This window comes from Pelobates fuscus, chromosome 2, assembly GCF_036172605.1.
Source record: "Pelobates fuscus isolate aPelFus1 chromosome 2, aPelFus1.pri, whole genome shotgun sequence".
In the NCBI taxonomy this organism is placed as follows: domain Eukaryota; kingdom Metazoa; phylum Chordata; class Amphibia; order Anura; family Pelobatidae; genus Pelobates; species Pelobates fuscus.
Window position 1 is genome coordinate 345331637 of NC_086318.1, and position 72089 is coordinate 345403725.

The window sequence follows — 72089 nt, forward strand, 5'->3', positions numbered from 1 at the left end:
TATTTCCGTCATGTGTTCTTAAACACACAGACGCACACTCAATGACAGACTCACAATCTCACTGATTTGAAACACACTCACTAACAGACACACACTTTCAATGACAGACACATAATCTCCCTGATTTGAAACACTTACTGACAGACACACTCACTGACAGAGAGACACACACACATTTATACATTCTTGCACACACACACAAATTTTTATTTTTTAAGCTCATGCAGCCTCCCTTCCTTTACAAGAGCTATTTAGGATCCTCTCCCTGGGGTCCAGTGAGGATCTTCTCCCTGGGGTCCAGTGGGGATTGGCTCCCTGGGGTTAGTTGAGAATGGATCTTCCATTTCTTCACTGCTCACTGGTGCATCCTCTATAGTGATGCCGAGGCCAGAGTGTCCTCATATACCGGCTCCTGGCATCACGACAGAGGGCGCCCGAAAAAGCAGAGAGAAAATGAAAACACGTTGCCGCCCCTGTCGGATACCTCCTCTCTGCCTCTGGCTTGGGGGTGCCCTAATTTGGCCTCCTGGGCACTGCCTGAGTGCCCTATGACAGCTATTAACCGCTCTTTGCAGCGCAGCCCACCACCACGAAGAGCGGTGCACAGGTTTAAAACCTCTACTTATAAGATTTTGAAACAAAACCCTACCCCTGAGTTTTTACAAGAATTTAGAGAACTGCTGCAGACAGGTTTGGACTGTGGAATAATAAATAAAGATGTGTTTTTGTTTGTTTTCAATAATTTCTGCAAAGTTGCATTATTTTTTTTTTGCCGAAGATTCACAAGAATCTAAAAAAAACAAAAAAAACAGGCCGCCCAGTTAACATTGGCATCAACTGATTAACTTGCAATCTTTCTTTTTACAGCCATATGTTCCCTGAAGTGAATCTTATTTTAAAAACACAAAACATATTTTACAGGATCTTTAAAGTATTAGTGTTTAATTTTTGTATAACATCAATTACATAAATATCCGTCTTACTGCCAGTTTGCCAAGGACATTCCATTCTCACGGCCAATTTTTTTTAATTAATACATTATACAGATGATGTATATAAAAAGCAACTACATAATACTGACTGCCCCATTTTTGTCAGCTTTCTATTGTTCTTATTTACACTTGAATAATGAATTGGCCGAGGTCTCTGAGAACTGGTGAGAACATAGCAACAAACATGACCTCACAAATTACATGACATGACACATACGCATGCAGGCTGATTTAATTCATTTCTATGAAGACCTGTAGAGTAATGGTATCTGAGAAAGGGACAGTTGTACAGGTTTCTGATGACAGTTTTTCACTTTATGTTCGACATGAGAATCCATGTTGGTATCATGTGTTACGGAGGTTGAATGCTGAGTATTGTCTTTTGAAAGCATGGGGATTTGTAATACATACACAATGGAACCGTGGAACAGTGAAAGCAATAATTAAACTCATAATAAATAATCCTGTCCAGTACCTTAACAACTTTCTATTGAGGAGAATACATTGCAGTAGAAGAGCTTCTGAAAGATGTCCAAGGCCAATATTTTCCCTGTACAACTCATACGTATAATTGGGATAACTCTATGGGAATAATTGAAATATAAACTTAGGAAACTATATATTGACTGATCTCCACAGACATTATCCCATTCCCACTCTCACTGCTCCTTACTTATGGCATAGTGTTTACCCACAGTACTTCACTTCATAAACAAAGACAGACAGGGAGCACTCAAGTGCCAGTGGGACTTGAAATTTCCATTTTGCTGTTGTTCATCATTCGTAACGCTAAATGTAAGCAAGAGCATATTTTAAAATTGCAAAGGAATTGTGCATTGTTTGGAGTCAATTCAGTTTAGCTAAGCTAATGACGAGGAGGAAATAGTTCCAAGTCTCAGGAACTGTATGTTGGCCTCAGATAAGAAGCTACTTGTTAACTCTGAGTATAAAAGCAGGAAGTGTGCGACTCACATTTCCTTTGACATAAACAAAGCTCATTAGACATGTAGAGAATTTTCTCTTATTTTATGCTGTGACCCACACAGATCCAGACCTATTGCATGACTAAGCTGGACATCTTTAAATTAGACCTTTATCTTGGATCATATGGCTAATTACACATACCATAATGGCACATGCTTTTCACAACCATTGCCTGAAAATTTCTGGGGTAAGCGTGTCATTTTATTTCTTGGATATTGATTCTTTTAATGCCGAATAATGTTTATAAAAAGTCTGTAGGGGTATAAACGGGGTGTAATTCTAAAAATAACCAGCAACATTATACTGATTGTTTCATTTTAAGATCTTTCTTTTATAATATGGTCATAATATAATACAAATACGCAATAATTGTTTGTGCTATATGTAAATATTTTAGCTTGGATTGCACAGAGAAATGTTTTTATATCTGTATTTTTAGCTAAAGCAGATACATCTTCTGGTATTGATTTAATATGTTAAAAATAATTCTTATATATAACTAAACAATATATAATGTTTTACTGATTTAGCAGGAACTACAGATGATGTGTCAGTCTCTTAGTTCATAGTTTCCATTATTGTATTTAATTTGTTAAATTAATATTTTCATCTGTTTTGTTTATCATATATACACATGACAAATTGCTTTGGGTTGCACCATCAAACTTATGTTTGTACGTAATTCGTTCAGATATTAATGTAGTTTATAAATATATGTTTATGTTCAGTTCCAAAACATGTCCGAATAAAGCAAATTATTGTTTGGTGGGTCCTTGCTAAATAATATTCTGACTTGTTGAAAGCCACGTAAGTTTATCTCTGATTCAAAAGGGCTCATAAGTTTGCTTCTGAAGTTTTCCCAACGTGACATTATATCCCAAATTAATTGATTATAATTTTATTGATTATAAATGTTTAGGTGTTCTAGTGCCTAAAAAGAGTAATGCTACAGTCATCAATACTAGCCTTTTTTATGTCAAAATGTTCTTCCCGAGGCCTCACATGACCCCACCAACAAAGATGTCCAACTCAAGAAGAATAATTGTTTAGGCTGAGAAACAAAGGTTATCTTCATTGTTGACAATGTGTTGAGAATACAAGGAACACATTAATTAATTTTTCTTTTGTGTAAGAAGATCAGTATCAAGTCATCAACCTCAAGTTCAAATATTCTTCCTCCTTGGTTATTGCTAAAACTCCCTTTAAGTGCTCTGATTTCAAGGTCATGGAGTGACTCATCCTCAGGCTTAGATGTGATGACCAACTGGAGTATTGTAATTACTATCTGTACGATGGTGTGTCTGTGCATATTCATAGTGGTTTGAAAGCTCAGACTTGTTAAAGCCACTTAGAATTGTTGGTCACACTTGAGCTGCTGTTTAATATATACCAAATATTTCCATTTGAAACAGAATTAAACCTATAGTGTAAAATATTTTTTTTTCGTTTGTGTGTGTGTCTCTGAGAGGAATATTTTTATTAAAAGTGGATGTTTAAATATTAATAAATGCTGTCAGTTAGAACACTGAAAAAATATTCATCTGTGATAAATCAACTAAATAAATTGTGCACATACTGTTATTTATGTAACAAACAAATGAAATGATTTCCCACATTTTACTAGTAGCATATTTGAACTGATTAGGCAGAAACTGATTTCATATAACAACTTCATTCTAATGGGAGCAATGAAAACTTAATAAATAAAAATAATAATTGCGTGATATGAGACAGCATATCAGCAGGATAGCTATCTATGTACCAGAAAGCAAACAAACAAAAAACAAAACACATATAAAATATACATTGTAATGTCTGGTCAGCTTGTCCAACTCACTAATCAGGCATTGTATTAATTCTCTTTATAATTACAAAAATGTCACCTATAATAGACAATAGATGCTTTTTTGTATGATTAATATGATTTTAACAATGCAATTATTATTATTTTATTATTCTTTCACTGTGTTATATGATTTATTATTATTAAAAACAGTAACAATAATTGACAGGTATGACATAAGAAGTGCTTCCTCTGGTTCAAAGAGCCAATACCAGCATGGTAGCCTTTGTTCTGAAAGGGTTAAACCACAGTAACTCTCTAGAGCAGACTTTGGGAAAGAAAATGTTCCATTGTGGATTTAAGTAGTAACCTTGAGAACAGTAGAACTTCCGTTATAATATGCTTTACAGAGAACGATTTAACCCCTTCATGACAGGTGAGACAGACATAACTAGCTTAACCATTGTCAAGAAAGGGCAGAGAGATAGAGACCATCATTAAAACACAGACCCCCCACAAACTGTTCCCCCTACACACTCTGTCGCCCTCCCACACACCGCCACTTGCCCATGCACTGTCACCAACCTCCCACACAAACTGTCACCCTCCCACACACTGTCATCCACCAACACATAGTAACCCCACTTCATGCTTCCACACTCACATTAACCCCTCCTAATCCAATCACACTCACCCCCACCAACCATGTCACACTCACATTCCGCCAAACTCATCCTCAAACACTCGGTCAAACTTACCCTAGTCATCATGCCCCACTCAGCCTACCACATTAACCACTCCAATCATGTCACCCTCATTCCCTCCAACCATACCACACCCACCCTGTCACATTAAATCCCCCTGTTATTCTCACCTCTCCTCGTCCTGTAACAGGAGGCAACCATGCCACTTTCCCCTGATCACATTAATGCATCTAATCCTGTCATACTCATCCCACAAACCTGCCACACTCACCCTGTCACATTAAACCCCCTTATCCTGTCACACTTACCACCCCTCACCCTGTCATACTCCCTCCTCCTTATACACTTACCCTCCCTCACTCTGTAATACTCACCCCAACCCTCTCCCATTTACCCCATGACCCTGTCATACTCATCTTGCCACAGTTACACCTTTATTCACCCTGTCACAGTCACCCCATGAAGACAGTCATTACATACACACATACCCCTGTATTCACCCTGTCACAGTCACCCCATGAAGACAGTCATTATATACACACATACCCCTTTATTCACCCTGTCACAGTCACCCCATGAAGACAGTCATTATATACACACAGTTATAAAACATAGCTTCGCCTTCGCCATACACACAATGCTCAAAGGCCACAAACAGCCCCACCACACACACACAACACACTGCAAGCAGCAAACACACACATACTGTCCCAGACACAAACATACATATGCTCACAGAGACATACATTCAAACACAAGGATACTCACTGCCAGACACACACTCTGCTACTAAATTTCTATAATTGTCAATGTGTGTTGTTGTTGCAAACACACATTGCTACCAAATTTCTATATTTGTCAATGTGTTTGTCTCTGTGCACCAGTATGTTTGTATCAAAAGTGTGTATATGTGTTTGAGTATTAGTATGTTTATTTGTGCATGCAACATTATTTACATGTGTGCATGTATTAGTGTGTGTGTCTATGGCTGCAATGTGACAGCGGTATGGCATGGGCAATGCAAACGCAAAGTGGCAACATATATAATATATATATATATATATATATATATATATATATATATATAATGTACATACATATACAATACATGGAGCAACACATATAAAGATATGTATATGGTGCAAAACAGTTGGCTGACGTATTTATGGATAGCTTACATTTTTCCTTATCTCAAGCCATTATCCCATCTCACTTTAAAACATCTAATATTTTACCAGTGCCAAAACATTCTGCCACTAAGGACCTTAATTCTTAGGTATGCGCATAGCACAGGACACCATTGCCCACGCTACCCCCAAATAAATCCCTTTCTGCACTTACATGGTTATCATTTATATTTGTAAATGATACTTACTACTAGATTGAACATGTTATTGTTTTATTTCGTTTCTTTTATAAGTGTTCATTTGACAATATATGCAATTAGTTTAGCTAGGTTTTAGCTTTCTTGGTGAGCAAAAATGAGAGCCCTCATAATGGCTGCATTTTTAGTTAGAATCATTTTATTAAAAAAGTCACACCATTTTAAAGTATGCTACACGCACATATGACAAAATTTGTACTTGCATTTGAACAACTGAATTACATAAAGATATTTGTTTGATAATTACAGCTAACCTGAAATACAGGCTGCCATAGTTTTATTAATTATTTTCTTTTAAACATAGACATGTATTGTACTTTGCTGTTGGCTGTAGAATTATTTTGGTTGATGTTGAGTTTTGTAACTTAAAAACGTCTGGACTGGCTATGTTAAAAAGTAATGTGCAAACATAATTCCTTAATGTACTGCATATTGAGGTTACCAGAACTTGTACAGTAGGCACAATAGATTCAATATTTTAGATCAGATTGGAAAATTGTTGACCAGATTCACTACATAGTGTATTATTTTTTTCTTTTTTTTTTTTTATTGGACTATAGTTGATGTTTTTTTTTTAATGTTCCTTTAAATAATATATTATATGACTATCAGCCCGCATTTATCAATAGAAAAAAAAGGGGGGTAAGGTTAGCGCTAATAATATATTGAACAGGCAGCGACCTTTAGAGGGTAACCCTCTAACCCTCTATATAAGAGAGATACAGTAAAGAAAAAAAGGTTGCGCCACGGATAAAAAATAAAAAAAATAAAAGTAAGAACAACAATACAAATATAAAAATGAATAAAAATACAAATAGGTATAGTCCAGAATGGTTGGTCAGTTCCAATAGGTGTCTTGAGGTAAAGTAGGTATAGTCACTAATTCCGCTGTGGGGGTAGGTTCTCTTGTTGTAGTAGTTTCTACCGTCTCGTAGTATGGAAGACACAAGGTGAAAGGACTAATCGTGCGGAGTGTATACACTTAATGTGATAGTATAAAAAATATATATGTTGCACTCACATTTAGTTGAGCTATAGCCAGCTCAGGGTTTGTAGGCATACAGCGGTATAATCCCCGCTTATGGGATATATTGTTGCTTGTCCTCCAAGGGGTACGTCCAACTCTCAGGAGAAGAGGGAAATAAAAACAGCAGATAGTGCTCTCCGATTAAATTAAAAGGTGGTGAATAAAATAAGATAAAATATACTCACAGGTAAAGTGCAGATCACACTGCACTTTAGAAATAGCGTTAGTGGTATAATCCCCACTTCAGGATATGTAGAATAAAAAATGACAGGAAAAAATAAAATAATAATGATAATTGTGTATATAAAATGATAGTGGTACAATAGTCTGACCAAAAAATCATTTATTATAAAATAACACAATATAAATAACCATTTAACGCGTTTCACCGCTGGGGCTTTATCAAAAATGGAATAACATATTACCTGGCACATAAAGAATTTATATAGGTACTGGTACTTTAAAAAAATGGCGCCAAGATGACATCATTGTTCGGCAGCCAGTTAAAATCATACAATTTGCATTTCACGTAAAATAAATAAAAGCTTTAAATGAGAATATGCATCTTATTCCTTAGTATACCCTATCCTTGTGAGTTAAATTCTGTTCAAAAACGAGGTCTTAAAACATAGATTTAAGTAACATTAAAAATTGTGCGTCACGTGACTCGCACAGCATCTTGGGAAATGTAGTGTGCGAGTCACGTGATCGGCGTGAGGTAGCTGTTGAGATAGTGCAGCCAATCAATAGAAGTTTGCCTGGTAATCATGGAGTTATAGTTACAGAAAAACAATAGCTTTACGATTAAATAATAAATGTTAGCTTACGACTAACATTGTTCTAATGCATCACTTGGTTGATTCCACAAGATTTGTATTAAGAAAAAATCACCTTTTATTTAATATCAAATAATAAAATCTCCCACATACGTGAATTAGAAAATGATGACACTGTCTGTCATGGAATGATACTAAAGAATACTTGAAATCACATTGTGGAATTCACCACGCTCTATTTCCTTGTGCATGAAGAGATAAAAACAAGATTTTTTTTTTTTAATGGTAATACATAAATAATAATTTACTTACATATTTCAGAGCAGTATTTTTTTTCTATCTTGTGGGTCAAATTGAAGGGAGAAGGCTCAATATCATCCCATCTTCCAGGAAACGAGGAGGTCACATTTTCCAGTAGCTCCAGAAGATCCAAAAATAGAAAGGATGTTATTAGAAGTGTTATGCCCCTACCTTCTATGGGGCGTAGAGCTTCAGATATAGGGAGAGAATACTAATCATGCAATTGTTGTAGGAAAATATGGACATGTGCATAGCAACAAAAGCAGCAATGACTTAAATATGCCAAAATCCCATAAAGCAAGAAATTACCCCCCTTAATTTTAGGATTCTGAAGCTGCCATTGCCTAAAGTGATCATTTCAAGCTGATGTCCCACACTATGTTTCATAGTCTTACATGCTTCCTCTGCGGAGACACCTGCTAAATACTGATGTGGTTGGCTACCAATATAAGCAAACATGGAATTAGTTCTCTTTAATCCCTTTACTAGTATGTGATTTACAAAAAAAAAATAATAATTTAAATAACAAGCATCTTCTCAATTTCTTCTGAAAAATTTGGCATATGACTACCCTTTTCCTTGACCTCAATAACCTATTATTCATCTAAAAGAAACAAGTGTTCTGACGTTTCTAACCTAGGTTCTCAAAGCATATTTGCTGGACCACTAAGTAGGAATGTGGAATATAAATTTTTATTTTTTTTTGCTTTTGGATGGGTGGGAAGTTTATTGTTGGTTCAGTATCATCCAGAATTAATTAACACAAAGACTAATTTTCCTTGATCCCACAGAGAGTTTCACAACATAATAAATGATGGACCCATATATAGTACATATTCTTCATATGCTTTGAATCTGTTAGTGATACCAGCAATGGATGTTAAAAAGGGCGCCGATGAAGCATCAAAATGTGTCCAGTTTTATTTAGATTGTATTATTCCACCTTTATGCCAGTTATGTTATTTTTGTAAGGTGATTTATTTTTCATATAGCATCACCACGTTTGATATTGGATACTGGCTCTGTTATCGACTAGTTATTTTATTGCAAGTAGCATTCAAGGAAATTCAACACATTGCACCATGGGGTATATGTACAAAATATTGCTCAAGGTAATTTTTAACATTTCTTCATTCATTTAAGATTGCAATTATTACCCGAGTTTTAATAATTATTGCATCTAAAGTAGGGTAGCTAATAAAACATTTTCAAATCCTAATTATTTTACATTTTCAATATTTCAAAAAGCTGAGATACAGAAAAGTAAAGGAGTGGTAAATAGTCAACATCCAGCATATTATAGTTCACAATGGGTGTATATTACAGAATGACATGAACAGAAACAGTGTTAACGGTGGTGTGCATCTGTTCTTGTTATCTCAATTTGTTATGTGTTAAATCTAGACAAGAAGGACTCCTACAGAGAGCCTTAGAGTGGTTTCCCCCACTACCCCTGAACAATCAAATAGAATCAATCATATCCGTGTTCACAAGCCTGAGCTGCATCCTGAACATTATTAAGAATGGTGTGCAGACGTTAGAATACGTATAATCAGGGACATAAGGTACCAAGGAACTTTTGGAGTATATTTTTATAAGAACATCCTAGTGTCTTGGGGTAGCTCCAATCCCGTGCATGAGAAGATCCTTCCTGAAAAGATATCCAAAACTGCTCCAGGACCAGGCACCACTAAAATATATGAAGACGAATGATGGTAGCCAACTTAAAGCGCCAGCACAATGGCGATGCGCCCGGAAAGTCATGAGCTAGTCTACTAGAAGTTAGATACCATCTCACTATTAAATTGCAGTAGGATTTCCAGTTTTGTACAGAGTGGCATGCGTCCATCACCCGTTCATATTCTTTAGACTACTATTGCATAGTGTAAGTGGTGCCCAGTTCCTTCTTCCACACAAGATTATTTTTTAAAGTCTGTCAGAATTTTAGACAAAGTTGTTGCAGGCGATACTTTACTTCATTCCAACTCAAAATTCATACATGTCTGCACCCATTGCATTGCTGTAGTTATGGTAGCAGATCATAGAATTTGCATGTATTCAGATATTTTATCTTATCTCAATTAATAACTTATTTATTCCACTATAACCGTAAATCTCCACTACTGCTATTATTTTATTTTGTAAACAAAATGCTTGTAAAGGAATTTTAATGAGGATGGAAATTATTTGGCAATGCACAGCATGCATTGTGATGTGTATTTAGATGGAAAGACTAACAGAACAATGCTGTTTTGATCATCTATTTTTAGGGGGAGTCCAAAGTGGATTTTCTAAAGTTGCATTGTTATATGAAGCTTGGAAACATAAATTGGCTTTTATAGAACCTACTGCAACCAAGCCCTAACAAAAGGCTTCTAATGTAACAAATCACAGAACCTCAGTGCATCTCCATCCCAAATCAGAATGAATTATTTTATAATGGCTTGTACAAAAAAACCTGGTGAGTTCTAAAAGATAACACACTGACTGTCAGTGTAAACTACTAGTTTTGTGCTCAGTAGAAAATTTCGGGTGAGTCAATTCAGCCAAAACAATAATTAGGTTGACATAATTTTGTTGAGGTGGGGGTTCGGCCTTGCAGAACAGCATCCATGCAAACGATTTGGGGAAACCTATTTGGAGGAACCAAAAGAGTGACACAAATTATAATTTTCCTTTTTGTGAAGTTAATTCCAGCTGGAATCCGGTCAACACCAAGCTTCGCCTGAGATCCAACTGAATAGAATTGTATTTTGCCATTTAGATTAAGTCCATTTTGAGCATTTGGTTACGTATGAGCATTCCGTTGCGTTATGTAAATGCTTATACTGGCTGATGTCTGTTTTTTTTTATTTCTGAATTATTTATTTGTTTTCTTTCTTTCCTTCCTTCTTTCTTTCTTTCTTTCTTTTTTTCATTCTTTCTTTGTTTCCCCGTAACCATCAATCATATCTTTGTTTTGGTGTCATGGACAGTACACTGAATCACAAAGCAAACAAGCCTATTTGGCCATTGTCCATGCAGTTTTTTACGTGATACATCCATATGAAGCTTCAGAGTTATGGAATTGAGACGAATTGCCGATCTACCAAAATTTGGACGACTTGCAATTTGTTTAAACCTGAATACACAAGTTTATAAACTACTAACATGTTCAAATAAATTCTGCAACACAGCATATACTTGAACTGGACTGCCCAGTGCCTTAGACAGCTTATTGTGTTTGTTCTGGTAAATATAATCATTCCCTTCCGGTGTTTTTCAGTGTTTTCAGAGAACATGCAGTGTTTACAATACAGCCTAGGGATACCTCCACGGGTCACTCTTAAAATGACTTCTAGAGGTTCTTCCTGGATGGAGACACTGAACTTTCCTCATAGAGCCAGGGCTGTGATTGGCTTGTGCTGGCTTTGCCCCTGACCTGCCCGATTGACAAGCTCAGCCAATCCATTGCTTTTATATGTGAACGCATTGTGATTGGCTCAGAACACCACTTCTGATGATGTCAGGCTAGTGGGCAGATCAGGGGCAGAGCCAGCAGCAGCAAAATTAAATAAAGGTGGTGATATTTTGCTTTGGTTTCAACACTAAAGGGTCAGGAATACATGTTTGTTTTTCTAACCCTATAATGTTCCTTTGATGAATAAACCCAACATGTAAATTCGTAGACTAAACCCATTGTATCTGTTCTGGAGGATATGCAGTCTTGCATTGCAAACCTGTCAACTATTTCCTAAGTTTTATTTTCCTGTCACAGTATCCTGTTTTGCTTGGTTTTAAACATGTGTTTGTATTCTGTGCAGGTGTTCTTCTATGAACTTATGATTATATAGCATGACTGTCCTTTATAATTTGTGTCTGTTCAGCATTCTACACAATAACTGAAAAAGTGATTTATTGTGATTTGATTTCAAAAGAATCCTACATAATATGAAATATGTTCTTTATAATACATTTATGTTATCATGTAAGGATTTATTTGTATTATCTAATCAAAATTTCCGTGATATAATTTTATAAAATTAATTTAAGACGATTACTTCCAAGTTTGAGGGAATTTACTTTTTACTAGAAAATGAAATTCAAAATAAAAATTATTTATCCTGATTTTTAAATAGAAACATCCAAAATAAAAATATCCAAAATAACAACTATATAGATTAACATTAACTAAATAGCTATTAATAATAATATTAATAAATGAATGAACAAGACAGGGCATAACTTGTAAGGAAGGTGTTACAAAGACAATGCAAATCTTGCTTAATTTGAGGTTCTAAAGTCTCCCACTCATTTGTTTTCATTCCCTTAGCCCAGCATATGGTTGCTTGGTTCCTGGGGACTTATGTGTTTTTATACTGTGTATTGTACATGTCGCACTAAAACCTTGCAATGTATGTTTTTAAGAGCATAACTTCAATTTCAAACAGATGTATACTAAAAAAGTTATGAAGAGAATGAAAAACATTATTATGGTCAACATGACACCAGAATAACTATTGGATAAAACAAAACAGTGAAGTGAGATATATATATATATATATATATATATATATATATATATATATATATATATATATATGGGATTCTATAGTGTTAGGAATACTAAACTGTATTCCTAACACTACAGAGCCCTCTGGTGCCCAACTCCCTTGCACCCCCTCCCCCAGCAGCTAAAGGGTAAAAAAAAACCTTTAGTTACTTACCCGATTCCAGCGCCGATGTCCCTCAGTGTTGGGTTGGCATTCCTCCTCCTCTGACATCATCTGATCGGGGTGGTAGGGCGCATGTGCATCGAGCACCGCAAACGCATTAGCCCTCTCCATAGGAAAGCATTGCTGCAGTGCTTTCCTAGGGGGATTTAACTGATGCTGGATGTCCAGGGTTTGGTAAGTGACCAAAGTCGGCTAGCAAGCAGAAAGTGCCTCTAATGGCTGTTTGATTGACAGTCACTAGAGGCAGTCTTGGTCCTGCTATGTACTTATTGCAGTTTCACTAAAGCTGTAATGCTTTACATTGCAAGACTAAGTGGAACTGGGACTCTGTACCCAGATCACATCAATGAGATGAAGTGGTCTAGGTGCCTTTGGTGTCCCTTGAATATAATGTCTGTAGTCCCCCAATAACTCCCACATTCCAGCAAGCACGTACCATGTTATGTTATTTTCCAAAGTTATTCTAGTGTTGACTAATCCCAAGCATGTAGTTGTGAGTTTGAGGAAACATGGACCCCAGGTAAAAATTTAAAAATGAAACACTTGCTAGTAGCTATGGTAATGCTATACCTAAAATTTAGAAGTTTTCTAATTCTTCAGTTTTAAATATATACCCGAAGTACCAGCCTCCAAAAAGATCATTCTGACCTACTGTGTGGTGTCATTGAGTTCATGTGTTCAGGATTTCCATGTATTCAGAATAAACCACAATTGTCTTAATCTCAGTAAAACACTTTCTCAATAGGTGCATACATTTCTGCACATGTTATGAGCTCACATGCCTAATTATCTTCAGGCTTTCTCTGTACCTACTAACGCAGTTTGTAATGAGGTTATATATCTCATTAGGATGAAATTCCATCTGCATGTGAAGTGTGTTTGACTCAAGGTTAGGAAACAATGGTGTAATCCATAAATAAACCTGCCAGGACCTGGAATATGGGCAATACGATTACATCGTCTCTAGTCCTCAGTCCTAATTATAGTTCTTTGACGTCATCCCAGTGATATATAATCTCTAAAACAATGCAAAGGAAAGTGTTGTACTTTTTGATTTTCACACACAAGTAAAACCACTACTTGCCTGGTTTGTATTTCATTTGATGTTTTGTTTTTTCCTTAGGGCTATCCCCTATCCCACGCTGGGATAGGGGGAAGTAAAATGTGGGAAAACACATGCTTTAAGATATTTTTCTGTCGTCTGTTAGCATAAGTCAAGGATGACTTATTGTTCAACTGCATGGGAAAAATGCATGGGTGTTTGTTTATGACAGACACCTATTTTTAAACGTTTCATTGTATTTAAAAAGTATATGAGTGGGGGAGGGGACGGGCGGTCATGCCGACAGGCTGCAAATCACTTGGGCTCCCGGGGAAAAATCAAAGATTAGGGTATTTACCCACCCTACCCGAAGTGTACCAACCCGGGGGTCCATGGCACGAAGCTCTGGAGTGTCCCGGTGCAGCCGGAGCGCTCGAAGATGGCTGGCTCTGGGTCCTGGTATGAGACTCTGGAGCTCGGGGATGGAGGCCTACCCGGGTGGGGAGTGGGGCGGACGGCCGCTGCCTCGCTCTCCATCCCGACCATAGCGATACCCGACAGGCGCTTTCCTGGTCCCGTTCCCCCCCCCCCCCCCTGTGGGCCGGGGGGGTCATCCCGGTCCCCATCAGGCGGGCTACTACCTTGCTCGACTTAACTGGGCGGCCCAAAGAGAAAAGGCTCCCACGCGGTCTCAACAAAATGGCCGGCGCCCGCGCTGCAACACCGCCAGCAGAGACAGCAATCCCTCTGAGACAGGCACATATGGCAATACGGCACTACACAGTCCGAACTACCACCACAGGAAGTCCGCGGGGAACATACCCGATGACAGGAGGAAACCACTACAGCCTACATCTAATTCACCTGCCCATGTCAAAGCGGTAACCTCCGACAAGGCACGCTGGGATACCCCCGACCGCGCACGCCTCACCACTGAACAACATCCTCACCCACCGACCACACAGGGCTACAACCCACGTCTGAAAACCGAGGTCTGTGAAGAAAAGCATCCAGACTCCCACAGTAACCGCAAAGCTATGACAGGAGCCCAGGTAACCTGCATGGACTCTCCCCACGCCTAGGCACAGACTGCATTCCCATAGCCTTGTATGTTGAGCACGGTTGGAGCTGGTGGTGACCCCAGCCGTTCACACTACGGAGCACCCCATACAGCATACCATGTATAGCCACACCAGATACCATTGTAACTACAATCTTTGTTTATTATGCACACAGTCTGTTTAGCATCTTATAGACAGTCAATTTGTGTATAAGCTTTATACCTGGTAAGGGAGATAGTGGAATATGTGGTGCTCAGCCTGGTGGCACATTACTTTAAGGGTTTTAATAGATATGTATTGAACTTAGCCATTACTGCATGCAAGTTTTAGTGCAGCTAAATCTTAGAAAATGTGTAGTTTATACTTATGCAACACTATGCCTGATATACCTGTGTGTCAGTCAGGGCTCGAGTCCTGCAGGAACGCATGGGAACAGCGTTCCTGCACTTTTTCCAAAGCAGGAACGCTGTTCCCAGTCCTGCAGGACCTGCCCTGCTAACTGCACACAGGGGCCATCACACGCGGCGTTCTTCTCCAGCTCTCTCAGCTTCAACTCTTGCGAGACCCGCAGCTGTAAGAGCGTTGCCACGGGTTACCATGGCAACGCTCCGCACAGGCGAGTCTCGCGAGAGTTGAAGCTGAGAGAGCTGGAGAAGAACGCCGCGTGTGATGGCCCCTGTGTGCAGCGGCTGCTACCCTCCACCGGACCACCAGGCGATCTCCCCCCTCCCTGACAAGGTAAGAAGCAGGGAGGGGGGAGTAAAGTAAAAAAAAACATAAACACATAAAAGTTAAAATGCAAATGCATCCCCCCTATCATCCAGCACACACACACATAATCCAGCACACACACACACACATAATCCAGCACACACACACACATAATCCAGCACACACACACACATAATCCAGCACACACACACACACATAATCCAGCACACACACACACACACACACAATCCAGCACACACACACACATAATCCAGCACACACACACACACATAATCCAGCACACACACACATAATCCAGCACACACACACACATCATCCAGCACACACACACACACACACATCATCCAGCACACACACACATAATCCAGCACACACACACATCATCCAGCACACACACACACAATCATCCAGCACCCACACACACACACACACACATAATCCAGCACACACACACTGCATTCATTATACACAATCTGCACTTACTACAAACACACTACATTCATTATACACACTCTGCACTCATTACAAACACACTAAATTCACTGTACACACTGCACTCACTACACACACTACATTCACTATACACACTCTGCATTCATTATACACACTCTGCATTCACTACACACACACTACATACACTGCATTCATTATACACACTGCATTCATTATACACACTGCATTCATTATACACACTCTGCACTCACTACAAACACACTACATTCACTATACACACTCTGCATTCATTATATAGACTCTGCATTCATTATACACACTCTGCACTCACTACACACTACATTCACTATACACACTCTGCATTCACTACAAACACACTACATACACTGCATTCATTATACACACTCTGCACTCACTACAAACACTACATTCATTATACACACTCTGCACTCACTACAAACACACTACATTCATTATACACACTCTGCACTCACTACAAACACACTACATTCACTATACACACTTTGCACTCACTACACACTATATTCATTATACACACTGCACTCACTACACACACACTACATTCATTATACACATTCTGCACTCACTACAAACACACGGCATTTATTATACACACTGCACTCACTACAAACACTTCATTATACACACTCTGCTCTCACCACAAACACACTACATTTATTATACACAATCCGCACTCACTACAAACACACTGCATTCATTATACACACTCTACACTTACTACAAACACACTGCATTCATTATACACACTCTACACTTACTACAAACACACTGCATTCATTATACACACTCTACACTTACTACAAACACACTACATTCATTATACACACACTGCACTCACAGCAAACACACTACATTCATTATACACACTCTGCACTCACTACAAACACACTAAATTTATTATATACACTGCACTCACTACAAACACACTACATTCATTATACACACTGCACTCACTACAAACACACTACATTCATTATCCATACTCTGCATTCACTACAAACACACTACATTCATTATACACACCCTGCACTGCACTATATGCATAGGAGTGTAATTTTTTTTAAGGGGGGGGGGGGGAGGCAGAATCTTGGGTGAGTTCCCACACTTTTTTCCCCAGGACTTGACCCCTGGTGTCAGTTATTCATAAGCGGTTCATACCTACTTAATTAAACATGCACTGCTCAGCTACATAGTCTTACCAACATGCACCAAACCTGTTATGCTTCAAATTTAAATGTACTGACTATTCTGCCATGTCTTAATATAAAGCTACTGTTCAACCTCTTTTCACATAAAAATGTATGCATGCCCAACTTGCCACAATACTGTTATCGTATGAGAATTGAGCCTGTCAACGCTGTTGTGGCGAAACAGGCACTGTTGTAATTACCTGCATACCAAAAATAAAGAATTAAAAAAAAAAAAGTATATGAGTGATGTAGTAAATAATTTTAGACAATCAGATTATTGTTAGCAGCACAATATCACTTTTTAATTTCAAATATCAATATATTAATCATTGTAACTAAAATAGTCTTTGTTAAAGTCATACAGAATGCAACAACATCTAAATGTACGTATATCACAACATCTAGGCGTTTTCTTCGATGTAAGACAGGCCTTTAAATTAACATATTTAACTCCAGGGAGCATTCTTGCTCCCACAGGCTCTCAGAGTTTGTGCATGTGTGTTTGTATCTACGGATGAGGGTGTGGGTGCCTCTGGGAGTATATATGCATTTGTGTTTGGGAGTGTGCTTCTGAGAATTTGTCTGGGAGTATGTATGCATTTGTGTTTAGGAGTGTGTGCATTGAAATTTGTCTAAGAGTTGGAGTGTGGAAATTTGTTTGTGTTTATGGCAGTGTGTACCTGCATGTGTATATGGCAGTAAGTTTCTGTGTGTCTCTATGGCAGTGCCAATGTGTGTGTGAGTCTTGCAGTCCGTATCTATGTGCGTGGCTAGCAGTGCATATGGATGTATGCCTAATTTACATATTTATGTATATTTGTCTCTGAATGTGCATTTGGGTATTCACTTGTTCATGTGTGGGAATGTGTGTGTGTCTGTGAATATGTTTCTGTGGTTGTGCTTGTGTATGCGTTTCTGGGAGATAATTACTTGATGGGACCCAGCCACCCTGCATGTTACTGTGTTATCTAGAAATAATTCCTTCATCGTGACTATTACTACGTGAATATCAGAAATTTAATCTGCTATTTTTTCTCCCATTTTAAACTCTGTGTCCAAATATGCATATAAATTTTGCTAATGCATATAAATTAGTTGCTATAAAAATTATTAATTTACTAACATTTGTGCAAATATTTCCAAGCTCCTATTTACCTTTTGTTAGCTGCAGTACTGGCCTCTGCAATTAAGGAAGCCCCACCCATTTTTTGTCCAGCACGTACTTCCTTGTTCTCAGAAAACTCAGTACAGAACTCAGTACAGTTCTCCAGTCCACAGCTTCACTTAGATATTGGTTGTTTTATTGAAATGTAGGGATCCTTAAAATATAAATAAAAATATATCTAAAAAAATATAACTTTCCATACACAATATAACATTATTATTTAAATTATTATTAATTTATTATTGTAGCAATAGTAAAAATAAGAACCCAAAAGTGACTCTCGATGTACATTGCATTTAATTAAGACAGGAGGCTGACGCTGATGCTCTCAGCAACTCTCTATTCATAAAACTGGCTTGAAAAAGTTTGTTTTCAAGTCACTTTTATGAATGGGGAGTAAGTGATTGGCTGAGAAAATTAGCCTATCACCGGCGCTGCTTCCAGATTCTGCAAGAGCCGACCGCTTTTAAAATATTAAGACAACTGGTGGACATAGAGATTCAGCACTGAAACACAGACTTTGGAGTTAAACAGTTTGAGAGTGGTTTAACCCCTAAAGATGAGCCAGCGTGAGGGACCTCCTGTGAACATAACAACTTAATTTTGATGAAGTTGTTATTATGCCCAAATTTGTTCTTTAAATGTGTTGGGTGTTTTAAAAACTGTCACAGGCCAAATTGTTATTCTCTAAGGTCTAATCTTACCTTAACTTGTTGCTCATTTAATTTATGTGTACCTGTCTCCTTACGTGTGTATGACTCAGTAGGTGCCAACAAATAGACATGTGCATATACATAGAAACATAGAATGTGGCGGCAGATAAGAACTGTTTGGCCCATCTAGTCTGCCCAATTTTCTAAATACTTTCATTAGTCCCTGGCCTTATCTTATAGTTAGGATAGCCTTATGCCTATCCCACGCATGCTTAACCCCTTAAGGACACATGACGTGTGTGACACGTCATGATTCCCTTTTATTCCAGAAGTTTGGTCCTTAAGGGGTTAAACTCCTTTACTGTGTTAACCTCTACCACTTCAGCTGGAAGGCTATTCCATGCATCCACTACCCTCTCAGTAAAGTAATACGTCCTGATATTATTTTTAAACCTTTGTCCCTCTAATTTAAGACTATGTCCTCTTGTTGTGGTAGTTTTTCTTCTTTTAAATATAGTCTCCTCCTTTACTGTGTTGATTCCCTTTATGTATTTAAATGTTCCTATCATATCCCCCTGTCTCGTCTTTCCTCCAAGCTATACATGTTATGATAATTTCATCTTTCCTGGTAAGTTTTAACTTGCAATCCATGAACCAGTCTAAATATATATCGTATTTATATAGTAATGCTAGCATACACACAATTTGAAGAATGTCGGAGGTTTAGCATGCTCTCTTTAACTAAAAAGGCAATGAAACAATTAGATCACCTGCTTCCTAAATATGTGGCATCCCCTATGATATTCAAATCAATCAATAGACTTGTCTGATTTAACACATTTAAATCGTACAATAACAAAATAATTTGTACTTGCACAATTAATTCACTAAATTGTATCAATTGCGTAGGAACTGATCCTCTTGCATTATATACCTACTTGGACTCTCTGCAATTCTATGACCTCACAGGATCCTGTAATGAAGCAAGAAGAGTTGGAATGTTTTCTAAACAAAAACATAAAATTTGAATTAATTTAAAGGAACACTCCATTAGAAATAAGTACATTATGTCCTAAAATAAAAAAAAGTTCCTTACCTCTAATCCAGCACTCCACGCATATATATCATCACTAGTGTATTTAAGAAAGACAATATTCTAGGCTGGCTGCTTAGCAGACACGAGGGCTTTCTAAAAGGGCTTATAAAAGTACCTATTTCTCATGAAATTTTTCATTTTTGTAGAATAAGACCGAGATGAGATGGTAAAGTGGAGTTTTGGAGTGTTATTTTGAAATAGTTCCTTTGTTAAGGTCTTCATTAAAAATCATGTCTGATAGTGAAGTTTGTCCAAAGCTTAATGTTTAATTAATAGAGAATGATATGGCAGCCACTTATGTACAGAAACTAATTCTTTTTTATTACTTTTACACTAGTTTAGGTGTTCTTAGATGTAAGCTGGTAGATGTAAGCTGGTATGTAGCTGGTATACTGAGGAATCATTTTGTCAAGTATATTAAACAGTCTAGACTGCACTGACTTTCTTGCTATTATGTTTAACAGTTTACATGGATAGTGATGTCCCGAACGGTTCGCTGGCGAATAGTTCCCGGCGAACATAGCGCGTTCGCGTTCGCCACGGACGGCACACATATGAAATGTTCGGTCCGCCCCCTATTTTTTTTTTGTGGTCTTTCAGCCAAATTTACTAATACTAAGTAAAAATTACTTAGTATTAGTAAATTGTGCCCCTATTTGCAATACCGCGAGTAGGGGCATGTCTATTAAAAAGTGAGCAGCCAATAGGGTCCCCCCTCCCTGAGCGGGTGGAGGCCCTAAAGTAAAAAAAGGGGAAAGGACCTATTGTCCTCCCCCTGGCCCCCACCCCTGAGCAGTGGGTGGGGGTCCTAAATACCAATAGGGGGGGACCTATTGTCCTCCCCCCCCGGCCCCCACCCCTGAGCGGCGGGTGGGAGCCCTAAAAACCAATAGGGGGGACACCTATTGTCCTCCCCCGGCCCCCACCCCTGAGCGGCGGGTGGGGGCCCTAAAAATAACAATAAGGGGGGGACCTACTGGCCCCCACCCCTGAGCGGCTTGAAATCCATCCAATCACAGTGCTCTGTGTCATTTTACACAGCGTGGGAAAGTTCCTTGGAATTTTCCCACGCTGTGTAAAATGACAAAGAGCACACTGATTGGCTTAAACCAGCCAACCAGAGTGTTCTTAGCCTAATTGCAGAGCGTGGCAAGGCTTTATAAGCCTTCCCCCACCCTGCATGGAGCCCTCCATGGATGAAGATGGATTCTTTTTTTTTGCGCCCATTTTTTTTTTTTTTAAATTGCGTTGGTTATTATGTTTTTTTATTTGGCCTTTTTGGGGCTGAAAATTTTAGAAGATTTTAGAAGAAAGAAAACATTGAATGGTAAGTTGTTTTTATCTAAATTCTTTTTACAGGTTTTTAGTTAAAGGTCCCCCCCCTCATTATTTTTAGGGTGAGGGGAGTAGGTAGGGGGATAATTTTTTTTTGGGGGGGGTGACTAGGGTCCCCCCTATTTGTATTTAGGCCCCCCCCCTATTTGTATTTAGGGCCCACACCCACCGCTCAGGGGTGGGGGCCGGGGGGGACAGTAGGTCCCCCCTTATGGTTTTTTTTTAGGGCCCTTACCCACCGCTCAGGGGTGGGGGCCAGGGGGGGGACAGTAGGTCCCCCCCTTATTGTTTTTTTAGGGCCCAAACCCACCGCTCAGGGGAAGGGGCCGGGGGGGACAGTAGGTTCCCCTTTATTGTTTTTTTAGGGCCTCCACCCATTGCTCAGGGGTGTGGGCCAGGGGGGGGGGTGGACAGTAGGTTCCCCCTTATTGTTATTTTTAGGGTGAGGGGAGTAGGTAGGGGGATAATTTTTTTTGGGGGGAGGGGGTGACTATGGTCCCCTCTATTTGTATTTAGGGCCCCCACCCGCCGACAGTAGGTCCCCCCCTTATTGTTTTTTTTAGGGCCCCCACCCACTGCTCAGGGGTGGGGGCCGGGGGGACAGTAGGTCCCCCCTTATTTTTTTTTTAGGGCCCCCACCCACCGCTCAGGGGAAGGGGCCGGGGGGGACAGTAGGTTCCCCTTATTGTTTTTTTAGGGCCCCCACCCACTGCTCAGGGGTGGGGGCCGGGGGAGGGACAAAAGGCCCCCCTTGTTGTTATTTTTAGGACCCCCACCCACCGCTCAGGGGTGGGGGCCGGGGGGGACAGTAGGTCCCCCCCTTATTGTTATTTTTAGGGCACCCACCCACCGCTCAGTGGTGGGGGCGGGGGGGGGACAGTAGGTCCCCCCCTAATTGTTTTTTTTTTAGGGCCCCCACCCACCGCTCAGGGGTGGGGGCCAGGGGGGGGCCAGTAGGTCCCCCCTTATTGTTTTTTTAGGGCCCCCACCCACCGCTCAGGGGAAGGGGCTGGGGAGGACAGTAGGTTCCCCCTTATTGTTTTTTTAGGGCCCCCACCCACTGCTCAGGGGTGGGGGCCGGGGGGAGGGACAAAAGGTCCCCCCTTATTGTTATTTTTAGGACCCCTACCCACCGCTCAGGGGTGGGGGCCGGGGGGGACAGTAGGTCCCCCTTATTGTTATTTTAGGGCCCCCACCCACCGCTCAGGGGTGGGGGCCAGGGGGGGACAGTAGGTCCCCCTTATTGTTATTTTTAGGACCCCCACCCACCGCTCAGGGGTGGGGGCCGGGGGGAGGGACAAAAGGTCCCCCCTTATTGTTATTTTTAGGACCCCTACCCACCGCTCAGGGGTGGGGGCCGGGGGGGACAGTAGGTCCCCCCTTATTGTTATTTTAGGGCCCCCACCCACCGCTCAGGGGTGGGGGCCAGGGGGGGACAGTAGGTCCCCCCTTATTTTTGTTTTTATGGCCCCCACCCACCACTCAGGGGTGGGGGCCGGGGGGGACAGTAGGTCCCCCCTTATTGTTTTTTTTTTAGGGCCCCCACCCACCGCTCAGGGGAAGGGGCTGGGGGGGACAGTAGGTTCCCCCTTATTGTTTTTTTAGGGCACCCACCAACCGCTCAGTGGTGGGGGCGGGGGGACAGTAGGTCCCCCCTTATTGTTATTTTAGGGCCCCCACCCACCGCTCAGGGGTGGGGGCCGGGGGGGACAGTAGGTCCCCCTTATTGTTTTTTTAGGGCCCCCATCCACAGCACAGAGATGCCGTGGGGGGGAGGACAGTAGGTCCCCCCCCCTCATTATCATTATGGCCCCCACCTGCCGCCCAGGGGTGGGGGCCGGAGAGGGGGAGGACAGTAGGTCCCCCCCTCATTATCTTTGTGGCCCCCACCCACTGCCCAGGGTTTTGGGTTTTAAAATTCGCCTGCCTATTGAAGTCTATGGCGGTTCGCCCGGTTCGCGAACATTTGCGGAAGAACCGAAAATGTTATGCTCGCGACATCACTATACATGGATTCACAGGGGTAATTTACAAACTTCCCTTTGTAATTTCTAATTTGGATCACTAACAATCTCTGTATATTTATGATGAGACTAAAATTGATAGATTTAATCTATATTTATTTTATTTGAAATTAAAAATGTATTTATCATTTTATTTCGTAATGATCTCACAACAATAATTAAAATTGCAACAATATATGAAACTAGAAAGCTACAATTTCTGGGGAAATTGTGTGAAGTGTTCTTGCCTCCACCAGTAGTCTACAACTGGAGTGGGCGGAGTAACTGTTATCATTTATATAGCACATTTAATTGCAACGTTGTTGCACACTTACATTAAAACATACATTTATAAAAATATTAGCAGGTGTACAAAAGGCTCTGTCTATGACATCACTTGCTGCTGCAGCCTGGCACAGGTCAGAGTATTTTGGCGGTAGCCATCTTCAAACGATCGTATTTTAAAAACTATAAATCCTACAGTGAAGAGCTTTATATTGTGAGAATCACAAGACCCAGACCTACATTTTGATGCACAGTATGTCCCAGCAATATTAACAATGAAGGCACAGTCGCAGTTTAGAAATTGCACTTCAAATGTTAGCTTTGCAGAGTGGAGTTTCAATGAATGTCAATGGACGGCGTGAGTTGCAAACAAATGGTCATATTGTGAAAACTATAAGGACTATGGCTTAGGCTTTTAGTGGCAGCAGGGATAGCTGAACGTTTTGATATAAGATTTGTGTAGGTGGCCTAAAAATGAGGGAGTGGTGGCAGTTTAGAAATCATGTCCTGATTTTTCAGCTTTTGCCAGCTCCAACTCTAGCTTTGCCATTCATTCCTATGGGACAAATTTCGCCACAAGAACGACGATATTCCGTGAACCATTCGGGCGAAACGTTCCACAAAGTAATAGCAATCCGATCGGGAACAATCCGCACGTTTTGGTATATTTTTGTCTATGTAGTGTAAAAACTGTGGGAGGAGTTAGGGTGGTAAATTTGGCTATAATAAGAATAATAATATATATGTGAGATAACATTAAGTGGTCTTGCTATGCAAGAACACTTAATGACAGCATATGTTACAGCATTAAACTGCCATGAGTTTCCGGCATGAGAACAGACATATTCTAAAGTGAAAAAAGCAAGGTAAAATTTGGAGTAAGATGCTGATTGTTAATTGGGAATACAGATTATAGCACACTTCAAAAAATATCTATAGTGTTTTATTATTATATTGAGGAAACTCATTTGTTCCAGACATAGGAACCAGTGCTTCCTATTCATTTAAAACATTTTAGTGTCTCCCTTCCCATTAAAATTTTCTCATCGGACATTTTCCTGTTTCCTTTAACTCTCTAAAGCTTCAGTTAATCATGCAAATATCTTGCCAATGAGTTACAGTAAATTTCCTTATGGCCCCACAGGATAGGGATTTTTTAATAACCAAAGTTCTAAGAGATTAGTCATGTTGTTTCACTCCATATATTTACTCATATCAGTCACGTAGGGCTTTCCCTTCTAAGTTTTTGTAAGAAGTGTGTTTCAGCGTTTAAAAATATTAGTATAGATGGAATAAAGTGACACTTTACTGCCCAAATAAAATTAATACATTTATAAAAAAAAAACACTGTCCAGTAGATATAACCCTAATAAAAACATGCATGCATTTAATTATGCAAATCTTCATATCTAAAACCAGTTTGCATCAGATCTTTTGTCTGCAGCCCCTCCCCTTCTAACCCGCTCAGGCTTTCTGTGGCTGTCCAATCACAGGCTTCACAATGCAGCTCAATGAGAAGTATTTGCAAGGCAGGTGTTCTGAGCAATTGCTGCCTCTGCAGTTTAGCTCCACTGAGCTAAACAAACCAGGAAGTAACAGGGCTAGTTGTTTGATTGACTGCAGGAGGTATAACAAGGTTAGTTTATAAAAGTGTCAATTTACATTGAAATATGTACTTTCTTGTAAATACTTGTAAATTGACAGAAGATAGAGAAGGAATGTAGAGAACCTACATAGTACTCAATGTAAACACATCAGGTAATTCAATCAATAAATATCTACACATATCTAAGATATAAAATAAAGGGTGTTAGTCATATATTTCACAATACAATGCATAATCTCACTTATTGCTTGTATGAGATTAACTTCCTAAATTGTACTTAAATAGTAGTAATGCCCTCAGTTGTTCCTACATCATTCAGTTAAGGTGTAAGCAGAAAGTATTAATAAGAATGTTGTTGTGGCAGTGATAAAGCTCTAAAAGCTTAGACCACGTTGAATATATTGTTTTATTTGTTACATGACTATTAATTTCTTAATTGCAGTAATATTAAAGTGCCCGTTAGACCTGGAGATTTATTTTGTTCTGAACTGCAATGCATCCACATTTCAATATTCAAACTCCCACATGCTATAAACACAGAGGAAAATAAAAGGCTTGCACAGAGCATGAACATGTTTATTTTAATTCATATTTCAGAGTGCAGCTCCTGGCACCAGAAAACAAGGTGGTGGAATGGATACGCAGCTGTTTTGTTTTTTTGTGGGTGGGAGGTGGGGTTTGGAAGACACACCAGCTTTACCCTTGCTCTGCCTGAGTGGGAATAGGAGATCTAGTGTGTCTATTATTGATTTTAGTATGAGACTAGCTTTAGTTACTGATGTATCTACCCAGCTAGTTATTGTTATTGGCACTTTAAACACCTTGGAGTGGCAGATAGGAGATTGCTATTGTGCCATCACTGATCCTAGTTTGAGACTAGGTTTACAGTACTGCTGTATCTATTTTATCTAGCTAGCTAGCAGGTAGATAGAGCTCATTCTGCCACAGCTAGTTCAAGCATTATACCTTCTTGGAGCCCCTCCTCAATAGGTTAGTAAGGAGAACATAGCAGAGTCTATTTTGAAGAGATCTTTAGAGACACTCTTTATTAACCCCTTAAGGACACATGACATGTGTGACATGTCATGATTCCCTTTTATTCCAGAAGTTTGGTCCTTAAGGGGTTAAAGACTAAGAGGAGAGTACCAAAGTATTGTCCCCAATGCCCTGGTTTGTGTGGTGGAAGCAGAGATGATTCTGTTTGTGTGGTGGAAGCAGAGATTATTCTGTTGTGTGGTGGAAGCAGAGATGATTCTGTTTGTGTGGTGGAAGCAGAGATGATTCTGTTTGTGTGGTGGAAGCAGAGATGATTCTGTTTGTGTGGTGGAAGCAGAAATGATTCTGTTTGTGTGGTGGAAGCAGAGATGATTCTGTTTGTGTGGTGGAAGCAGAGATGATTCTGTTTGTGTGGTGGAAGCAGAGATGATTCTGTTTGTGTGGTGGAAGCAGAGATGATTCTGTTTGTGTGGTGGAAGCAGAGATGATTCTGTTTGTGTGGTGGAAGCAGAGATGATTCTGTTTGTGTGGTGGAAGCAGAGATGATTCTGTTTGTGTGGTGGAAGCAGAGATGATTCTGTTGTGTGGTGGAAGCAGAGATGATTCTGTTGTGTGGTGGAAGCAGAGATATTCTGTTGTGTGGTGGAAGCAGAGATGATTCCGTTTGCGTGGTGGAAGCAGAGATGATTCTGTTTGTGTGGTGGAAGCAGACATAACACTTTTACCTCTGGTCGTACTTGAATATGAGTATGATGAACCAAAGGAAGAATTTGGAGAGGACAGACAGCAGCAAAGTATATTTTCCAGCAGCTAGTGTGCACTTGCTTCCTGCATCTTCTTCACTATCTCCAAGTTCATCTGTATATGCTTTGGTATCACCTTATTCAACAGAGACAGCTGCAGATAAGTGGTTAGACATAGCTTACCCACTGTCATTGTTGCCATCACCACCATTACTATCACCAATACCACAATCTTCAATATTTGTATATGTGCTAGTGTACAGACTAGTGCCACTGCCACTGGCAAAATTCAACTTGCATCTTCAGAAGAGGCAAGGCAAAAGGTTGAGGGTACTGTATTGTGCAAACGTTAGGATCACTTTGAGTGCCAGTAGTCAACAGAGGTAGGTTACCTAGGAACAATTGCACACCTTTTTCATCCAGTGAATCCTCTTACATAGATGCTACTGAAAACTTTGATTTAGTGATTTAGAAATGTATTACTGATTTAAGTATTAGATTTTATATTTGTTTCTAGAAAGAGACAGATTATTTCATTGGTAATGTTCTTATTTGCCACTGCTTGTGCCTTGTTAAATACAAGCTTCTTACCTCAGTAGCACAAACGGTATGTAGCAGTTTAGTGCATAAGTGAACCATGCCTAAACTAATTTTTAACTTTTTAACTTTTTGTAGAAAAAAAAAGTATTCTAAAATGTGGTGGCAGTGCTGGGGGTGTTTGTAATATATTCAAATGCCTTTCATTGTAGTGGTTAGACCCTGCGTGTCTGAGTCATGCGATGTGGCTATGCCTTCTACTTGAATGGACACCTTTTTTCCAATTTTCCTTTTTTCCAATTTCTTGTCAGAGACATATTATTTTTTTTTAGCAGTGTGTTTCAGTGCCACTATGTGTGATTTGCGATACAGTGTGTGACTGCAGTATTCTGATCAAGTGAACCCTAGTGTTGCAGGAAGAGTAAAGCATCATTGTAGATGAGAATTCATTTTACAATGCATTTTTTTGTGCTGTGTAAGAGTTGAAGTACTGTGCACTACAGTGCGCTGTGTGCAATGTAGTCAAACACAATAATGTTACTGTAATAGTAAATCCACTATGCAGTAACCCATTTTTAAACACAAACATAAGGCAGGGTGAACGGCAAAACCACGACAATGACAGACATTTTAAAAAGGTGGTGCAACAGCAACAGTAGCAGCACCTCGTTCACTACTACTACCCATGGCTGAGCAGAGGGGATGTTGAGGATAGTGCTAGTAATTGACAGAGGCAGGTTAGACAGGGACAGTTGGACTTCTCAGTATCCTAGGTAAGTGTCCACCAACGCACTCTAGTACATTATGTTGGCTTTCTATTGTAATGTCAAGACAGCATACTAACAAAATCATGAGCATGATTTCCCAGATGGTTATGAAATGCTCCTACTGGCCAGCATACCTTTCTTTCCTTGACAGCACACTGGTAACAGCCCATAGTGCCTGGCTATGGTGGTGTTAGTGGAGGAGGAACAACCTTATTGTAAAAAATAACAAAGAACACGAGAACTCTAAAAACAGACAAAAGCTTATTCACAGCTGCAGCTGTGAACCACTAGAGAAACCAACATACTCGTTGCCATAACAGGTCTCAAATTAATAGATGGTCCCCTATTTAGTCAGTTCAATTAGCAGGGGGAGCTGACAGTATCAGTGAGCATAAATCTCAGTATCTTAAAAGAACACTATCATGCTAGGAATACAAACATGTATTCCTAATATTATAGTGCTCAAATAGCTATTTAGGCTCCCAGACCCCTTTCTGTGGAGTAAAAATGCTTTAAACTTAAATTTTCTCTAACACTGTGCCATCTCGCTGTGAATGGGTCCATCTCCATGGCTGAGTATATCAGTTTTGATGATCTCAGCCAATCAATGCCCATAGGAAAGCTTTGGGAAGCTATTGCGCATGTCCTGCAAAGTGCAGTGCTGTGCCACTCAGCAACTCCTCATAGAGATGCATTGAATTGATGCATGTCTATTAGGAGCATTCAGCGTCCTTATAGGTGCTGCACAGAGCAGCACTGAGATAATAAGCTAATGAGATAATAAGATAATAAGCAACTATATTGGTTGTCTGAGTGACTGCCACTAGAGGAGAGGTTACTAGGCAGCAATGTAATCATTGTCTTTTCTACAAAAAGGCAGTGTTTATGATGCTAAGCATGCAGGGACAGGCTGTAGACAACAGGAAAAACTACACTAAGCTGTAGTGGTTCTGGTGACTATAGTGTCCATCAAATGTGTCCCATTTTATTCTATGCACTGTAACAGGAATACCCAACCCAGCTAAGACACCAGAGCTGTGGAGCAACCTGCCTAAAACACATCCAATCTGCAGATAAAATGCTGGAACAGGGAGACTATCTGCCTGCAATCATCTACATTAGGATTTAGTCAAGGCCACTAGCTTAGCTCAACAAACACAAGGCTCTCCTATACTGCCACAGGAGTGGTACCTATCATTCTCATAAAATATATTAAAGTGCGTGTTGTGAGACAAATAAACCACCCCCCCTAATTTGCCCAATTTCATACCTAATAATGTGGGAGATGCAGAATTCATAATTGCCGGTTCTAATGCCAGCAGTTTAAACTCAGATTTCCGATGATGATAAATTTCAGCAATGACATATACAGAATACATTATTGTATCTCAGTAAAACATAATAATTATTATTACTGGCCTGATTTCAACTAGCAGTAACATCACAATTATAACACACATACAATGCAAACTTCTCTACTTCTAATTCTTTCATTGTTTTACCTAACTCTTTGGAGCAGATTTAAACATTTACAATCTGAAAGACTAGCTGAAGTCTCTTTGAATTTGTGCCATGATAATAGCTTTTTTCTTGTTTTGTTTAACGTGCAGTTTAATAACTAGAAAGTGTGATTTAATTTTACCACCAGTTTTAGTGAAGGTGTAATATTGAATCTAGACCACTAGAGTGCACCCATGCATCATTGTGTGGTTTCAATAAGTGACTGCCCAGCACCTACTCTTGTAAAGTATTAAGACCTTACCTAGGGGTTTTTTATGGCTCGACTGTAATATCAATGATTATTATTTCAAATCTAATCTATCTTACTTTGTAATGTATTTTCAACTTTAAAACGTTATTTATATAACAGCGCTCAAAGTTTGTTTTGTGGGCTACCACCTAAAACAATATTCAGTTTGTATAGTCAACATTTCAAAGTGTATTATTTGGAGTTTCCTGGCTGAGTCTTTGATACATTTTCGGTTACCCTTATTTAAATATTGAAATCTCATCTGCTTTATGCCACTCATCTGTTGTCATTACAAAATGAATAATTCCTTAATGAACAAAATATGTACATGTCACATTATAATTTGTAAAATACTACACTAAATAAATAATGTATTAATAATAATAAGAATAAGGTATGCCATGTCTGTTACTGGACAATGCGAACTAGGTGGGGATATGATAGAAACATTCAAATACATAAAGGGAATCAACACAGTAAAGGAGGAGACTATATTTAAAAGAAGAAAAACTACCACAACAAGAGGGCATAGTCTTAAATTAGAGGGACAAAGGTTTAAAAATAATATCAGGAAGTATTACTTTACTGAGAGGGTAGTGGATGCATGGAATAGCCTTCCAGCTGAAGTGGTAGAGGTTAACACAGTAAAGGAGTTTAAGCATGCGTGGGATAGGCATAAGGCTATCCTAACTATAAGATAAGGCCAGGGACTAATGAAAGGTATCTGCAAGTGTATTGGACACTGGTTGTAATCAGGTTATCTTATTGTTTTTTTTTTTTTGTACTATATTGTAAGCCTTAATTAAATAATTTTAACAATACAGAGTGTGCTGTGCCTTTAAAACCAACAATTTGCATATATGTGAAATTTGTGTAAATTAGAAAATCAAGCAACAGGCAAATGAGGAACAATCAAAACAACAAATGCAGGTATTTTCTAATTTTATTAAAATCCCTCAGTCAGTACCAGGCACTTAATAATGAACATAAAGAGCTACAATTTTACTAGATTCTAGATCATTCAAAGAATGAAATACACTAAAAGGGCTATTTACTATGTAAGAATTCAAAGTGAATTTCAAATTTAATGTGGTGTTACTTAGCCCTTTAGGTGTGGGAAAAAAAAGCCTCTCCATGTAAATGCATAACTCTCCATTGAAATGCATAGAAACCTAGTGACCTGTCCATGTATGGTGTAAATATATATATTCCAATTGTAGGGTCTCCTTACAGCAGACCTAGGAGTATGAGTTGCGGGAGACAAAAATGAAAAGAGTGTTTTTGATGAGTTAAAAATGCTAATATAATTTGAACATCTCAAAGCATGATAACCCTATCAACACCAATACAATGAAAACTGTTTCAGTAAGTAATCTCTTCACACTTACATTACCAATTGTTACACATTACAACAATCCCTATTTATTCCTACATACATTAAAAAGGGTAGACCTCTAGCTGATGCAGAGCAACAACTTCTAGAAGTTATTGGGAGGTGAAGCATCATGGGAGTTGTATTTCTAAAACCTAATAACAACAGCAAAAGGTTTTATACTAGAGTTCATTTGTAGGGTGAAAAATGGTGCGTGCATTGAAGAGGCTTTAGTTCTCACTGATGAGAATAGCAGATCTCACATTGATCTCTCCAGCAAAAACGAATGCTTCCACTGTACACTCTCATTTCTTCACCCTATGGTGAACCCTCGTGGTTCTCTCACGAGTGAAAGTATTTTCACTACTGCGATTAGTGCAGTAATTCTATTTCCTGCCAATCCCTGTTGGGTTCAAAGGAACATGGAGTTGGAAAAAAAATAGAACGAGAGAGATGCAGCTGGAAGAGAGAGAGGTATGTGGATAAGAGGGAGTAAGAGATGTGTTGCTGGGAGAGATAGATATGATGCTAGCAGAGATTTTTTTTTTAGCTGAGAGAGACTTAGGACTGGGAGAGAAAAACAAAGTAAAAAAAATACAGCTTACACTTTAGTGATCATTGCACTAGTACCAAAACTCTCTGTTATTTGTTCATACAGATTTTGGATAATGTGTAAATAACCTTTTTTGGTTTTGTATTGTTTATATATTTGTGCTGACATATGCTTTAGTTAGAGGTACCCCCAAGAGTAGTTTGAATTCAGGGTTAATTTCCTGTGTTCGAGTGCTTCTGCCCACGCCATGTATGTTTTGTTAAGGGTTCATTAATTTGTAGGATTAGTAAGACTGTAACTTTTTTGTTGTGTATTTGGGCTGATGTATGCTTTAGTTAGAGCCATCTCCAAGAGTAGTTTGAATACTGCTGCCCAACCCAGTGGCGCAACTGCCGCCGGTGCAGCCAGTGTAACTGCAACGGGGCCCAGAGCACTAGGCGGGGCCCAGGACAGGGCGGAATTCCACCACTGACCTATAGTGCCCTTGCCTGCTGGGCCCTTTGGATGGAGCTACGGCATGCACAGAGGTGGGTGGTCGCTCGGCAATCCTTTCACCTTCTTTCTGCCATCAAGTAAATCCTTGATGTCTGTTCACATGTGGCCACAGGGGGCACTGTGCTGGGAGGAAGTGATTACATTTCACTTCCTCTTAGGTACTGAGAGCAGTGTGGGTGAGAGACAGAGAGGAGAGGAAGCCGAACACTGTACAGAGCGTGGGACGAATGAGAAATCTAGGCAGCCGTGGTAAGTGTTCACTCAGTCTGTGTTCAGTATGTGTTTGTATGGTTCAGTGTGTGTGTGTGTGTGTTTGTGTGTATGTGTATGAGTCAGTCTGTGTGTGTGTGTGGGAGGGAGTGTCAGTGTGTGTGTGTGTAAGGATCAGTCTATGTGTGTTCATATGAGTCAGTCTGTGGAGGGAGGTCAGGGTGTGTATGGGTCAGTCAGTATGTTTATGAGTCAGCCTGTGTGTGTGTGTGGGAGGGGGATCAGTGTGTGTGTGTGTGTGTTGGTCACTATGTGTGTGTGGGGGGGTCAGTCTGTGTGGGGGGGGGGGGGTCAGTGTGTGTATGGGTCAGTCTGTGTGTGGGGGGTCAGTCTGTGTATGGGTCAGTCTCTGTGTGTGGGGGTCAGTCTGTGTGTGTGGATCAGTCTCTGTGTGTGTGTGGTGGGATCAGCCTGTGTGTGTACAAGTTAGTCTGTATGTGTGTCGGGGGGAGAGGTGGTCAGTCTGTGTAAGTGCTGGAGCTCCGAGAGCGATATCTCTTATTTCGTGACCTCTGCTGCTCCCAATGGATAGGCAGCCTTCTGAACCACCATGGATCTGATTGTGCCACTCCCCTCCCTGCAAGGTAAGAACAGGGAGAAGGGAATATTGTTTTTGGAACCAATTATTAAAGTAAAAAATTGTAAAGCCCCTCCCTATCCCACTCTCTACACCCCCCTATATGCACAGTAGACCCTCACAGACAGTGAACCCCCACATACAGCACACCCACACAGAGTACACCTTTGCATACACACACAGTGCACCCCACACACTTCATCACACACAAACTCTTTACCCACATGCACACTTCATCCCCACATACATTCACCCACACACACTTACATGCTTCAGCCCATTACCACATACTTCACACACATACACACTGACACCCCACACAGAATCATATATATATATATATATATATATATATATATATATATATATATATATTTAGCAACAAACATTAGCTGCACTCACGGTCTGTGATCAAATCTTCAATTCTTTATTGGATTCTTATTAAAATTGGATCAACGTTTCAGTCCTCCTGATGGACATTCCTCAGGATCAAACAGGATGTGGAACACTCCATTCAAGTGCTCTCTCTGGATAGCTGCCATTCGTATAACCAGACACACATGCTACAGTGAATGGTGGCCATTTTGTCTCCCAAATGCAGGCAGCAGTACTTGGTCGTCAAGTACGTGGAACTGTACGACGGATACCTGAACTCGTGAACCCCGGGAACATTGCACTGTCGCCTGCTTCCCTCACAGACAAGCCAGGAGAGCACTGTTTAAAGAAAAGATGCTCCCAAACAAGAGGGACATTCGCTCCCTATGAGCCAGGGGGACCCTTCATTTGAATGCATTTAGGAACTCCCGAAGATTAAGCGGCCACTACCTCTTCTCTTATGGGACTGTTTTGGGCAGTAGCCACATGTGCGGTCTGTCAAAACTTTACCCGTTGGCGATTCGGCTATACTACAGGGATCTGAGTGCTATTTGGACAACTTAGGGGTGCTCAAATCCTGGCTATCTGGGGATATAACACTTGTGGGGGTTCCTATTAACCTTATATGTGTTTTGGGGTGTTGTTTTTATGCACTGTACCTCTAATGCCTGGCAGATAGTTAGCTAAGCAAAACAAATTCACTTATCTCCCAGACACAGAGATGCCTCGGCGGGCGTACCTATGCTTTTGCTGGAGACCCCATGCCGGGGTCTGTGTATATAAACAGGCAACTTGGCCATAATAAACCATTTACTTTTGTACCACTCATCTAGTCTCGACTGATGTTTGGGTATGCGATAGAAAGAGCGCTTTTAATCACACAAACCTTGCGGTTATTTGGGAGAGTTCAGGCGAGCGTACCACTCTGTGTACAGGCGGTTCATTACAATTACATTTACTCTTGCAGATTTAGTAAATTTCTGACTAAAATGCCAAGTCTGACTCAAGGTTTTATCTGTACAACAATTTGAGTCATTTCTTTTTTTTGGTTGTTGTTGCTTAGTTTATGATGCTATTTAATTTGATTGACCTATTTATCAGGCTATTTTTTTTCAAACAGAACTTTAAAATTTAAGCCAGCAATTTAATAAAGACTTTGAAATGTAAGCTAAAATAATAGATTTGGAAAAGTTTACCAACTAGCTGTGCAGCCTGATTTAGAACAAATTTTAATTTTAATTTTAATTTTTTTTTTTTTTTTTTTTAGAATTCTCCAGCTTGGATATTTTAGCATGAATTTTGCTATTTATTTTATAATTCATCATGACTGACTGTGACTAACTTCTGATATGAACAATTTTAACAGGGTTATTTACTAAAGCGAGAATTGATGGGAATCCAACAATAAAAGTAAAGGATTGTTCTAGTTTTGGCTTTAAATTTGAAATTCACTTAAAATTCACTTGAATGCCCAACAATTGATACTTTAGTAAATTAGCTTGTCAGAATACATTCCAGTCTTGTTTCCACATCTTTTTATTTTTTCATAGTTGGTATAAAGGATTGCAAGCTATTTCTGTACAAACAAAGATCTGATTCTAGTCTTGAACACGAATAATGAATGATGTAAAATGGTCTGTACTGCAGATCACCCCAAATTATGATATTTGCCACGTTCTACTTGCATAGCTGGGAGGAAGCCCTGAACCAGGGCATGTTGGAAGGAGTACAGATAATGTCTTACTGTTGCATGATACGATGGACATTTCTGGTTTGTCCTCTAAAATAGAGTGTTACACAAGGACACATATTGACTGTATAGACTTTAAAAAATGTTATTCTTTCAATATTGATTGTGAAGAAAACAAAACTATGCAGGCTTCCTGGATGGAGAGTGGAAGCCTGCATAGTAGATACCTATGGGCTGATCCACCATTGTTCACCTAGATCCGGAAAACACCAGAACCTGTCACGACAAGTAACCCCAACACACAGAATATAACCCTTATTAAAAAACATTTTAAAGGACCTTAGAATGGCCAGGTTTAACGTAAATAGAATAGTTGATGTATAGCTTCAGTTAAAGAAAACTAGAGATCAAGATAATGATAAGGAGTTAGGAAACCAGAAAACGGGTAGTCAATATAACACAAGCCAAGTCAAATACCAAAACACACAGACAGAAATCAGTATAGCACTAGAGGGAACAACCAGTGAACCACAACAGGGCATTGAACAAAAGCAAAAGGCGCTCTTTTATAGTGGAGCGCCTTTTGCTTTAAATCCATGCCCCCAAAATGTCAGGGAGCGTGGAATATTTAGATTTTTTGCAGCATATCCGCTATGATGTCGGCATGCATGTGTCACATCACATAAGGGGGTGTGCGTGGAGTGGCCGGCGTCTGACATGTCGTCGACGGGAGGAGTCAGCACCTGGAGAATCTCATTGTGGGTCCGCAGGATTAAGGCTAAGTATCGTGACAAAAAAAACCCAATATTGCTAAACATAACACCATAATCCATAATTGATATTACACATTTTGTATTTTAAATAGGGTAATAAAGAATGGAGCAGTAAAGTTTATAAATGAGTATAAGGAAAACTCAAATAAAATAAATAAATAAACAAATATATATATCTACTGGACTCCTATTTGGACACTGAAAGGGTTAACAAAATTAAATTCCCCTTTATTCAAGCTTTGGCACAATCTTCTCACTGTTCCAATATCCTCCCCATTTTAAGTCACCATTACTGATGATTTATCAGATTTTTCTCATAGAGAAGCATGGGGATACACTAGTAATGCTTCTCATAGACAAGCTTTGAAAGTATATGCATTGAAGTATATGCGGTACAATTTGGAGATGCAACTAAGGGGATTTTTTTTTTTTAAACTGCCACTTTGATAAAATATGACAGCTGGGAAATGAAGTTAAGACATGAAGCATTTCATCAAACTTAAGTGCTTTTGGAAACTTGAAAGTCCCCTTAAAAACTATGAATGGGTGATATTGATAATTAATATTATATTAGATTCTCAGGATGCAGGAGGATAAGGAGTTATTAACAAGTAACAAGTAATTCTCCACCCCAAGGATAGAGGGACAAAGAGTCGATTTAATGGGAACCAATAGGCCCAAAAATATAGTTATTTCAGGAATATAGGTTCCCTTATAGCGAAGTGGTCACTGGATAAGTACTCCTTTGCTAAGTAAAATTAAGTAAAATGAAGATTACTTACCTCGTTTTCAGCACCGGGACTTCTCTGCTGCAGCCTCCAGCTCTGCTTCCGCTGATGTCAGATCAGGACATCAGTCCACTGCTGATCTCCCCCAATGGGTTGAAACCAGGCCTGCTTGGCCAAATGCTACACTCCTTAAAAAATACGGTTCTGGAGGAGGAAGCATCTCGAATGGTTCTCAGGAAGACAGCCACTGGACATGTATTTAACCTTGCAACGTTTTACATTCCAGGGTTAAAATGACATGACCACTGTTCCCAGACCATTTCATTTAGATTAAGTTACTAAGTGACTTCAATGGTCCTTTAATGGTCCTTTAATGGTATTACTCCATAAATACAATGACTTTCAACTCTAATACAGTAAATATTCTTTTGTATAAACTTTTCCCACTTTTTATTTTCAATGTTTGTGTTTATTGAATTTTCTGAAAAAAGTAGTAACATGGGATACAGAAAGGAAAATGGGGAGGGTATAAGGTACATTGCATTGTAATAGCATTACATGTACAGACATAGCAATGGATTTATACAATCATAATAAACAAGTAAACACTTAATTTATGCAATTTTTAGAACTAATATTTGTGTACTATGATATGATGAGCATCTGAAATGCTAACAGTGGTGTAGCTGGTATTGACTATGGTATTGGCATCTTCCCTAGTCATTGTTCGTGCTTATTGCATTATTTCAAATGGAAAACAAATGTACCTCTATGACAGGGAAGGGGGTGACATAGGGGGTAGGAGTGAGGAATACGAGAGGGAGGGGGAAAGGTATACTTAGGCTTCGTCCCTGAGTGCTAATATCTCAGTTATGTCCAGGCATAAATGGCGGTGTTACTCGAGAGTGGTTATCGAGGTTAATGTATCATCTAGTAAATTGGTGTGTCGTAGTTATCCTATAGTCGTGTGGACGGGGCTATTGTAACGTTGTGCATTTGAGCTTTTTCACTTGTGTTCGGTGCACCAGCCAGTTAGCCCACCTTTTAGTATATAACTCTGTTTGGCCTTTCAACCTGTATGCCATGCCTTCATAGTCGGCAACAGCGTCTATTCTGTTCCATATTTCTAGGAGGGAAGGAACCTGTGTACTTTTCCAGTGACTGGCTATGCTGGTCTTAGTTGCTGTCAGTAGGTGTATAATCACCCATCTATTGTTATCTACAAGTAATTCAGGAGAAAGGTGGAGCAGATAACATTCTGGTGTAAACGGTATTTTACGTGATGTTAACATTTCAACAGCTTGGGCTATTGCTAGCCATATTCCCTTTAACAAGGGGCAGTCCCAGAATATGTGTCTCATGTTTCCCTTATGGAGATGACACCTCCAACACATGTCAGGTACAGAAGGGTAAATGTTTGCTAACTTGGTAGGCAAGAAGTACCACCTCATCAATATCTTGTAGTATGCTTCCCAAAGAGTCAGACTATGAGACACCTTTCTTGTAGTTTGAATCGCCTGTAAACATAGTGGGGTAGGTGTAATGATATTAAGTTCTGATTCCCATTGTTCCATGTATTTGTGTTTATGGAAAGGGTCTGCATCGTTTAATGCTGAGTAGCATAGGGATAGTGGTTTTAGGTGTGTTTTTTTTTCCCTATGCAATATAACCCAAAAGTCGTTAGTTGTGACTCGTCGCAATGGTGCGTGTGAAGGGATTGGAGAAGATGTTTGGTCCTGAGGTATGTGAAAATGTCCCTATGGGGGAGTTTGAATTCTTTCTGAAGGACTGGAAATGGCTTGATACCTTCTTTCGAAAATAGTTGCGATATCGAATTAATTCCCTTTTGCTTCCAAGGATCTACATTGATATCTTCTGTCAGTTCTGAGATTGTGTGGATTGGGGCAAAGTGCAGAATGTTGTCCACACCTGTGAGCGTGTGAGCCCATTTCCTCCAACTGTCTATTAGGAACTTCGTACTGGCCATGGGCTTACGTTCGTGTGGATCCCATGCATGAAACGATCTTAACATGGAATGTACCATGTATGGCCTTATGCATGCATTTTCTAGGGGGGACCAGATATGGGGGGTGGTGTGTGACAACGCGTCTAACCCTTGGGCTAGAGCTGCCGCCCTGTAATAGGCTTTCACGTTTGGAGTCCCTAGACCTCCCTTGTTCGGAGATAACCACGTGAGTCGCCTGGCTGTTCTCGGGGGTTTCTTTTTCCAAATGTATGCGTTAAACATGTTCTGGAATCTTTGGATTATTTTGTCGCTTAGTGGTATAGGTATGGTGCGAAATAGGTAAAGGACATGTGGCAGTGCCATCATTTTAACTGTGTTAACTCTCCCTAGCCATGATATTTCGAGGTTTTGCCATGCGTCTAATTGTGCTTGGAGTTTGTAGGTTAAGGGAATATGGTTTTCTTGGGGCAGCTGATTGTGTGATTTGGTGAGATTGATTCCCAGGTACTTTAAGGAGGTTTTCCTCCAATCAAAGGGGTGGTGCATCTTGAGTGACTGTAACTCTGTTGAGGTAATATTTATGGGAAGTGCTTGAGTTTTTTTTAGATTATTTTTATAATATGATGCTTGCCCGTATTGTAGAAGTGCCATCAGGTGCGGGATTGAGGAGGTAGGTTTAGTGAGGTAGAGGAGGATGTCGTCCGCGAACAGAACTATTTTGTGGATGCCTGCAGGAGTGGATAAGCCAGCTATGCCCTGATGTTTTTTGATGTGCAATATAAGTGGTTCCAGACAAAGTATAAACAGGAGCGGGGAAAGCGGGCAGCCTTGGCGTGTGCCATTGCTTATGTGGAATTTGTTTGACATGAAACCGGAGTTAAAGATTCTTGCTGATGGGGATTGATACAAGGCCATAATGCCCCGCAGGGTTTGTGTTGAGAGACCCATTTTGGTCAGTGTAGCCTCCATGTATGTCCAATTCAGGCGGTCGAAAGCCTTCTCGGCATCGAGCGCCAGAACAATCCCTGCTTGTTGGCTTGTTTTCGCCCAGTTTATTAAGTTTATAAAGTGTCTGGTGTTGTCACCTGCCTGCCTCCCGGGGACGAATCCCGCTTGTTCTATCGATACTAAGTCTATGAGATGGGTTTTTAGTCTCATCGCCCAGAGTTTTGCGTATAGCTTGATGTCTGCATTTAGTAACGATATAGGGGGTAAGTTTTCGCTGTATGTGGGTGGTTTGCCCGGTTTGGGAAGGGTGACAACGTTTGCTTCCAGCATTTCCATAGGGAGGGTGCCTGGCATTTTGATGGCGTTGAATAGGTTGATGAGGTGTGGTGTGAGAGTCGGTTCCAGTTTGTGGTAGTAGTAGTTGGATAGTCCGTCTGGGCCTGGGGCTTTATGTTTGGGCAGGGAGAGGATGGCCCTACGAATTTCATCATTTGTGAATGGGGCGTCTAGTGATGCTCTGGCTTGAGGTGACAGTTGTGGTAGTGATATATCGTCCAAAAAGTCAGCTACATTTGTAGACGGTCATAGTATTCCGCTAGCTCATTGACTATGTCTAGTGGATTGTATATCTTTCCTTTTGTGGGAGATACAATGTAGGGAATTTTGGATTGTATTTGTTTTGTTTTTAGTTTGTTGGCTAGCAGTTTACCCGCTTTGTTTCCCTGCGTGTAGTATTTGAGTTTGAGTGATCTCATCCACCTTTCGGCGGTGAGAAGTTCGAGTGCATTTAGTTCCCTCTGTATTTCGGTGATGCGTGCAGCTAAGGATTTGCGAGGCTTGGATTTGTTTTGTGCTTCCAAGTTTGTCAGTTCTTGGTGTAGGGCTTTATGGGTATCATTAGTGTTTTTTTTGCGTTTTGAGCCTTCCCTAATAAATATGCCTCTCATGACTGCCTTGTGCGCGACCCATACTGTTTGAATCGGGATGGAGTCAGTCGCGTTATGTGTGTAGTAGTCGGATGCCTCTTTAGTTACGTTAATGAGCACTTGTGGGTCGTCTAGGAGGCTCTCATTTAGTCTCCATGTCCCTCTGCCTCTGGCTTGGTGTAGGGAGCGGAATGTGATTGTCAATGGGGCGTGATCTGACCAGGTCCTCTGGCCTATTCGCACCTCCTCGATGTTCATCAGTGTGGCCTTATCTACCAGACATAGGTCAATTCTAGAGTACGTTCCATGCACCTGCGAGAAATAAGTATAGTCTCTCTCTCGCGGGTATGTAGATCTCCAAGCATCATAAAGGTTATTATTGAGGATTGTTTTACTTAATTCGCTGCAGGTGGAGACTGCGTGTGAGGTTGGGGATTTGTCATGTTCCCTTTGTATGTCCAAGGTCGGGTCTAAGGTGCTATTGAAGTCACCGCAAATAATCATGTGGCCTGTCCGGATTTTGTCTATTAATCTCAAGGATTTGCGAATGAACGCGATCTGGGCCTCGTTCGGGGCGTAGAGCGATGCTATCGTGACTAGCATGCCGTTAAGGTTACCTGTGAGAATTAGCAGTCTACCATTTGTGTCCGTATGTCTTTTTGTTTCCTGAAACACCCAGTCCTTGTGGAACAGGATGGCTACTCCCTTAGATTTGTGGGGTGAGTATTCATGGAAAACCTGGGGGTAATGATTGGAACGTATTTGTGGTGGATTACGGCTGCATAAGTGTGTTTCCTGGAGACAAATGATAGCGGCTTTGGATTTGTGCATAGCTTGGACAACCAGGCGTCTTTTGTGCGGGCTGTTGAGGCCTTTTACGTTGAGGGAATATATTTTGAATGTGGCTACCGCCATGTTGTTAAATGTGAGGGTTGTTGCTCACGTAGTTTGTATTCTATGGACACGCATGGCAAGATAGGGGTGTTGTAGCCTGGTCTTGCATTAGGAATGTGTGTAGGTGTGTATTTAACTGTGTTTGGCACACAGTGCCGTCTCGGCAATCGGTGTGCTGGTTGGCGCTGTACAAGTTTTCTCGAGTGCCGGACAGGCGATAGGCCAGGAGGACCTCGGGACAAGTGAGCCTCATGTGATTGCAGACTGAGGACGTGTATACCTTCAAATAACAGCATATAACATATAAAACATATAAAACATAACAGTGCAAACTGCAAAATTAGGATTGATCTTGGGGGTAAGGGGGTAAAATCATCCTGCCTGATGCGCAGGGACAGAATCTGCCACATGTAGGAGACTGTCATCTCTCTGGATTGGGCAGTGGGGGGTGGGAGTCCCCGCCGATATTTAGCCTCTAATGGCAGAGTAGCCTATCGAGCTTTCAAGTGGACGGAGCGCTAGTGCGCTGTACGTGGTGACCAAGAAGGGTTTTCCAGTACCAGTGGGATCGTCAGGGCACTTGGGCGCCCACTAGCAGTGGCAGATAATCAGCTGTTGTAAGGCCGTTAACATTTGACATTGCTAGCTGCAAGTGAGAGAGGATATATCGCTGCATAGAGTGAGATTGCAACTATATTGGTTGCTCTCATATAATATCACAGTGTGTACCTATGAACATTTAGCGAATAACAGTTTACCATGTAAGGCCAAGTTTAAAATTGATAGGTGTAGCTAGTGTCAAAACAAGTAAGGCCACGTAAACTCAATAATTAAATGGGTGTCAAGTTATCATCGTGGTTGCCCAGATTAGGCTTAGCAGCCAATCCTGCTCTATTATTAGAGCGTGTCACAACCTGTACATTAAGTCAAGTGTTCAGTTGGTAACTAAGTCAGGGAATTAAGCTGCGGTTTTACCTCGCCTCAATATTACCCGGTTGGCAAGCAGAATACATTACACAATACATTCACAGCCCTATTAATACTTAAGTGCTTGGAGCCACTCTGGTACTGCAAAATAGTGTCCGATTATCAGTTCTGATGTTGCGCCGTCGGTCTGGAAGGCGATCCCGCCATAGTCCAGTCTGCTCTCATTTTCTTAGGGTGCGTTTTCTGCGGGGAGTTGTGTCCCATGTTGTGGTGCAGGCCCCATTCCTTGAGTTTCGCCATTCCCACTTCTGGTTCTAGGATTGCTACTGATTTTCCTTTGTGCCAGACCAAAAGTTTAGTCGGGTAACCCCATCTGTAAGAGATTTGGTTGTTGAGCAGGGTCTTGGTCACGTTGATAAACTCCCTCCTTCTCGCCATGGTCGCTGCAGACAAGTCAGCAAATACGCTGATATTTTGGTATGGGTCAGGCAGTTGATCCATTTTTCTTGTCGCGGTTAATAATGCTTCCTTAGCCTTGTAGTAGTGGAAGCGCACAATCACATCGCGTGGCGTGTCGGCGGAGAGTAGGCGGAGAGCTGGTCTAGGCAGCCTGTGTACTCTATCCATCGTCCAAGAAGCAGCCTCGAGGTGTGGTACTAAAATGGCGCAGACGGCCTGCAGGTACTGGGGGAGGGCCTCCGCGGATACTGAGTCCAGGATACCTCGAAAGCGCAGATTGTTCCTGCGAGACCTATCTTCCATATCCGCCATTTTTAGTTTTAGGGCGGTCTGTTCCTCTTCTAATTTCTGCAATTGGTCTACCATATCGTTGTGGGCCAAGCAGATGTTGTCTGTTTTGGATTCCAGTCGATTGGTGCGCTCACCCAGATCTTGTATGTCCTTTCGGAGTTCTTTAGTGATTTGCTTGAAATCCAATCTTAGGGATTCCTTTAGGACTTGCAGCATGGTATGCAGGCTTTGGTTAGTAACCAAAGCATCTCCTTGTGGTATTTGCGAGTTCTCCTCGTCTGTGAGGCTGCTCGGGTCTGGGGATTGCGCGGCTGTATCGTCGCCATCTTGTTTTTGCCGCGGGCGGTCTTTTTTGCCGGAGCGGATCGAATCCGTCAATTTAAGCTGTTTGGAGGGTGCCATGAGGGTGAAGGCAATGGTTGCCCCTGTTGGGGGTAGGTTTTGTGCTCGTTAGGCTCTTTAATTGTCGCTGTAGGCTCGGCGGTACACGGAGCTCGCACGGCTTGCGACTACTCCATGCGGTCGTTGGCCACGCCCCCCAACTTTTCCCACTTTTAATATGTTTTCATCTGTCAGATGGATTTTTTTTTTTCCTAGGGCTAAAAAATTCTTTGCAAAATATTCTAATTATTTATTTATATTACCCATGCTAAAGTTAAACATTTTCTTAACTGAATGATAGGTCAAAACAATAAGAAAGTATTTTTTTATTAAAACATAATACATATTCTGATTTGCAGAGATATCTAAAAGCAAACCAAAAAAATGAGTAAAAAAACGACCACATACGATCGTTCAAACGCGACAGCATGACACATTCTCATTTGCCGCTAATACAATGTGTTTTACACACGGTGCTTTGACTTGGACGCTGTCCATGGACTACTAAATGTGGTATTCTCTCTGAAAATCTCAGCTTGATGTCTAACATGTAAGCAGCAGGCAAGTTATGAAATATTCAGATTGTGATGCAGCGGTGCTTACGATGACAGAGTAAATATTCCACGATACAAACAGAACCATCTCTCTGATGTACATGCTTTATTATCTTATACTCTTCTACTGATATGTCAGCATCATTAGCAATAATTTGATTTTGTAAAGTTTTGATATTTTATGCAAGCAATAGAATTGAGGAAATATAATTAAATGGAAAAAAAAATCAGATGCGAATATTTCCATTTTTCAGCTTTTTTTATAAAACAATTACATTTAAGGAGTTTTGTTAATTAAACAAGGGCAATTTAAAAAATAAGTTCTTGATGAAGAAAACTAATGATAACTGAAAAAGGATGGTAACATTTTAGTTTATATATAAGTGGTGAAGTCTTGTAATATAAAGTGATACCTGTTTGTGTTACGATATGATATGATATGATGCATAATAAGCTTCTTATTGCCCAAGGATACAGCGTTCAGACAAACAATAGTTGCAAAATAGAGAATCCTTGATTTGGTGATTCCTTTTTATTAAAATTCTTTATTTTTGCTCTGATGGACAAGCAATGATACGATAATACAGTCTTATGCAAGGCTGTGACAGTATAATGTCGGTTTATGGGTTACAGAAAGCAAATTTGGGTATTTAGTACAGTCATTCATACATTGTGCGACTTTCTTTTATGTTTTCAAGCAGGTGCAACTATATACAATGGCAGTATTTTTGAGGAGTAGGTTTTGTAGGCTGATTGCTGCAATGAGATTCTTATTTAGCGACAGTAGTTTCAAGATCGTTAAAGACAGTTGTGATATATTTACTGTACACATTAATGTCATCAATCTTTCAATAGGTTTGTGCCAATTTACACCAGTCCCCTTGAGCGGTTTGCTAATCTTAGCTGTACTATAGCCTTTCTCTCCTCCTGCCAGGTTGCAAGTCTAGTGTGCTTGCAAAATAGATAGAGTGGATAGGAAAGTAAAGAAGAAGAATATAGTGTGAAGAAGAAAAAGAGATCAGAAAGCAGTGTAAATGAGTGATCTCTTGGTGGCCAAGAACAGGTATTTGTCAGTCGTATTAGTCTACGCCCTGTGTCTTGACGTTAGCCAGGTACCCTTTCGGTATGGTGCTTCCTTTTTTATGATGTGATTAATAAAGGTAACATATTGTAGCTGCAATATTCTTGATCAATTACTTAAAAAAATTATAATGTTACATTTGGAAGTTATGAATGTCTTTTAAAAAAAGAATCTGATCATTTGCTTTCCATTTTAGTTTGTATGATGGTGTGATTAACAGGCAGCATATTTTGAATTCTCTCTTGTGAATATTGGTATATTTTATTTCCATTTAGCTTGCCATTTAAACTAAAACCCATAAGGATCTTTGCCAGTTCTTTCCTAAATCAAAATTGTCTAGACATGGCCTGTGTGACCTATAGGTCTAATAGCCTTTTAACCAAGTTTGCATGACTAAGAAAAGCCTGGCCATCCTTATTGACAGTGCAGGAATTTCCACCCCAAGCTACCCTTGTTAAACAAACTTATTGGGAGGCAAATGCCAATCCTAGCTGATTGGGACATTGAAGTGGGATTGGGACACTACAACATTTCTATAAAAAGGCTTAAGTTAAAAAGTTTAATTACGTTTTAATAACTGGTCATCTATTCATCTAATTTATTATTTTACATAGCAGACTTTCTATATTTCATAATGCATTTGTGTTTGTTCATGTTTTTAAGAAAGACCATTTTAATGGGTTACTTCTGCTCATCTCTACCTTTGGCCTGATCATAACTGAATCTACTCCAGCTCACATTCATGGTGGCACCCTTGACCTCATTTTTACTTTCTGGTTCTCAGGTTCCCATGCCCCCCCCCCCCCCCAACATTCACACCCCACTTTCTGACCACTACTTACAATCCTCTCATCTTTCTATGTCAATCCCTTCTACCAACTCAAGCTACTCAATCCACATCCACAGAAACCTCAGTTCTGTTCTCAGTTCTCCACTTCTCCACTTCTCTCTGTATACCACCTCCATATCTCATGGCTGCAATGCCCATTTCTTCACAGATAACATCCAGATCTTCTTCTCTTTCTCTTCTTTTCTTCTTTCACACCTGATCTCTCCTTTGGCATTTCTTCCTGCTTTTCTAATATTGACACATGGATGTCCTCACACGTTCTGCAAATGAAATAATTTAAAACATATGTACTGTTCTCTCCACTTCTATCTCACCCACCGCTTTACAACCGACTGCCCTCATTATCCCTCTCTACTACATTCCTTAAACCACTCCCATATTTATGTGCTTCTTCTCGATTCCACTTATTCTCACTCAGCAACCTCTCACTCATTCTTTCACACATTTCTGAAGACAGGCCTCTTTACCAAGACAGATACTCAACAACTCATTCACCGCAATTCAACTGATCTGAATCACCAGGTCCGATTCCTTTCAAATATCTCTCTCTCCCAACATGTGCATCTTTCATCCTGATCCTTGGAACTTTTATCTACAATTATTCTATGTAACCTTGCTTTATTATACCCAACTAAATTGCAACATCAATGACTGTATCAAAGTGTTTTATTTCATTTCTTGTATAATTTATGAAAAATGCTCTAGATAAGGGCTAGAAATGCTCTAGAAAAGGGCAATATGAATTGTTAAATTAATGATATAATTTAGATGCACAATAATATCTTGCGATGACATGTGTGGGAAATACATTATTTTGAACTAATTGATTTTCAGAACTTAAGAACCAGAGAAGCCAAATAACCCAAAGAACCCCAAATAAATTCATGATACAAGTTAAATAAAATACAATTAAATAACGAACATTTTCTACCAGTATTGATGCATTTGCTCCATAATGTATGATACTTGTTTCTTTCTGCTTAATCTATTTCTTTACCAAGTTATTTTGGATTGAATAAATATAGCATAATGCTTAATTAAAACATACTACAGATAGCTAGCACATATCAACATATCAAAATAATGTAAATGTACACAATTTAATGTTTTGTTTATTAATTCATTCTTTATAGATATATTGGGGGAAATAAAAAGCGTTCCTTGTCTTGTAATATTTCACACAGGGTCTGGAATATTCGTATAAAAGCAAAAATCCTTTTTTTCCACATACACTAGATGTGACATACACTAGATGTGTAAAATATTTCACATGCACATATTTGTAAGGACCCTTGGCATTTCTAGCAATCAGCCGATGTGGCTGCATCAGGGCACGCACATTGACGGGTCCTTCGGGTAGCTTTATACTTAGGGCCACCCAGTTGATTTTTATGAACCTGGGAGTGCCTGTCACTTCCTCCCATAGTCAGAGGGAGCCATGCAGGACGGAGAGAGCAGGCACAGGAGTGATGAGGAGCACAGACCCACACTCCTATCAGACTCAGTCAGCAGAAGGACTCCAGCAGGAATCCACCCTTCTGCACATAAAAAGTTAACAGGAGGGTAGCTAAAAACATAAACATTATCATATGCACATGTCTATATGTGTGTTTATCTGAGTGTATATTTGTCAGTGTGTATATCTTTGTGGGTATGTGTCTGTGTGAGTGAGTGTGTGTGTATGCATCGATGTGCGTATCTATGTGTGTGTGTCTGTGTGTGAGTGCGTATGTGTCAGTGTGTTTACATGTGCGTATCTGTGTTTATGTATGTCAGTGTGTGTGTATGTATCAGTGTATGTGTGTCAATGTGTATGTATCAATGTGCATGTGTATCTCTGTGAGTATGTATGTATGTATGTGACAGTGTTTGTGTTTATTTGCATACATCCCAGCAGTTAAATGCCCACACTACATGCAAATACACCCTTGTGTTAAATTCCAAAATAATATACAAAAATCCTTTCACTCAAATGCCAACACTACGCTCAAAGTGCTCTTGCATTTAAAAGTCAACACTACATACAAACAAATTTCTGCATTCAAACGCAAACATTACATAGAAGTACACCACTGCATTCCAGTGGCAACAGTACATACACCCTGCATGCATGCACACATGCTCCATACAAAAACATGATTACATTCAAACACATAAACACAGTTCATAAATACAACCCCAAAGGATGGACATGTAGTAGATCCTCAGCTGGCATAGCATAGTGAGAGCTGTATGACTGATCAGTATCTACCTTTTGACCACCCTTGTGCTAGGGGAGAAGGCCCAAAAACATTTCTTGCACATTAGTTCCACCACTGCTTTCAATGCAGCTAAATAAATACCAACAGAATGTAAATAAAATATCAACATTTGAACATTATGCTCACATATTGTGAGTACAGTTAAATTATGTATTTCTAAATTTTCTGTATTTATATTGCATTTTTTATAGCAATCTATGTACTGTTAGTGTACAACTAAGAGGCATCACACTTATTAAATATAATGTGTGCTATGTTAAATTTCCATTTAACTGGAGAAGCCATTATAGGTTGCATTTTCAGTTGAATTTGGGGAAACCAGTTGCAGCAGTTGTTGTGTTGAGCTGCTTTTGTTTGATTTGTTCATTGCAAACAGCTGAAAATCTGCAGATTTTGACCATAAACCTGATTTTCAATGAGGGTTGAATAATTGTTTTTGACAGACACAATCATTGTATTGTAACAGCACAAACTGACATAGGAATCTAAAGGGTTAATTCTTACTATTGGTCAATTCAAACCAAAATATGACCAATTACTGACGAGATTTAGATTGAAAATTACCGATACTTACCTGTGTCCGGTTCCCCTCTGATTAGTCACACTGGCGAAACGCGTGCATCAGGGGCTCTGGTAGCAGACTCAGCATACCACGGGTTTTAGTCGTTCACTACCGCGTATCAAGCAGCGGTTAACTAAAACTCAGAAATACAGCTACCTCAGTGCATTACGGCTGGTTAGTCCTCGGATCTATCTATATAGCCTCACTGTTTATATACTTTTTATGTTATTGGGCAAGATGTGTGGCTTTGTGTGAGAGCAGAATTTGTTATGGGGTGCCCTCGGAAGCACATTAGCTTCCCTTATCAGGAGTATCGGGTTATTTAATACTTTCCACTTTTCCTCTCCACTTCTAAACTGCTCTACATCGACATTAGAAACATAGCAATATTACATCAGTTACGTTATTCTGCCTAATTACAAGTACCTGATAATATAGAGAGGACTTCTATCAGTGTAATATATTTTATTCAATGCATACTTTTAATCATATTAACAAATAAAAGTAAAGTTTTATTTATTTTATTATTCTTTTCTTCTCACATTAAGAATGTACATTCATTGTGTTTTTCTTTTCACAATATGAATATTACTATTCAGTCGTTTCCCCACTATTTAGTTTATTTTTTCTTATAACCTTAAGCGTATCTCTCTTTCAAATATATATTGGCTCAACTTTTTTCTTTTCTTCTGTGATTTATTGGAGATGGAGTAAAACTCACAGCGAAATGCTGCATATATAGACTTCAGAAGTGACCACTTCAAATCATGGACATGGTGCTTCAAATATCCCTTGAAGTTGGATGAAAAAACATATAAACATCTTTTAAAAATAATTTGACGTCGGACAAAATAACATATTAAAATTATTTATTTGCTGTTAGAGTTCAGTAATAGTTGGCGATAAACTACTTATTTTTTCATTCTGTGATCTCATCCTGCCTACACCTTAGAACATCTGGAATGTTCAAATGTCCTTGGTAATATGACAGGAAGAACGACATGTTTTGTAATGGGGTGCATTATTCTGCATTGGATTAAATACTGTCTTACAGGGTCATGTTTTATTGTAAAGTATCCTGATGCCTATTGAAGGTTCAGGGTCACTGAGAGAGTTTTGTATGATGCTCATCACATTGAAGAAATAACAATAAAGAAATCATGCTTTATCTATAGTCTGATCACAAGGAAGGAAACGAGCTGTATATTATTTACAATTCTTATATGTTGTAATGAACACATTTCACAATTATGAAGCTACTTTAAAATGTGTTTTTTTAATATTGTTTTTAGCTTATGTTTGTATGACCTTTAATTGGTATAATAGATAAACTTGTGGTTTATGGAACCATACCAAAATCAAATCAAATATATTATATACATTTTATATATAATAAAATTAGAATATTTACTGATCAGCCACAACATTAAAACCCCTGACAGATTAAATGAATAACATTGATTATATCATTACAATGGCACTGGTCAACAGTCAGTTCTTGAATTTCATGTGTTTGAAGTAGGAAAAATTGTAAAAAAGATCTGACTGACTTTGACCAGGGCCAAATAGTGATGGCTAGATGACTGGGTCAGAGCATCTTCAAATCAGCAAGTCTTATGGGGTGTTCCCAGTATACAGTAATTGGTACCTACCAAAAGTGGTGCAAGTAAGGAAAAGCGGTGAACTGGAGTCAGGGTCATGGGCACTCAAGACTCATGGGGTGTGAAGGCTAGTTCATCTGGTCTGATCACACAGAAGAGCAACTGTAGCTTAAATTGCTGAAAAACATAATACTGGCCATGATAGAAAGGTGTCAGAACACACTGTGCATCACACTATGCTGTGTATGGGGCTGGATAGCCACAGACTGGTCAGAGTGTCCATGATGACCTCTTTCCACTGCTGCAAGTGCCTTCAATGGGGACGTGCATGTCATAACTGGACCATGGTGCCATGGAAGAAGGTTGCCTACTCTGATGAATAATGCTTTTTTTTTTGATCAGGTGGGTGACTGGGTGTCTGTGCATCAATTACCTGTGGAAGAGATGGCAGCAGGATGCACTAAGGGAAGAAGATAGTCCAGCAGATGCAATGTTTTGCTCTGGCAATCTTCAGCTACAAAACCTGGAGATTGGCATTCATGTGGATACTTTGATACATACCACTTACTTCATGGCAATGGTGTTCCCTGATAGCAGTTTCCTCTTTTAGCAGGATAATGCATCCTGCCACACTGCAACAATTGATAACACAGGACACAATCAAGGGTCTTGTGGAGTCCATATCTCGATGCATCAGAGCTGTTTTGGCAGCACGAGGGTTACTTATACAATATTAGGCAGGTGGTTTTAATGTTGTGGCTGATCAGTGTATAATAAATACATTGTTTGTAATCATTGCGCATTTACAGAATTTCCATTTATAAAAAAATATATTTTCAAGATTTGACTGTCAAAGCTAAACAATGTTATGGTTAGAGTTTAATAAAGTGATCATTAAATGTACACTCCAAGCACCGCAGTCACTGCAGTGGTGATGGTACTAGGTATTCCCTGGCTCCTGCTCCCAAAGTGCATAGTCAACCAGTTTGCTAGCAGTTCTTAACTCGGGTCTTCTAGGTGCCAGTACCTGCCTTTTCTCTTCCTGTAAACATAGGATGGAAGGTCCTTCCATTAGCTCTCCTGAACTGCAGTGATGGGCCAGCTCATTGGCTGAGGGCCAGCTCATTGGAAGAGAGCATATGGCTGTCAGAGATGCAGGGCCAGACTTATCCCAGGTAAGACATCAAACTGTTAGCAGACAGTTTGACAACTTACATTAGTTGGTGGCACTGACACTCCTGGATCAATACTCAATAGCTACAGTAAAATGTAATGGTTATTGTTCTAGGAGTGTTCCGTTAACCCCTTGTTAAAATGAATAGAATCATGATTTGATTACATTTTATTTCACTCTGGTGGTCTGCTGAATTAAATCATGGAATAATAGTAAAGTTAGTAATTGAAAATAATGACTTAAATACTGAGTGTAAATTCAGAGACCACACTCCATGTTTTTGGCAATTTAATAATATTTATAATGATAGTCTATCAAACAAATAAACACTATATATGTATATGTATATATATATATATATATATATATATATATATATATATATATATATATATATAACTAGTATACGCTGTTACCAAAACTAGTCATTGATTGAATGGCAATTAAACTAAATTAGCATAGACAAGTGTTACATTTACCACTACATTGATCTGCCGATGAAAGTAAGAAGGCTTTTAACAGGAAAGCCCCTCTTCCTGCTGGACACACCTCCCTGAGCCAATCTCTTAGTGATGTTCCACAGGTCAGAGTAACTGCTGAGGGAAAGGAATTGGATTGGCAGGGATTGGGAAGTCAACTAACAATAACTAGTTTTGCCTGGTTAAAGACCATGTGCTCTGAGGATGCCATTATTGCCTAATGGTAGATATACTTCCCTAAAAATGTAGCTGAGGCCCTCCACATTAGAACACCTGACTTGATTGGCATACAGTTGGCTGTAAATACCACCCCTGCCCCCTTATTACATCCCTCTTATTGGCAATGAAGTGGATGAGACTCCTATGGCAGTAACCCGTGATGATTGCTAACAAAATTAGATTTTGAATTTCTGCCACCAGTTTGCAATAGCCATGTAAATAAATAAATTAAATTTGTTGAAGTTCTTGTTGTTCGTTAAATAATTTAATATTAATATAATCTCCAAAGGTTTGTAGATGTTGCAGTAATACATGGTCTGACTTTAAATGATCAGCCCATTATTGCCAAAGGGTATCCTCAGTTACTCTAGGCCAGTGCTCTAGGCCTAAATTGTTTCTGGACTACATTTCCCATGATGTTCAGTTAGCTTTTAGACTCTAAAAGCTAGCTGAGCATCATGGGAAATGTAGTCCAGAAACAATTTATGGTGGCAAGGTTAGCTATCACTGCCCTAGGCTCTATTAATGGGGCACCCAGGGTAATGCTGATTGTAAGTAATAAAGGTAGTGTCAAGTTAAAGTGGTTTGTACTAATTCTTGTGGGATACCCTGTGACACAATAAATTCTCTATGCAATTAGTCCCCTTAATAAGCAGTGTTTATACCAGACTAGTACTTCATCTTTCAGCTTTAATGAGACAAAGCATACATTTCCCTGCCCCAATGACTTCATTGGCATTTAGTTGGTTGTCAGTATTTCCCCTCCTTATTACATCTGCGGTAACTAGTAGAGGACCACCACTTGCCTCCAGTGGTTAGGCCATCAGGCGTAAAAGTGGAATATTAATACAATGTATATCTATGCAAAAGCAATTTCACAAGACATAGTTACACAGTAACTCCCAGTGTTCTTTTAAAAAGTGTTACAATGAAAAAGTAGTGTTTTGAGGACTGGTATGCAAGCTATTGAACCTTTATTCTAAATTTCCACAAGTGCTCTTCTTAAAATGACTATTATATAGTGAAAAGCCAGATAACCAATGTATGAGTAATCTGAAACAGAAAATAATTCATTTTGAATTCCTACTTTAATAAATAACGCTTTATGTTTATAAGAACCTTGAGAATGGCCAACAACTAATAGGCTTAGCCTTTGCTTAGTTCCTACTCAGGCTTCAAATACATGTTAATTTACTTTTGCAATTACGGAGAGAACCTAAGCCAGTCGTATGTCAGACTAAATTCATTGACATGAGTAGCCCATATCCAAAATGTGAACAGGTTTCTTCTGCACAAGAGATACCACAAGAGGCTGTAATCAATTTAACAAGTGTTCTTTTCTTGTAAGAATTATTTGAAATAAATAAAGAGAATATTTGTTGGACCATATTAAGTAAAAATTTACTATAAACAAATGATAAAATATGATGACATTTTTGTAAAAAATTTTTTCCTGAGTTTAGAAATACCCAATGGTAACATTTGCTTAGCTTTTCTTTGCAAGTTATAGGGCTATAAGTACAAGTATGACTAAAATGTATCAATAGTGACATTGTAACACTGTTATCTGTCATAAATCTCTGAATCACACCTCATATGTACATATTTTTTAAAGTAGACAACCCAGGGTATTCAAAATTGTGTATATCCCGTCTTTTTTAGTAGAAACTTAGTCACAAACACTGACCAAAGTTAGAATTTATATTTGTTTGTGTGATAAAAATTTAAAAATAAATGATGAATACTAACTTTGGCCAGTGTTTGTGACTAAGTGGCTACTAAAAAGAACTGAACATACCCCATTCGCAATACCTTGGGTTGTCTTCTTTTGCAAATGGTAATGGTTTTGGTAATGGTTTCTCAAAGGCAACATAACCAATCTGGTAAATGTCAATGTAAACAATGAAAAATCAAGCTTTTGTATTTGACCCTGTAACTTTCAAAAACACTATAAAACCTGTACATGGGGGGTACTGTTATACTCGGTACACTTCGCTAACCACACAAATATTAGTGTTTCAAAACAGTAAAACACATCACAGCAATGATATCATCAGTGAAAGTGCCATTTGTGTGTTAAAAATGCAAAAAATTTCACTGACATCATCATTGTGATATGTTTTACTGTTTTAAAACACTAATATTTGTGTTCAGTGAAATCTCCCACATTAAACAGTACCCCCCATGTGCAGGTTTTAGGGTGTCATGGAAAGTTACAGGGATAAATACAGTGCTAGCAAATAAAAATCTCTGGACTTTTGATCTGGGTTGTCAGACAGGTCCCTCCGATTGCAATCAATAAAATTACTTAACTATGTAAAATATCACATAAATATTTAAATATATATATACATATTTATATATTTGAAGTCTACGTGTATATTTATGAAATTATTTATGTAATTATGTATATGGATATATATATATATATATATTTTGTATTATTTTTATTTATTTATATATACATAGATATATATATATATAATTTCATTCTAAGGGTATTTTTATATAAATATATATATATCAAAATACAGTGAGAATTAAATTACACACACACACACACATATATATATATATATCAACATGTGTTTATCCTGAGGAAAGCCACGGACGAGGGCTGAAACGTCAATATTTTTTAAGGAATATTTGGAATAAAGGATTTTTTTTATCTACAAAGACAATGAGTGGATTTTTTTATCTACAAAGACCATGAGTGGATTTTTTTTTATCTACAAAGATCTCTCTCTCTCTCTCTCTCTCTCTCTCTCTCTTTATATATATATATATATACATTTTTAATTTTTCAAAATTATTTTTACATTTCTTTATTTATATTTTTTTGTTAAATATATTAAAACATTTTATATATACCATTTATATACTCAGTTACTAAATTTTGGGGTTGGATTTTTTTTAAATTTAAAAATTAATGAAGTTTAAGAGTCAATTTATATTTAATTTTTAACTTTCATTTTATAATGTATTTATTATTCATATTTAAACTATATATATTTTTTTTATAGGTGGAGTTTTACTTTCCTTTACAGTCTCAATTGTAATTGGATTGGTGATTGGAGGAATTATATGGACTCTATTTACATGCCTTTCCCGTCGGCGAGACAGTGCACCAATCTCACCAAGAATGACCACATCCTCAAATCGCCGACCTAGGGCTACGTCTCATAATCAGGCTTTGAACAGACCCGGGTTCTACCGCAACAGCACATGTGAGCGCCGTAGTAACCTTAGCCTGGCCAGTCTGACTTTCCAAAGGCAAAATTCACAAGAGCAGGCTGATCCATTCACTAGAAAACCAAGTTTCAGAGCATCAACTTTTCATCCCTTTTTGCAGTCTCCTCCTCTCGCTGTTGAAGCTGATAGTCAACTTGTTACTCTACCCCGTACTTCACCGACAAGCAGCATCCTCACCCGTCCTGAATTCCACTGGTCCAATAATAGCCTTCGTCTTGGTCATTCTACTCAGACACCACCACCTGCGTATGAAAGCATTATTAAAGCTTTCCCAGACTCTTGAACAATAACTCAAGAATGAATATAACATTCTCAATCAAAAGTAAATCAATCGGTGCTTTAAGACTCTTATAGAACACTACACTGTGTGCATATTCATGTAGTGCAATATATATGATTACAATCTCCATGATGTCTTTGACTTGTTCTATTTCATTCAGCCCCCTCTTAAAAAAAATATTTACATCAATTCCTTTTTTCCTAACAGAGAAACATCTCAAATCAGTTGACACTGGAGAACGTTTTTATCTAAATATCATTTCAGTCATATATTCTGCACTGGACATATTTCCTATTTCTTTCTGTGAATTAATCATGTATCATGTTACTTTCTTATTTTCTAATGTGTCTAATGTTCAGTGTTGTGTTCTATTTAAAAGTGAAAGAAAATATATACATCATGAAAAGGTCTTTTTCTATGTTTTACATATTGGGTATTTACAATCTATTTAATATCTGTTGCATATATTTCTAAGCAATACCTTAATTGATGCAACTACATTAATAAAATTCCCTGTATGATTGGGTTTAATTTTTGTAATTCCCTTTTTCTTTGATATCACCAAATATCGGGGATTTTGGAGCAATAACCAATATCTCTTTGTAGCTTTATCTTCCATTCTTGTACATTCTCTCTTCGATTCTTGTTCTCTCTCTCTGTCTCTCTCTTACTCTACCACATTTTTATCCTGTTTAAATGAACCTGTAATCTAGGTATTTTCTAATTTTAACTAACAATGTTTTGTGATTTTTTTTTACATTTGAAAACAAGGAACATCATTCATTGGAATTTTAAGTAATTTTGATGTTTTCATGTCTTTTGTTCTGTATTTGTATAGTCCAAAAATGTTTTATTTTCCTTGTTCTGGACTATGGGTTGCCTTCTGTCCACCTCCATTTGGTATTAAAGTTTAAACAAGATTTCTTACCTCATTTCAATCACTGGAACTCCTCTGCTAAAGTGTTATGTGATCTGTTCCACATTTAAATGCTTCTCATGGAGGAGGAATGGATTGAAAATATGCATGCGCACCCAAACCCTGCACTCCTACAATCAAATGCTGCATCAGCATTTAATTCCACATGCGATTTTTGCTCCAGCACTGTAAACTGACCTTTGAATATAAGTAAGTTCATTTGTTGCACTTGTGAAAACATATTTGCTATTTTTACACTGTAACACTTGTTAATAGCTAGTTGCAATATCAGAGTTTGCACCAGCTATCCTTTACTGCAGTGATCCCACCGGAATCCCGAAGGCCTACCAGTAGTCCAGGTGTTGTCAGTATCCCCTTTGGTAAATGTCTTAATCCTGGACTGCTGGTGTCCCTTGACCTTTGCTTTATTAAATTGTCAGCCTGGGTTTTACTTTAACACAGTTTTTTGGCCCACAATTTTGTCATCACTATTTTAATTACGCCTCTTCAGGGGTGAGATTATAGAGCCCTTATTAAAATTAAAAATAAGCACAACTATTATTTATTTATTTATATATATATATATATATATATATATATATATATATATATATATATTAGTATTTTGCATCTCTGTAACTAAAAATAAATCATATATTACACGAAACAACTCATCACAGAAATGCAGAATTGAGGTGCTTTTGTCTTTCGCATTCAGGCTTTATGGCTGTTGCAAAATACTAAACTATCAATAGATTTTGATGTGGTTTAACCCTATGTTCCTTCAGGGTTAACTATTTTAGCTTTCCTTTTCTACAAATGAGAAACAAAACAAATAACTTTCCATTATGTCTGATAATAAAAATAATGAGCAGCATGTTTTCTGAATGTCTGTAAATTTAATTTAATCAAATAAAAATTACATTATGATAATTTTCTCTCAACTTCCTATCTACATTTCCTAATCTGCCTCACCTGGACATTATCTACTTTAGATTCAAAGCTGCGATAAAAACTGTAGTTAACTTCTGTCATAAACCTTTTTTCTATGTGTTGATGATTTCTTAAAAAATAAATTAAATATAAAGTGGGTTATTCACTAAAAAGTGTGTTTTATGCATATTATCATGAGCTGTGATGATTTAATAACCAACTTGCAAAGGTAAGGCTTTAATTTGTACTGGACACCTTTTGGACTAAATTTTGGAAAAAAAAATTTCAAAAACGTCAAGCTACCAAATTTACCACATATGAATCCAAACATTTTCACAGGTTAATATCTCATGTATATACTATTAAATATACTCTGTGTTTTGTTTTTAGATAACTATTCATTAAGAGAATATCCCTATAGAAGCCAGAGTACACTGAGACAGGATAATTGTGTGTTCACTATGATGAAGGATTTTGTTACATAGTTACATAGGCTGAAAAGAGACATGTGTCCATTAAGTTCAGCTTTCCTCACGTTTGTTTTTAGCTGTTGATCCAAAAGAAGACAAAAAAAACCCACTGGAAGCACCAATTTTGCAACAAACTAGGTAAAAAAAAATCCCTCTTGACTCGAGAATGGCAGTCAGATTTATCCTTGGATCAAGAAGCTATTACCCAACAGTTGAAAAATTATATAATTGAATATTCTGTTTTTGCAAGTACGCATCTAGTTGCTGTTAAAACATCTATAGGGACTCTGATAAAACCACTTCTTTAAGCGGATAATTCCACATTCTTATTGTTCTTATGGTAAAAATACATTTCCTTTGCCTTAGACTAAATCTTTCTTCTTCCAGTCTAAACGCATGACCTCGTGTCCTATGTAAAGTCCTGTTTGTGAATAGATTTCCACACAATGGTTTGTATTAGCCCTGGTTATATTTGTATAATGTTCTCATATCCCCTCTGAGGCAAAGTTTTTCTAAACTAAAGAGGTTTAAATTTGTTAACCTTTCTTCATAGCTAAAATGTTCCATTCCTTTTATTAATTTTGTACCTCGCCTCTGCACTTTTTCTAGTGCCATAAAACAATTTTTATTGGAATTAAAACTTTAGTGTGGTTGAGTGTCCCAAACAGTTTTACCTTACATTGTATATAGTTTTCATATAGTCACTATATCATAGGAGATTCTGTTAAACTGGTACCAGGTGGGAAACACCTATTGATGTGGGTTCTGTTTCCAAACCTTTGATTCATTTAAAGGGACACTATAGTCAAAAGGAGCAGCACTGCCATTCAGTGTCTCCACTCTCTGCATGCAGACACTGAACTTTCCTCATAGAGATGCATTGATTCAATTTATTTCTATGAGGAGCAGACATGTGCAATTCGTTTAGTTCCGAATGTCAATTCGGACGAATTTTGGGCAATTCAGACATACGGATACTTCCGAATGTCCGAATAGCTCAATTGCCAAATTGCCGAAGTTCCGAATTGCCGAAGTTCCAAAGTACTGAAATTGCAGAATTTCCGAAGTGCTGAAGTTGCCGAAGTGCCGAAGTGCCCATGTTCTGAAGCACAGTATTTTAAATTCACAGGTACCCAACCCATGCTCAAATAATATTGATTGCAGTGTGTAGTGGACCCGGCCAGCTACCTCAGCTAATTCCCTGCCTTCAGCCGATCAGGAACCATTTAAAAATATACAGTAACTGGAGGGGACACAGTTCTGGAGGTACAACTCTGACAATCTTCATTGAAAACAGGCTTCTTTTATGCACAGACCCCCACAAGCGGTCCCCATTAATTCAGTACAAATTCCTCAGTCCCAGGCTGGTGGGGGATGGCTTACAGCGGATAACCATCTCCCGCTCTGGGAGATACCAACTGGATAATAGTTACACACAGGGGGGACACTTAGGGGCTCCATGCCCCGGGAAAGGAAGAGGTCACCCATATCAGACACATTTCATCTGGGATCCCTGAAAATAGCAGGGCTATCGGATGTACAGAGCCCGAGAAATCATTGTCTAAAATCTGGGGCTCGAGGCTCTGTACATCTCCAAAATTAGTTCCAATGAGTTGCTTGGTTTAGTCCGGTGAATTCAAACGTCGCGCCTAAACCAAGCAACAACCAATCAGCTGAAAGAACTTTTTCCTTGAATGGGAGCGCCTTTTCCCATTAGTTGGCATGGATTTACAGGCGGCCAGTGGGGACTCAGCGGCTGTGAAGCTGACTCACAGCCCCGCTGGGGCTCACACCTCTCCCCAGTGGCCGTCTCCACTGAGGCAGACCTGGAGGGGTACGCTCTTGGACAGCTACGAGCCTGACCTCACAGCCCCCAGGTAGAGCAACAGTGATTATGGCTCCGTTAGGAGTAGTGTGGGGTGATCCTGACCACCAGTACCCCAGAAGGTATCCCCACCAAAATCAGGAACCTGTCCCTGGAGTCCCCGTGCGACGCCCCCACAAACCCTCTCTTTATGATCCAATGCTCCCACTATCATTTTCTATTCTTAATATCAGATTTTGACCAAGATTGGTCTGCCTGGCTCCCTGTCTCTTTCTATGTCTCTGACAATATTGACCAATGTTGGTCCACAACCCAATCAGAAAAGGGGTCCACACTCAGAATAACCACGGATATGTTTCATGGGTTACAGCACTGGTGAGTATGTCTCTTTCTCAAAGAAGTGGCAGACAGTTCATCTCTGAGGGGCTGTTACAATGGTGCAGTTCATTATAAAATAGAGGAATATATATGCTTAATTCTAATCATGGTCTTTTTACGAATCAAATACGTTTCACGGTAAATAAAATAAGAATACAAATATTTTTGTGTTTTTGACACATAATTGAACCAACGCCTTGAGATACACCACCAAGGATTAATTTCTGTCATGGGAATAAGGAGATGTGTCTTTAAAATTTGATATAAGTCACCAACAATTGTTCCTCCATATGCCTTGCCCTTTGGAGAAGATATTTCCTTCCATTTAATTATGTGTTGTATTCTCTTGCACTTTCTTGGCATAAGAATCCCAGTAATAAACCAATATTGCACTTTCTTGGTATAAGAGTCCCAGTAACAAATCAATATGACATAGATGCTATATTTTGGGTTACTGTTACATTCAGAAATGTAGAGAGATATTACACAGCTCTATGCCTATGTCTCTTTAAATGCAGTGGTGAGCGGACAACGGCCGTATTATCCGACTGCAATATGGATACATGTAATCTGTGAAGCATATTTCCCTTCCAGTAATTAACCACATATAAAATATACTATTCATTATAACCTTTGTTTTTATTTTCACTTTATTAATGCTTTTAGACATTTCTATGTATTTGTCAATAAAGTTGGGACAAAGTGTAGGTTTGTAAATGTATCAATAAAGTTGTTCTAAGGGCTCTGTGCAATGCAGCACATCCATGCCGAGCAACATGTGACGTCATATTAGCGCGACCCGCGAGAGAGGGCGGGCGCGCCGTATTGACATAAAAAGCACCTCACACTTTGTTCCTACAGGGCCATTGAAGGGATCATTGGATCCCGAGCGCGCAGCCCAGCACCCCACCGACGACCCAGTGAGACCCTCTGCCTCATCCAGGAGGACTGACTGGACGCTTCTTCATTTGCCACAGACCGGAAATAATCCTCTATCTTTGGATTCATCTAATCGTCAATGAGAGAATTTCTAACTTCAAATTTTGGTGAGATCAAACCATAAAGCATTGGAGAGACATTTATATACTACCATCAGTGTGTACACACTCGGACTGTAAATATTTTCCTTTTTTCCTTTTTCTTTCTTTTTCCTTTTTTTCATATTTTTGGATATATCCTTTTTTATATACATTTTTTTCAACACTGTTCTGCTGATGGACTTTTGTATATATTCTGCACAGTGGATAGAGGGCTCTCTACCATATAGTGCCTTTTGGCACGCTCTTAACTGACATTGTCGGATTGTATTGGGGTCTTATTGTGGATTGTTTAGTATATTTATTGCTATTAAGGTGTTCATGGTGAGATTTGATATACATCATTCATTATAGGAATTATTTTCTGAGATATTTATTATCTCTACATATTCAATAAATTTATGTTTGCAAGTATTTGCTTTACATTATTAATTTATATAATAGAGTGCGGTATCATTTGTTGTTGTATATATTATTTTGAGGTACCAGGAGTGGGTTACCCAGATATCCAGCACCTATCCGATGGAAGAGTGCCTGTACACTCCCCTTACCTGTTATTTACTATGGACCTGAACATATCCCTTCCTATTATGGTCTAATTTTTTATATTGGTTGCTAACTTTTTTTTTTTTAAATATAAAATAAACTTCTTGTGCTTGTTCAGTCCAGGAGATTTGTCTAGCATTGTAGAGCCAGTCTAGCATTGTAGAGCCAGTAAAGGGCATGCTCTGAAGCTATACAAATATCTGTTGTATGGAATGCTTGCAGAATGCATTATATTATACAACTAGATTTCAAACAATGAGTAAAGGAAGATAAAATATATTGTTTCCTTACTAATCATATACATGAGTGTTTTGACAATAAAATTACAAACCCTTGTAATTGTTACTTTTGGATATTGATGTACTAAATTATTATCTTTTAATATATTATTATTCAGAAGTAGAATTGCATTATGTTGTATACTCTAGCGTCATTATTTGGCATACCTTGACCTGCACATATCTATGTAAGAATTATTTATTATATGACTTGTTATAGGACCGTAGGGTCAATGACACATCAGATGGCAGCATGATAATAGTGAAAGCCTTGAAAGAAACTGTGGCGAGATTTTAGAGGGCACTTTGTGAAACCCCCACCATTCTAAATAAGAGTCATATTTGTCAAACTAGTAAAGGTACTGGAATAAATAGGCTATGAAATAAAAGCAAACAAGACAGACATGTAAAATAAAAATATATGGCATTAAGGTAGTAATAAGACATTGATAATAAATTTAAATCAGCTTCATCATAATTGCACATTTTGTTGAGAAAGTTCTTTAGTTGGGTGGGCAACATTTGGCACTCCAGATGTTATGCACTACATCTCACATGATGCTTTTCCAGCATTATGTTTATTACAGCATTATGGGCGATGCAGCTCACAACACCTGGATTGCCAAAGGTTGCCTACCTTAGTATAGGGCAGGGGTAGGCAACCTATGGCACGTGTGCCATGCACGGCACTCGAGGTGTCTTTGCACGGCACTGAAGGCTGTTGAGCCAAACAGGCTCTGGCCTATCAGGAGTCCTAGTGAAACTTCAGATATCTGCTAATACGAAAAGGTGGTGAAGGACAATCCTCAATGTATGCATTGCAGCATGTAAAGGAACTGATCTGAGATCACTTCCACCCAGCACTTGTGAATGGGAATCCACACTGGAGTAGAGCAGCCCGCAGCTGCTGTTGCAGCTCCTGTCCTTGACCTGTACCTGGCCAGCCTGGTCCTCACTGGACTCTAGGGAAGCCACCAACACTGCTAGTGTTCTAGGGAAGCCACCTGGAGAATAAGCCTCCCCCTCACACAAATACCTACAGCCCACACACACACATACACACAATCCCCACAAACTCAACACCACTTACAATCCACACACATACACACAACCCCGCATGCAGCACACACTACCAAACACACACAAACAATGTGACATATCCATCAACACTGACAATTTCACAAGCAGCCCCCATACACAGCCCACATTCATAAGCATCATACACGATACCACAAACTACTCATGAACATAGACAATATAATAGCTCATATACGCACAAATTCAGGGATACAAAGCAACTGCAGTATAAATAATACAAGCAGAATACGGCAACATACACATCTCAATTTAAAGAGAATAGGACCAGCACGCTACGGGGCATCACAATCTTATTTCGGCACAGTGCTGCTAAAAGGTTGCTTACCCCTGGTATAGGGGATCAAAAAGAGCTTTCTCCTTAACAATAGCTCCTTCTTGTGCCCTTTTATTACCATGCCAACGCTACAGCCAATGAACGCATTCAATATCAATCCTACAACCAAAGAGAAGGGTGAAGGTGCTAAAAAAATATTTCTATGGAAGCATGACACCTGTTATACATGAAAAGTACTTGTTCATATTCTAAACTAGGATGTTAGGATTAGTTTTGTGCAGAGCTATTGTATATGGAACATGAACACAAAAAAAAGAAAAAAGTGAACAATAAATCAGAAGAACTAAACTAACAAATTATCAGTACACTGAACAAAAATAACAAGTAATACATATTTGAAATTCTAAAAAAACATCAGAATAAAATATATGTCCTGGCATAAAAATATGTTCATGTAATATAACCAAAACATATAATACTTTACTAATGAGATGCATGCTCCATTTTTTTTAACCTAGCTGCGCAAGGCCTGGGAGGGTTATATAAAGACACAGAAAGGTTATTCCCAGGATAACATCTTTAACATATGCATCTACAATAATAATGGTAATGCTATGGATATATACAGAAATAGATCTATTTAAAAATTGTCACAGAATCAGATTGACAAAACATATTAAATTATATCAGAAATATCAACTAATTCATGTGCTAATGTCTCATACTGGTATTTTCCCAAAACACAATGAACATCGTTTTTTTAAAGTCCTCTATGGTTCTTTGAGGGTCTAGCTATTTTAATAAGGACACATGACATGTGTGACATGTCATGATTCCCTTTTATTCCAGAAGTTTGGTCCTTAAGGGGTTAAGCACCTATCTTAATACATTTGATATTATATAACTGATATGGTGAGCTGGCATCCAACCTAGCGATAACATTTTTACATGTGGCATTTGTGAGGGTATCTAAAATTTCTCAGATGTATTTATCACATCCTAATATTAAACATGAGGATTTGCGAACATGTAGCCCCATGTAGCTAGAGCGCAGCTAAGCGGAAAAAGGCCTTGACAGGGGTTAGGAGGCGGGCTTAGGAGGAAGTAAGCAAGGGTTGGAATTATGGGTAAGTAGGATTGGCTATTTAAATGAGCAGCCATTTTAGGTGAGTCATTCTAACTTTCTACCTGGTTGAGTTTGTGTTCACCTCGGTGTGCGCGGACTTGCTTGGTCGGATTTCTTTTGTCTCCTCTGCAGGGCCAATGGACGACGTGGAGCGTTTGCTGGAGGGGATCAGGTCGGCAGCACGGCATCAGGGTGTGGACTGGCTACGGGCACAGCTAGGCCCTGCCCTGGCGGAGGCGGCGGATCGGGACGGCGATGGCGGGAGACCGGTCCGGGCCCGGAGGCCCCCGAGGAGGCTAAGCCCGGGCGCGGGGCCCGGTGAAGTTGTCCCCGGAAGCAGTGGAGTTTCGGTTGCGACCGGCAGCAGGCTCGGGAGCCGCGTGGTCGAGGCCTTGCCTCCCCGCGTGCGGCCGGAGCCTCGGATGAGCACTAGGCGGCAGAAGGATGTCGAGGACGGGGCCGCTGCTGCTTTCGGGTCAGAGGTGGCCGGGCGGCCCCCTGGTGGTGCGGGACCCACGGAGGGGAGGTCTAGGAGGGCTTCCCCCCCATCGGAGAGTGACGATGATGATGAGGCTGGATCCGGGAGACCGCATGGCCGGCCTAGGAGGCAACAGGCAAGTGCAGAGGGCTCCGGCCGGGGCCCTCTTGGCGGGAAGGTCACTAGGGGGAGCTCTGCCACAGAGGGGGGCGGGAGTAGGCCGGTGGAGGGCGCCCAGGCCATAGTCGTAAGGGGGGAGGGTCCTGGGGACCCTAAGCGTAAATGTGGTTCGAAAGGAGTGAGTTCCAAGGGCGGTGGGGGTTCTCGGGATGCGGCCAGGTCAGAGAGCGGGTCCCCCGAAGGGGTGGTGGGTAGGTCTGGGCCGACGGGGTCTGGTAAGCATGGGGGAAAAGGTAAGGGGGCAGTGGCGGTGGGTGCGGGAAAGGGGGTTCCGGAGGTAGTTAGGCAGAGGAATAGGGGAGGCCGGGGACTGGGATCCTCCGTAGTGGTTGGGCGGCGGGGGGGCCCGGGTTCTAGGAGTAGTAGCGGCAGTCCCTCGCCCGTTAGATCTCTGGGGTCCCGGGATGCGCGGGGGAGGTCGGGTCGGCACTGCTCCCCCTCGGACAGCTCGACAGGGGAAGGTGCGGCAGCCCCTAGGTATGGTCGGCAGGGGCGGCCTGCTGGTCGAGACGGGAGGAGTCGTAGCCCCAGGGGTTCCCAGGTGCCACGTGGTGGTAGAGGTCAGCGGGAGGCTTCGGTGCAGAGCAGGCGCTCCCGGGGTCGTGACGGGAGGGGTATTGATGTCCGTTACACCCTACCCAGGACTTCTTCTCCTTGTCCTAGATCTCGGAGCCGTTCTGCCTCCTCGCAGGCTGGTCACCGGGTGGGCTCCCCGGTCGGCGAGACAGCGGCGGAAGTTTCTCTTCCTGGACGTCGGGTGATCTGCACTGCAGCCCCCACCGTTCCGGTGTCGGGGGGCTTGGCCGGTGAGTCCAGTGGGTCACTGCACTCTAGCGCTTTAGTTACCACACTTCAGGCACTACTCCACTCATTGGGGGCGGGGGGTGACACTAGCGGCATTGGTCAGGTGTGGGCTCCGGGTGCTGTGGCTACGGGCTCTCGGGTCGGGAATTCCACAGGGCCTAGTTCGGGCGAGGACATGGTGGTGCCGCAGGAAGTAGGGGAGGCTGGGAGTGAGCGGGCTGAGTTGACTGGGGGTATCCCCGACGCGGCTAGACAGCACGCGTATGTATCTTTTGCGGGCCCGCTGGGGGTTCATTTGAAACAGGACGTAAAGGATAAGATATGGATGGGTGAGTTCTGTGAGATCTTCTCCCTCCTCCCATTAGAGGACTTTATAGACCTCAAAGAGGAGGATAAGAAGGACGAGAAGAAGGAGGAGGAGGAGAAGAGGAAGCGGTATCGCAAGATTCCGAAGTCCTTTGGTAATTGGTTGAGGGCCTTTTGCGTGCTGGCTAGCGTGCTCGGCGAGAAATCGCTGGGGTTATGCTCATCTCTGTTTTGCTATTTGGATGGCATTTGGGAAGCGTACCGGACTTACGGGGGGTTGGCGTGGTGGCGGTATGACGAGCAGTTTAGGCAGCGGCTGGCGGCTAACCCGGGTATGCGGTGGGACCAAATGGACCTGCCGCTCTGGATGAAGCTGATGATGGCGCAAAAGGCGCAGCCCTTTCAGAACTCGGCCGGCGCTAGGGGGCAGTCCGCCTCGTCGGCCACCTTACCAAAGGGCTTATGTTGGCTCTATAATGAGGGCCAATGCAAATGGGGGGCCACCTGTCGTTTCAAGCACGAGTGCTCCAGCTGCGGAGGCGCTCATGGGCTCAACCGCTGCTTCAAGAAGGGTAAGTCCGGTGGCGCCGGTGCGGCTGTCGCGGCCGGGGGAGGGGGTGCATCCGCTTCCCCTGGGCTTATCCCCAGTGAGGCTAAGCGCGATGGAGCCGTGGCTAAGCCGCTACGATAACAGGGCGGATGCTGCTGTGCTCCTGGCGGGTTTTGCAACGGGGTTTTTTATTCCGTTTCAGGAGCGGGAGGGGGGATCGGGGAGGCTGCGCAACCTGAAGTCTGTGGCTGACTTCCCGGACGTGGTTAGGGAGAAGCTGGGCAAAGAAGTCGGGCTGGGCCGCATGGCGGGCCCGTTCGCAGTGCCTCCGCTGGAAGGCCTGCGGATTTCCCCACTTGGGGTGGTTCCCAAGAAGGAGCCGGGTAAATTTAGACTCATTCACCATCTCTCGTACCCGAAAGGGGAGTCGGTGAATGACGGTTTTCATAAGGACTTGTGCTCGGTGTCATATGCATCTTTCGACCGGGCGGTCGATCTGGTCCGGCGGGCCGGGCGTGGGGCTCTGATGGCGAAAGTGGACATTGAGGCCGCGTTTCGGCTGCTGCCGGTCCACCGGGACTGTCATCACCTACTGGGGTGTTTCTTCGAAGGGGCCTACTTCGTGGACTTGTGCCTGCCCATGGGTTGTTCCATTTCGTGCTCCTATTTTGAGAAATTTAGCACTTTTCTCGAATGGGTGGTACGGGTGGAAGCGGGGAATCGTTTTATTGTGCATTATCTGGATGATTTTCTGTGTGTGGGGCCGGCTGATTCCTTGGATTGCCTGCGCCTGCTGCGGACGGTTGAGTGGGTGGCGGGCCACTTCGGGGTTCCGCTGGCGGCGGATAAAACTGAAGGCCCGACCACGTGTCTGAGTTTCCTGGGTCTGGAGATTGACTCTGGGTTGGGCGAATGTCAGCTGCCCCGGGATAAGCTGGACAGGCTTCGAGGGGCGGTGGCTGCTGTGGCCGGGGCGCGCGAGGTTACTCTGCGGCAGCTCCAGTCTTTGATTGGGCTGCTCAATTTTGCGTGTCGGGTCATTCCAATGGGAAGGGTCTTCAGTCGCAGTTTGTCGGCCGCTACCGCGGGGGTTCGGTCCCCGCACCATTTCATCCAGGTGTCGGCGGCCATGAGAGCGGACTTGGGCATCTGGGATGCCTTCTTGCGGGACTTTAATGGGACGGTGTTGTTCCGACAGGAGGGCCAGTCGTCGGCCGAGCTTGAGCTTTTCACGGATGCATCGGGCAGTGTGGGCTTTGGGGCATATTTTGGTGGCTGCTGGTGTGCGGAGAGGTGGCCGGACTCTTGGGGTTCGAGCCCTCTTATGCGCAACTTGGCTTTCCTTGAGTTGTTCCCGTTGGTCGTTGCGATGGCACTGTGGGGCGACGGGCTGCGCGATCGGAAAGTGCTCTTTTTCTCGGATAACATGGCAGTGGTTCACGCGGTGAATCGTCAGTCTGCGGCCTCGAGGCCGGTGGTTAAGCTGCTTAGGCGACTGGTATTGCTGTGTATGTCTCGGAATGTTGTTTTTCGCGCGCGCCATGTTCCCGGCTATTTGAATGAGGTGGCTGATGCTCTGTCTCGTTTTCAGTGGTCCCGATTCTGGCTGGTGGCGCCGGGGGCATCGAAGGAAGGGCAGGCTTGCCCGGACGAGATTTGGCAGCTGGGAGCATCCTGCTTGGAGGACTTGTGAAGGCTTCTCTGGCACCGGCCACTTGGGCCTCGTACAGTAAGGTTTGGGGCTTGTGGGAGCGGTCGCTGGACGGGTTGGCCATGGACGACGGGGATGCCCTGCAGGATGCTTTCCTGTGGTACACCTGTCAGTTGCTGGCGAAAGGGGCGTCGCCTGCCATGGTGGACAGGTCCATGGCGGCGATGGCATTTTGGTTTAGGTGGCATGGGAAGGAGGACTTTACCAAGACCTTCGTCATCAGGCAAGCCCTGAAGGGTTATCGCAAGGGACGCAGGTCGCCGGATACCAGGCGCCCGGTGTCGGTTCAGCTACTGGGGGATTTGGTGGGTCTATTGCCTGAGATCTGTTTCGATGGGTTCGAGGCTTCGCTGTTCAAGGCGGCGTTTATTTTGGCGTTTTTTGGGGCATTCCGAATTGGGGAATTGGTGAGCGCTAATAAGATGGCGCAGGGGGGCCTGCAATTTTCGGGGGTTCGTGTCTTGGATGGGAAGGTGGTGGTGCACCTTGGCAGATCCAAAACGGACGTCCGCGGCGTGGGCCGGGACGTGGCACTGGGGGCCTTGCCGGGCTCGGCTTTGTGCCCGTTGGCTGCTACGGCGGAGTACCTGGCGCGGAGGCCAGCGATGGGGGGTTCCTTGTTGGTGCATGCCGACGGATCGTCCCTTTCTCGGTTCCAGTTCACGAAAGTTTTCGGTTGGGCTTGGGCAGATTAGGGCTTCGTGCTGAACGATTTGGAACGCACTCGTTCCGTATTGGGGCGGCCACGGAGGCGGCTCGGTTGGGATTGGGGGATGAGGTGGTGAAGCGGATCGGGAGGTGGGAATCGGTAAGATTCCGTTCCTATGTCCGGTTGGGTCTGTTGGAGTAATGGACTTGGGGACCGTTTTATGCAAAAATAAATAAATAAATAAATAAATAAATAGACTTGTAACTGGCTATATTGAAATGGTTCACTGTGTTGTTTGGGCTGGGGTGGGGGTCTCTGTCGGACTTCCCTCATCATTTGTTTTTTCCCCCCCAGGGCGTGAGGCATGGATCGTGGGCCATTCGTTTGTCTTCTGGGCCGAGAGGAGGGCCCCAGCTCGAGCGCGAGGCCAGCAGCTGGGTTTTCCGAGAGGCCAGTTGGCAGTTCGTTGGTTTGGGTATCGGGGATTTTGCTGGGGGGATGTTTGTGGTACACTGTTTGGGATGCTGGCTGCAGGATACATGCCAGACTTGCTGGTCCTGCATATTGGGGGTAATGACCTGGGCCTTACACCGCAACGCCGGCTGGTGAAGTGGATGAAGCAGGACATCAATAAGTTGAGGGGCCTGCTTCCGGGGGTCATGTGTGTCTGGTCGGAGATTGTCCCGCGGCGCCGGTGGCGGCACGCTCGGGATCCAGTGGCTATGGATAGGTGCAGAAAGAAAGTGAATAGCTTGATGGCAAGCTTTGTCCGGAAGGTAGGGGGTGTGGTGGTAAGGCACCTTGAGCTGGAGGAAGGGTTGCCAGGATACTACCGCTCGGATGGTGTTCACCTCTCGGATGTGGGTTTGGACCTGCTCAACTTGGGTTGGCAGGATGGTATACGGATGGCTCTGTTTCTTCTGGGTGGCGGAGCTCAGACAGCTTAAGGGGTCAAGGTCTGAGCTTGTGGCGGGACGGGGAGCTGAAGGAGAGGAAATAGGCTCCCCTGGATGAACGTGAGGTGGAATAAACAGATTGTGGTCATCGGTGGTTGAGAGGTTTCGAGTCCTGGAGGTGGCTCAGAACCTGGTGGGGCAGGGGTATCCGGGTATACCCCTGCCGTGGTTAATGGATGGTTGGCACTTTGGAATGTTGGTGTATGTTATAAATATGTATATGTGTTATTATATGGGGGGTCATTGCCTTTTGTATGGTAGCCGAAGGAACAGGATGCGAGGGGGCGGAGTATGGGGGGCAATGACCCATGTTTATCTGTTAATTTATTATCGTTATTATTATCGTTATTATTATTATTATTATTATTATTAATATTATTATTAATTATTGGTTAATAAAGCTGTGGACAAATTTCCCCATATTACTTAGTGTCTGTGTGTTATTGGGTTAGGATATGGGGGTGGTTTGTCCTGGATTCCGACTGCCCAAATGGCGACTATACACCTGTCATGTAGCCCCATGTAGCTAGAGCGCAGCTAAGCGGAAAAAGGCCTTGACAGGGGTTAGGAGGCGGGCTTAGGAGGAAGTAAGCAAGGGTTGGAATTATGGGTAAGTAGGATTGGCTATTTAAATGAGCAGCCATTTTAGGTGAGTCATTCTAACTTTCTACCTGGTTGAGTTTGTCCCACCCACCCTCCCTTTGTTTGTTATGTGTTTATTTAACCCGTTTCTTTCACAGCGGCGGGACTGGGAGCTGAAGGAGAGGAAATAGGCTCCCCTGGATGAACGTGAGGTGGAATAAACAGATTGTGGTCATCGGTGGTTGAGAGGTTTCGAGTCCTGGAGGTGGCTCAGAACCTGGTGGGGAAGGGGTATCCGGGTATACCCCTGCCATGGTTAATGGATGGTTGGCACTTTGGAATGTTGGTGTATGTTATAAATATGTATATGTGTTATTATATGGGGGTCATTGCCTTTTGTATGGTAGCCGAAGGAACAGGATGCGAGGGGGCGGAGTATGGGGGGCAATGACCCATGTTTATCTGTTAATTTATTATCGTTATTATTATCGTTATTATTATTATTATTATTATTATTAATATTATTATTAATTATTGGTTAATAAAGCTGTGGACAAATTTCCCCATATTACTTAGTGTCTGTGTGTTATTGGGTTAGGATATGGGGGTGGTTTGTCCTGGATTCCGACTGCCCAAATGGCGACTATACACCTGTCATGTAGCCCCATGTAGCTAGAGCGCAGCTAAGCGGAAAAAGGCCTTGACAGGGGTTAGGAGGCGGGCTTAGGAGGAAGTAAGCAAGGGTTGGAATTATGGGTAAGTAGGATTGGCTATTTAAATGAGCAGCCATTTTAGGTGAGTCATTCTAACTTTCTACCTGGTTGAGTTTGTCCCACCCACCCTCCCTTTGTTTGTTATGTGTTTATTTAACCCGTTTCTTTCACAGCGGCGGGACGGGGAGCTGAAGGAGAGGAAATAGGCTCGCCTGGATGA

General features: G+C 40.8%; 1 protein-coding gene across 1 annotated transcript; it reads left to right on the plus strand.

Moving 5' to 3' along the window:
- Nucleotides 1-1984: 1984 nt before the first annotated feature.
- Nucleotides 1985-56553, plus strand: MYCT1 (MYC target 1). Its single transcript, XM_063441339.1, has 2 exons — nt 1985-2163; nt 55551-56553. The coding sequence occupies exons 1-2, from the start codon at nt 2100-2102 to the stop codon at nt 56060-56062; spliced, it is 576 nt and encodes a 191-aa protein (XP_063297409.1). The 5' UTR covers nt 1985-2099; the 3' UTR covers nt 56063-56553.
- Nucleotides 56554-72089: the final 15536 nt, after the last annotated feature.

Coding starts and splice junctions, on each gene's coding strand:
- MYCT1 (XM_063441339.1), top strand. CDS start 2,100: ATGGCTAATTACACATACCATAATGGCACATGCTTTTCACAACCATTG. Junction 2,164..55,550: donor ATTGCCTGAAAATTTCTGGG/GTAAGCGTGTCA, acceptor TTTTTTTTATAG/GTGGAGTTTTACTTTCCTTT.